The sequence below is a fragment of the Aegilops tauschii genome, chromosome 7, assembly GCF_002575655.3.
Source record: "Aegilops tauschii subsp. strangulata cultivar AL8/78 chromosome 7, Aet v6.0, whole genome shotgun sequence".
Taxonomy (NCBI): Eukaryota; Viridiplantae; Streptophyta; class Magnoliopsida; order Poales; family Poaceae; genus Aegilops; species Aegilops tauschii.
In genome coordinates, this window is record NC_053041.3 from 136,024,871 (window position 1) to 136,096,959 (window position 72,089).

The following is a 72,089-nucleotide window of genomic DNA, read 5'->3' on the forward strand; positions in this document are numbered from 1 at the left end:
ACACTTAAATGGGTCGCTAAAAGGCCAAAATTAAGGTCCGACTACAAATGGCCCAACTCATTTATGGGTCGTCAACAGGCTGAAAGACACACCGGGCTAGAAATTGGCCCAACACTTAAATGGGTCGCTAAAAGGCCGAAAGATGTACATCCTGAAATTGGCCCATCCCTTGAATGGGTCGTTAACAGGCCAAAATCACATCGGGCCGATATTGAGCCCAAATATATAGCGGGCTATTAACGGGCTCGAACTGACGATGGGCTGCAATGGTGTCAAATCTTTAACGGGCCATTGACGGGCCGAATTGGCACATCTCATATGGGCCATGGGCTTAAATGGACCTGACACAAGTAGGCCTTATATGGGCCGGCCTGCTAATTTTTACTGGGCCGGCCTTTTTCACCAGATGGGCCACTGTTGGACCGTGCCACGTGTCGACCTATCATAGGCGCCTCCTGTCTAATGAGTGGATGACATCTGTCCCAACGGTGAGCCAACACGTGTTTGTTGGAAATATGCCCTAGAGGCAATAATAAATGGTTATTATTATATTTCTTTGTTCATGATAATTGTCTATTGTTCATGCTATAATTGTATTATCCGGAAATCATAATGCATGTGTGAATACATAGACCATAACGTGTCCCTAGTAAGCCTCTAGTTGACTAGCTCGTTGATCAACAGATAGTCATGGTTTCTTGACTATGGACATTGGATGTCATTGATAACGGGATCACATCATTAGGAGAATGATGTGATGGACAAGACCCAATAATAAGCATAGCACAAAAGATCGTGTAGTTCGTTTGCTAGAGCTTTTTCAATGTCAAGTATCATTTCCTTAGACCATGAGATCGTGTAACTCCCGGATGCCGTAGGAGTGCTTTGGGTGTACCAAACGTCACAACGTAACTGGGTGACTATAAAGGTACACTACAGGTATCTCTGAAAGTGTCTGTTGGGTTGACACGGATCGAGACTGGGATTTGTCACTCCGTGTGACGGAGAGGTATCTCTGGGCCCACTCGGTAATGCATCATCATAATGAGCTCAATGTGACTAAGGAGTTAGCCACGGGATCATGCATTACGGTACGAGTAAAGAGACTTGCCGGTAACGAGATTGAACAAGGTATTGGGATACCGACGATCGAATCTCGGGCAAGTAACGTACCGATTGACAAAGGGAATTGTATAGGGGATTGATTGAATCCTCGACATCGTGGTTCATCCGATGAGATCATCGTGGAACATGTGGGAGCCAACATGGGTATCCAGATCCCGCTGTTGGTTATTGACCGGAGAGGCGTCTCGGTCATGTCTGCATGTCTCCCGAACCCGTAGGGTCTACACACTTAAGGTTCGGTGACGCTAGGGCTGTAGAGATATTAGTATGCGGAAACCCGAAAGTTGTTCGGAGTCCCGGATGAGATCCCGGACGTCACGAGGAGTTCCGGAATGGTCCGGAGGTGAAGAATTATATATAGGAAGTCCAGTTTCGGCCACCGGGAAAGTTTCGGGGGTTATCGGTATTGTACCGGGACCACCGGAAGGGTCCCGGGGGTCCACCGGGTGGGGCCACCTATCCCGGAGGGCCCCATGGGCTGAAGTGGGAGGGGAACCAGCCCCTAGTGGGCTGGTGCGCCCCCCATGGGCCTCCCCCTGCACCTAGGGTTGGAAACCCTGGGGGTGGGGGGCGCCCCACCTGACTTGGGGGGGAAATTTCCCCCCCCCCTTGGCCGCCGCCCCCCCCCCCCCATAGATGGGATCCCAGGGCCGGCGCCCCCCCCCCAAGGGGCCTATATAAAGGGGGGGAGGGAGGGCTGCTGTACCTTAGCCCCTGGCGCCTCCCTCTCCCTCCCGTGACACCTCTCTCTCCCGCTTGCGCTTGGCGAAGCCCTGCCGGGATCCCCGCTACTTCCACCACCACGCCGTCGTGCTGCTGGATCTCCATCAACCTCTCCTTTCCCCTTGCTGGATCAAGAAGGAGGAGACGTCGCTGCTCCGTACGTGTGTTGAACGCGGAGGTGCCGTCCGTTCGGCACTCGGTCATCGGTGATTTGGATCACGACGAGTACGACTCCATCAACCCCGTTCACTTGAACGCTTCCGCTCGCGATCTACAAGGGTATGTAGATGCACTCCTTCCCTCTCGTTGCTAGTAGACTCCATAGATGGATCTTGGTGATGCGTAGAAAATTTTAAAATTCTGCTACGATCCCCGACAGTGTTTCCTCCGGCTAATGAGAATTTTACACGTGGAAAATCCTCATTGGTCCGGGCTGTTAACGGGTTATCGGATCCAAAACAGGACTCGATAGCTTAACGACGACCCATTACGGTGGATGCCATGTGTCGGTCACCCTTGACGAAAGCACTTTCATGACGCGTCATTTATCGTCATGGAAGTGGACACTTCCGGGATGATAATTTTGGTAATGTCATGGAACACTTCTACGACAGCACAGGTATGACTATCTTGATTCTGTCATAAAATCGTCATGGATGTACATGCATGACAGAAAACGTGACCTACTGTGACAAACACGTATCATCACGGAAGTGTGTTTTTTTTAGTGTTAGTTTCCCTGCCTTGAGTACCAGTGACTTTGGTTTTTGCTCACATTTGTAGCATTGTTTTCTTCCGGGACCACACAGCTGTCTGGCACAAGTTTGGCCAGCAAAGCTCTACATGCTCGGGTGCTCACTCTAACGCCTAACGCCCTGCCATTCTGGTATCCGGTTCCTTGTTGGTTACGACATAGGTAAGCTGCTGGTTCCTCTCCTTTGCGAAGCTTTCTATTAAGAAAACCATTTTAGTAGTTTCTTTACTACATCGAGTTCCTGTCTTGAACTTCGGTTGCTGAGATACACAATAAATGGTTAGCCATGTTGGCAAGCTTTTTTAAGGTCATGCGGTGGTATTCATTTATATGTTGATAATATGGAAATCTGGTCACTTTGGAATCCTTTTTACAACTAAATTAATCTATCTGGATTTGTTAGTTACTTGATGTTAATTAATAGCCATAGATTTGCCGGGCGCTTGCCATTTTGGTGTTTTCCACATGATATTTCTTATGCATTGCTCCTATATGCATTTGCTGGCTGTCGTGGCTAGCAAATCAGTTGCCGCACATAATGTTTGTAAACTAGGATTTTGGCTCACGGTTCATTGGATATAACTAAGTGTGCCCTCTCTGATTAAACACATGGAGTTCCTATCCATAGGGTCATTTGATATATTAATCTTGACAAAGAGTTCATTATGTTATGTCGACCCTGTGTTCTAACACATTTTTAATCTGATCTTGCAGTTTGCTTCAGCCATTGGCAAGAAGACTCACATCAAGATTGTGGTCATTTGGCATCTCAACTCTGGCAAGTCGACCACCACTGGCCATCTGATGTACAAGCTTGGAGGTATTGACAAGAGGTTGGAGAAGGAAGCTGCTGAGATGAATAAGAAATCAATCAAATACGCGTGGGTGGTTGGCAAGATGAAGGCTGAGCTGGAAAGATGAAGCCCCACCGGATTTTAATGCTCCCAAAACTAAATGTGTATTGTGTGAAGTGGATTAGGATAAAGATTTTGGTTGGTAATTGTTTAAAGATCATTTGTTGCTCGTGTCCGATACTCTAGACTGTGTAGTGTTTAAAGAACACGTGACATTTGTACACATCTCTTCTCAGCTACATAACATAATTCTCGCTCGTTGAACAAGAAAATGGCTGGGACTTGCTTATGTTCAATTTGCAGTGCCTCATTGAGTTTACCGTGTATATCAGCTTATTTATTATCAACATTTTTTTGGAGGACATGTGTCAACTTGATATAGATTGAAATGGAATTGATGAAGAGTTATGTACCGGCTCGCCCAAGTTGGTTAGTCCCCTTGTATATACAATTGAGAAATGTATACTACTATGCTCTACAATGATGTGTGCTCTACAATGATGCATGGTGTGACGGAGGGTGGATCTGAGGGAGGGGTTTGCTCCTCTTGCAGGACGAAACCAATCTTTTCATCTAGTTTGCACAAAATGCTGATGGTTGGTAATATATATATTCAACCAGTGCAAATGTAGTAACTAGAGGGCGCCAAGCTGATGTTGTTGAGTAGCACAAAATATAGTGAGAAGTTGTTGGCAGAATCTATTGTAAAATCTGTCTAGCCAGATATGTATGTATCAAAGTTTGTTTGTTTTGACGTATGAAAGAACGAAGCTTGAGAAAATGTAATCCAATGAAACATATTCATCTAGCCATCCATCCATCGGGTTTCTCCCTCTTCTCGAGCATACAACGCAAGTGAAACCTGGTAGTGTGCGTCCATCATATGTAACGATGAGCTTATGAATATTGTCGTGGAATTGTCATGGCAGATGTCCTTAATGTCAGGACTTAGTCGCGAGGCCAACGCATCTATGTGGTAGCTTGAGAGGGGTTGAGCGGAATCGAGAGACGCAACATAAGACAGGGATTTAGACAGCTTCGGGCCCCGGGAAACATCATCCGGTAATAGCCCTACATGCTGTTTGTGGCTAGGTCTCATTATGCTCATGAGAGAGTCGCCGGGAACCGGCTCTCGGTGTCTAGCCCTAGAGATTGTTTCTTGTTCCTTGTCCCTCTTTGGGGTGCCCTGCCCCTCCTTATATAAGTTAGAGGGGCGGGTTACATGCGGAGTCCTAGTAGGATTAGGACTAGTCTATCTTTCTTTATAAGTTGAATACAAGTCCGGGTCTTGCTTCCTTGTAAAAGAAATAATCCTCACACCTTTCATCTTAAGACGGCCCACCGGAGTATAAGCCAGCCTGCTGGGCCTTGGGCCGTGGCGTCCGTCTGATCCGCCCGCCGGGTCTCCAGTGAGTCGTCTGGTCCATGAGCTGTTTGACCAATGAGCCGCCAGACCAATGAGTCCGGCCGGGTCATCGGTGAAATGCCAAGTCCGGCCGGGTCATACTTCCGGCCGGGTCATACCGCGGGGTATATCCCCGACATTAGCCCCTAGTTTAATTTGGATTTATCCATATTAAACTGATCCTGTAAACAAACACAAGAACAACTTTGACAAGTTGTACTCCAGGTTAAAAATTCTTGTAAACCGGCACCTGATCATCCTTAAATCCTTGTCATTTCCTCCTTCTAGGAAATCCGGGTCAATAGACCAGCTTCATAATCAATTTGCTTGTAGAAGAAATGTTGTAAATAAAGAATCCAATTGACTCGGCTTTCAATGCTCTGACTTGACAAAAATACTGGTCTTTGAAATATTCAACTGATATCCAGCCGACTTGTAGAACTGCCGGTTTATCATTGCCAAAATATCTAATTTGTAAATATTGATAACACCGGGTCATAATTGTTGCCGACGCCGGGTCATAATTATTGGTGACGCCGAGTCATGATTGTTGGTGACGCCGGGTCATGATTGTTGGTGACACCGGTTCATGATTGTTGATGACGCCGGGTTGCAGACACAGGATCATAATGATTGGTGACGCCGGGTCAATCTGGTTTGCTCAAAACAGAGAATTTGAAAATATTTCTTCGATAATAATATAATACCTGTAGCCCCCAAGTCTTGAGCAGAACAAAGTGATGGCTTAAGACTTGCTTCAATATAAATACTGCCACTTTTGAAGAAATCCATGTTGTTCATCCCAGTCACTAGTAAAAACTGAATACTCCATATTATGTAGCCCCCAAGTGTCGGGTTGTCATGCTTGCAGCAACCTGGGACTTGTAATTGCCTGATGCTCAAAAAAATTCAACCAGTGTAGCCCCCAAGGGCCGGGTCATTATGCAATAATGAGCAGGGACTTTATATATATGATCATGCTTCATTGAAAATAACATCATATGATGTAACTCCACTATGGGCTTTGGACCCACGTCCACAAGGTTAAGAGCTTTGTGCTTTACCAACTGAGTAGTGGACCTTTCAATATAATGGTTTTAAGACTTGTGTACCTTGAATTGTTGACAGGAGCAATTGATAGCCTCCAAGGGCCGGCTCATTATAATGTGATGAGTCGGGTCTTCAATAAGATGAGCAAAAAATGACTTTGCATTAGCCCCCAAGTGCCATGGTGCCTGCTGGCAGTGACATGGGACTTGCATATTTGATGTGATCTCAATTTAAATAATGTAGCCCCTAAGTGCCGGGTCGTAAGCCTGCAGCGACTCGGGACTATTCTTTCCATTGTAGAATAAATCATATCCATTGATAAAATAATAGTCATTGCGCCAAAGCGACTTTGAATACCTCATCTGTTGATAAGTCAATCCGGAGTTTAAATACCCGGCGGCTCTTGGCCGATGGAGATTTAATACGCCTCCATTGTAAGCCGGAATTTGTACAACCCGGCGGCTTATAGCCTTTGAGAAAATCAAGAATTGATAACCCATTTGAGACACCAATTTCAATCTTTGATGATGGGCTTGAATTTAATCATTTATGTAAGTCATAGCTCTGTAAATTCTGCACAGAATTTAAACAACATATGCCCTGGCGACTTAACGTCAAAAAGCCAGGGCGGGTAACCACCCAAATGTAGTCTTATCCTGCACACAAGTAGATCACAAGATCCCTTGGCGGTTTACCGCAGGGCGGGTCATAATATCTCACATATAACCATTGATGTGTAACAAGGAGTCACAGATAAGCCTGTTATGAATCATAACTTTGAAACATAACTATAATAATAATATTATACCTGTGATATTGAATTTTCACTGCCGGTTTATGTGACCTGTGCAGTAAGGGTGATAACCCAATCCTTAGAAGCCAATGCTTCCACATAGATGATGATTGTCATAAGCTGGCGATTTATCATCAAAAATCAAGCCGGGTTAAATAGCAACCACTCATATACACTTTAGGTATGAAAAAGAGCTTCAAATAAAATCCAAAAATTGTTTGCAAAAAGAGACTTCAAAAAATTTGAGGCTTCTGATTCGAATACGATCAGAAAACCGTCCCAAAGGGGTTAAGCTAAGATTCGAATACGATCATATAGCCCCCAGTGGCTTTGGCGTTGCCGATCAAGAGGGTACCGACAGCTATGTTCTCTTTGGTTCGAATACGACCTATGTTTGAACAGGAAGCCCCCAAATGACCTTGAGAGTTGTTTAACGACGCTGATTCGAATACGATCCACATCGGTTCCCAAAAGGGGTTGAGCTATGATTCGAATATGATCAAGAAGCCCCCTAGTGAGCTCGGCAGTGTGCCAATCAAAAGGGTACCGACAGCTATGTTCTCTTTGTTTCGAATACGACCTATTTTAGAACAGGAAGCCCCCTAGTGATCATGAGAATATTTAACGACTCTGATTCGAATACGATCAGGGTCACACCAAAAGGGTTAAACTAAATTCGAATACGATCAGCTCCCAATGGCCATTAAAGCAGGGTACCTATGTTTGAGTTGTGCTTTGTAACCGACTCTCTTTGGTCCCTTTAATTTTTCCTGAGAATTCGAACTTTGCGAGAGATAAATTCTTTTTGAACCGGAAATTCTTAAACCGGATATTGAGAGTTTCAAAGTTTTGTGATAAACAAATTTACCTTGAACCGGATTTTGAACCGGATTTGAGAGCTTCAAAACTTTGTGGCAGATAAATTTCCCTTGAACCGGATTTTAAACCGGATATTTAAGAGCTTCAGTGCTTTGTGGGAGATGTCAAGTCTCTTGAGCCAGATCTAAACTGGAATCCTTCTTTTTAAGCCGGAAATTTTCTGACGGCCTTTAAACTTTTTACCAATATGGCGGTAGCCTCCGGGACCGGGTTATTTTCCCCTCCAATGACCCGGAGTTCTTGAATGCATTGAAACCGACCAATGCTGCCGAGTCATATCATTGTAGCCCCCGAGTCTCAAGACGACTCGAGGAGTTGGCTTTGAGATTCTCCATATTGAACATAGCATAAGGTGTATATCATTGGTGTTGATAGCGCGATGTGAATCCATAGAAGGTTGAAGTGACTGCGACGGGTTATAAATGATCCCGTATGAGCCGTGTCAGCAACTCGACCAACGGTTCCTTCCAACTGGATGTTTTGAAGTTAACCAAACTGTAGTGGCGGCGACTTGTGCGCCTGCCCATTGAACCATCCAGTGCAGACGGCGGCTGATAATACATGATAATTCGCCTCCAATTTGTTGGAAGAAAACCGGGCTTCCCAAGCAGTGACTCGCTCACATTCAATAAACAGCTCATGCATGCAGGTGCGGCCCAGTGTGTTTATATAGACCAACCCGCGAGAGACAGATGGTAAAGACGACCGTTGCATCAGAGGCGGCACAGACAGATGAGCCGGCCATGGTGTTGTAAGCCGGTCCGGACGGGCGAATCGATCATCGGCGCGGTAAGCCGCGCGGATGGGCGAGTCAACCACGTTGTGTTGATGTAGTGAACAATTGTCCTGTTTCAAAAACCTCGCAAGCCAGAGTAATTGCTCTTTTTAAAGAAAACAATATATAATATATAAAAAAATACTGGATTGATTTCACCTGATATGTCAGGCCAGAAATTATCCACCGCGGAGTTGATGATCATCACGGTGAAGCTGAAACCAATCACGGCCGAGTCGGCCCCGGGAGCAGACAGATGAGTCGGCCGCGGCGTTGTAAGCCGACACGGACGGGCGATTCAATCGCAGACGTAGACAGATGAGTCGGCCACGTATTGATGTAAACCCAGCAACGCGGGCGGCGACTTGCACGCGTATCCGTCAGGCGGTTTATGAGAGCGGGTGCGGCACTAGCGTGTTGATGTAGACCGGACCACGGGAGCGGTGGCGTGCGCACGTCCATTGGCGAGGGAGTCGACCGCGGTGTTGGAGACCAGTGCGCGCGGGCGCGGACTGACGAGTCAGCCACAGCAGTGGTAGCTAGTGCAGGCGCGAGAGTTGGCCACACCGTTTAAACCGGTGCAAGCCTCATGTCTATGGCATAACGATTCCTCTTGCAGTGCCCAATTGTCCTGCATATAGAAATATACAGACCAAAGTGATTGTCCTTTGACAAAAACAATATGTGCTATTAAAATAGACTAGATGGATATCACCTGGTGTATTTGGTCGACAGATGATTCGCAGGAAACGTCCGCTGAGATGTCTGACTGATGAGAGACGCCCTTGCAAACTTGTTCGAAGGAAAATTTGCATGCTTGACGTAATCAGCATGAGCAGAACCGCATGGAGTTCCTCACTGCTTCAACTATTCATCTTTTTTTTGAGTCGACCATGATAGTTTCCATGGCTTCTTCCTTGCTTTGCGGGATAACCAATCGTAGTATTGCTGCAGAGGAAAGGAATCACGGCCTGCTCCCCACGTCCCCTTTCTTCAGATAGCAACTAGCAGGAGAGCATGTAACAGCGCAGCGGCTCAGAGGTAAAAACCAAGCAGGGGCGATGGGAGCAGCAGCTCTGATGCGAGATGGAGCAGAGCCGGCCGGCGACTCGAGGTGTGGCGGCTTAATAGAGTCCGACGGAGGCGACCGGTAGTTCGCCAGCGAGGCGGAGGCGCGATGGCGAGTCTGAGCAGTGCAAGGGCGAGGCCGCGAAGGCAGGGAGCGTCAGCGGCTTTAGAAACGACGGCTCACGAACAGCCACAGCAAGGGCGGCGGGTCATGGCAGGTTGAGGCAGGCCCATGGCGGCCCGGCGCGCCGGTGATACTGAGGTGGCCCAGAGCAGAAACAACACGAAGTTAGCTTGAGACTGCGGCGGAGACTCAAATTGAGGGCGCGGGCGACTCGGGATGAGTCGAGGCGGGATGGCCCCGATTGCGGCTCGGCGGAGGTCATGAAGTCGACTCGGAGCAGAAGACGGCGACGGCGGCTTAGAGGCAAGGGCTGCACCAGGCGGCTGTTCGGCAGCGCTGGACCGGCGGATGATGCGAGGGCGGCACGGAGGCACTGGCAAGCTATGGCCGAGCCTTCCTCCAAGTCGTGGGGGTTTAACCAATACATCTCCAGGTCGTAGTTGGTTTTGATGAGATGTAGCAATTGCAGCTCAATCTTGAAGTAACTTGTCCTTGGCTCGATTGGAAACAGGAAAAAAGATGCTTAATGGAACGCTTCGGGGCTCGATCCATCGTGAGCAATAATCATCTGATGTTTAACGGCAGCGGAAACACTTCTGTTGATCTCGGCGGCTTATGGTGACGCACAGGCGTAACCCTAATTTTCCCTAAACCTTAAATCTCATAGATCTTTAACCTGGACCAATGAACTTGATGCTGATGCAGATCCTCTCAGACCGGTTCTTGTTCATCCGGATAATTACGAACTCCTCGATCCCTGAGAGAGATCCCTCCAAGAACTCAACACCACCGTGCGTCTAGCCCCACGGTGGGCGCCAACTGTCGTGGAATTGTCACGGCAGATGTCCTTAGTGGCAGGACTTAGTCGCGAGGCCAACGCATCTACGTGGTAGCTTGAGAGGGGTTGAGCGGAATCGAGAGACGCAACATAAGACAGGGATTTAGACAGCTTCGGGCCCCGGGAAACATCATCCGGTAATAGCCCTACATGCTATTTGTGGCTAGGTCTCATTATGCTCATGAGAGAGTCGCCGGGAACCGGCTCTCGGTGTCTAGCCCTAGAGATTGTTTCTTGTTCCTTGTCCCTCTTTGGGGTGCCCTGCCCCTCCTTATATAAGTTAGAGGGGCGGGTTACATGCGGAGTCCTAGTAGGATTAGGACTAGTCTATCTTTCTTTATAAGTTGAATACAAGTCCGGGTCTTACTTCCTTGTAAAAGAAATAATCCTCACACCTTTCATCTTAAGCCGGCCCACCGGAGTATAAGCCAGCCTGCTGGGCCTTGGACCGTGGCGTCCGTCTGATCCGCCCGCCGGGTCTCCAGTGAGTCGTCTGGTCCATGAGCTGTTTGACCAATGAGCCGCCAGACCCATAAGTCCGGCCGGGTCATCGGTGAAATGCCAAGTCCGGCCGGGTCATACTTCCGGCCGGGTCATACCGCGGGATATATCCCCGACAAATATGAAACTTTGAAACAAAGAAAGTCTACTCCACTGTACTGAAACAAAGAAAGAAAGAAAGTTTGTATACTCCTGTGACATCTCGTACCCAACCACCCAACTGTCACAATATTCCACCAAACTGGATGGATGGACGTTGGGTCTAGCTGACATATCTCCAACAGACTGATCTAGTCTCCTTCCAGCCTGAAGATACGCCTGTCCAATTGTCCAACAAACAAACTCTAGCCAAATCCTCCTTCCAAACAGATACAGGTACGCACGCTTCCTCCTTAATTCTCTCGCCTGCTCGTCGAACCTCTCATCTGTTCCTCGAAAGCATGCACTCTAAAAACGAGTAAATTTCTCAAAGCCATCACATTTATGGCGAGGATACTCCAAAACTACCTTTTTTTTGCCGAAAATCACAAAAAACCATCAACTCTGCGGCAAGTGAGTAACAGATTGCACTGATTCGAAATTGAGCTGCGTCTAACAGCAAAGCCGACGGGTGAGACCGGTCTGGCTTGGCTGACGTGGCGAAGACTAAACCTAGTCATTGTTTGACCTGCTGAGGTGGACAGGGGCCCACCTGTCAGCCACAGCACCGAGGTCCAAGATGAGCGCACGAGCGCGTTGACTGGAGGCGGTCTTCGGGGGAAAGGGAGGAGCCGCCGTGCCGCGCGCAGATCCACCTTCCCTTGTTGCAGGAAAAATGGCTGCCGCTAGAGCTCCTATGCCAATGCTTGACCTCCTGTGCCGCTTCTCAAGGGTCAAGCCCGCCCCGCGCCCCAGCTTGCTGCGCTTCCCGCGCCTGCTGGCATGCCAGTGCTTGCCACGCCGCCGTCCAACGCTCGCGCCTACTGGCATGCCAGCGCTTGCCGCGCCGCCGTCCAGTGCTCACGCTGCGCGCCACCGCCCGCGTCCGCGCCTGCAGCGCCACTGCCTCCCGTCCGTGCCTGCGCGTCGCCGCCTGCGTCTGCAGCGCCGCCGTCGCGCCCGCGCCTGCTGGCATGCCAGCGCTTGCCGCGCCGCCGTCCAGTGCTCACGCCTGCGCGCCACCGCCCGCGTCCGCGCCTGCAGCGCCACTGCCTCCCGTCCGTGCCTGCGCGTCGCCGCCCCGCCTGCGTCTGCAGCGCCACCGTCGCGCCCGCGCCTACGCGTCGCCACCCCGCTTGCGGGTGCAACGCCGCCGCCCCGGCGCCCTACCTGCATCTGCCGCGCCGCCGGCGCGGCGCCACCGCCCCGCGTCCGCGCCTGCAGCGGCGCCGCCTCTCGTCCGCGCCTGCGCGACGCTGCCCTCGCGCTCATGCCTGCAACGCCGCCGTGCGCGGGAGAATAGGCGGAGGGGGCGCGGTGTAGTCGGGGTCGTCGCCGCCGGAGCAGGGCCGGAGTCAACGGGGGAGAGTGAGGGGAAAAGATTTGTAAGCAGGAAGAAAGAGGTGTGGGACTGACATGTGGGACCCTTGGCCACGTCAGCGTATTGTTCATGTAGATTTGCCACGTAGACCCGACAGGTGGGCCAGCGCTGCCAGTTTTCCGATTAGTCGCGACTCACAGCTCGTTTAGTGCAATCTGCTACTCACTTGCCACAGAGTTGGTGGTTTTTTGTGATTTTCGGCAAAAACGGTAGTTTTAGAGTACTCGTCACAAATGGGGTGGCTTTGAGCAATTTACTCTCAAAAAACCAACGCACTCCTTAATTCTCGCCCCATCAAATCTCCTCCCGCTTCATCTCATCTACCAGCGATCCAACCCGCTTCGATCGATTGGCTGCCCTCTCCTCTCACACGCCTCACGCTGATCCCTCTGCCTTCCAACGCCACCCCGCACTCCCCGCTCGTTCCCTGCCGCCTCTCTCTCTATTTATGTATGGCCGCGCCCCACGCATTGCTCTTGCTCCTCCTTTCTCCTCCTCAAGCCGCCAACACCTCGCATCATCTACAACAGCAAGCACACCTAGCAGCCATCAACCAAAGGCGGTTCTGATGATGGAGTGCCCGGCTAGCACGGCCCCTCGAGATGGTCCGCCGCCGGTCAGATCGGTCGGCCCGGTGCGCACCAGCACCGATTGGCCGTGTCCTGTCCATGCCCTTAACAAAATCGATCGACTATAGGTGAGTTCTTCAGTAATATGTATAATTTTTATCTTACAACTTAAGCAGAACCAAAGGTGAAAGTGAAGTACAGTTTCAAGCAAAATATTGCTCGAGTTCTAAAGCAATTAGGTCATCAATTAAGTGGGTTAGTTTTGAATTAAGATATGTATCCTCTATCATACCATGATTTTTTTGACTACTTCCAGTTGCCTTCTAACACAAAGCTTGTTAATCTCTGTTTTCTCATTTGTCATCTATTTTCTTTCGGCGGTCAGATACGCACAAAAATAATAATAGGATACTATGTTAGCCAATCTTGACTGTACCAAACTGCACTATAGACCACCCGTGTTATTAGGTATTTGTTTAAACCAACTAAGGTGGAATGGATTCCCACATAAACCAACTAGCAGCAGAAAAAGAAATAATTAAGCAAGCAGGAAGCCCATAAAAATGTTTAATCCACTACATACAAGCTTAGAAAAAAGATAGGTTCTGGAAGCGCCTACATTTGATGATACTTGGCTTGGTCGGTGTCCTTGGACTGTGCGGGTGTATAGAATTTAATTTAACAGCGACTAGACAAAACAGGAAGAACACCGGTATCTAATAATTACATTCGGAGTTCAAATTTTAGGTATATCCTTTGGAGAGAGGGGTCTATATGAATGTGTTTGAATTGTTGGGTGAACAACAGAGCACAGTAGTGCTAGTTGGCCTTGACAATGACTTGAGGATAGGTGGGAAAAGATAGGATTTATCACTCCACATAATCGGTTCAGCGAGTAGTCAATGTAGCGTGATCTATTTGACTACTTCCAGTTGCTTTCCACACAAACTGGTTAATCTTTCTTGTTTCATTTGTTTCTTTGTGCGGTCGGATACACACCAAAATATAGGATACTACCTTGGCCTATCTTGACGGTACCAAACTGCACTCTAGACAACCAACGTCATTGTGTATTTGTTTGGTGGGATTGTTACAACATTTTGTGTCACCCCTTTAACAAACACCAGTACATTCTCCTATCTTTTCTATTTTTAATCTTCTGTATTGCTTAATAAGCTTTCTTCTGTTGCTTTGACAGTGTGGTATAATGCCAAGATAGCTAGCTGCTTAATAAAAATGTTTGGCATGCCCTTTGACTCGTCTTAAATGCTCAATAAGTTACTATATTATTGTTTCACACATCTGACTTTTGAATTTTCTCACAATGATGATGTTCTTAACACAAGAAAAAGAAAGTCTGACCTGAAACGACAAGGGGATGAGGCATTTGATGAGCAGAACTACACAAATGTGTTATTCTGTTGGTCTACATTTTATAAAGTTAATTAGTTAAATGACCGGTATCATCATCATCATCTCCTTGGATGTAATTTAATGTGTGAAGTGTAAACTACAAAACCAACTACTAGTAGCATGCTCTATACATACATGTGTAAGTAGTACAAGTTGCCATGACAAAAATTTCCATCAAGTTTCTGCAATTGCATAGGCCTTTGTATAAGTGTAGGCATGGAAAACGTCCCTCTATAGAGTAAGATTGTCATGATTTCTTTTGATGATTTATTAGGATGTCGTGGGTTTGTGTTAATCTGGAATGTCATGTCCTCCATTTATTTGCCAGTTGTCTGAAATTGTCCCTCTGTAGAGTACAATCATCATGTCCCTATGTAGTGTTCTTTTTCTCTTGAAAGAATTTGGAAATATAACTTCAATCTCGATATGGTTCCCGATAATATGTGGTTTTTTACCCCCACTGAGATGTTGTGTGGAATAACAAAAGAACAATATCTATAATTTGACTTTGTATCATTAACAATCCATAGTTATTTTGGCTACTTATGTGTAAATGAACCTCGAGAGGGAGAGCCTGCTATTCTAGTTTGGTTGTAAGGCAAGACAAGAGGGTGCTGCGCTATGTCAGCGTGGGGAGAGAAAGGTCTTCGGTTGCATCATAAGGAGGAGCAATAAAGTTGTCTGTCTAGGGCAACGGACATTGGATGCTGATGAGGCTTTCGAAGCTTGCTAAAGGCGTTATTGGATGTCAATCCAAAATTCATAACACGAGCGGATGCGATACTGCAATTTTTATCATGTCGCTATCACGGTGTAAAGGAGTGACAGTGGTGGGATAATTAAATGTAGGAGTGGTTGTCATGGCATGCGGTGTTTCCCTCGTGTGTGAATAAAAACCTCCCCACCTGTTATGCTGCTGAAATACCCCAACTTGTCAAAAATTTGGCCTTATTTGTAAGAAAACAAAAGCTTTGGGGTGTTCGGTGCAAAATAATTGGCCTTGTTTGTAAGAAAACAAAAGCTTTAGGGTGTTTGATGCAAAATTCTTTTTCCATTTCCACAGCTCTATTCTTTTATGCACAAAGACCATTTCCATAAAAGGGGTTAAATTCTTTTTCCATAGGCTACAGAGATACTGTAAGAAAACTACTACTAAACTTGATGACCATTTTATTATCTTGTAAAATTTACTGGAATTACATGGGTCTAACGTAATATTACACAACAGTATCCCAATCGAAACGCACGCTGCCAGCTCAGTTTGTTACAAATCTAATTTTAGTTATGTCAGACATAATTAGTGTTGGGTCACTAGAATATGTAGCATACACCATTGCAACACGCATGCAAGTAAACTAGGAGACCGGAACCAACCACAGACGCCAGCCAACAAATCTTCACTATATCGGGGGAGGTTGAAAACACCGAGGATTTATAACAGATCAACTTACCTCGTGCGGCGGCTTACAAAGGATATATATAACACACATGATCTAGGTCAATACTGACCCGTACAACGGGGAGGGGGGGGGGGGGCGTGCCCCCCTCCCCTCGCCCGCACCCCCAGGCGTCTGTGATGAGGGCGGCCCACATGGGCTAACTTCAGACTTCGCTACACTCCACTTCGGGCCAAGCCTATCAGCGACGGGACGATCTTTATATCGAAATCGATCGCTTCGACGAGACGAAAACAATCCATGTATAAGCTTTTCTCATATGAGGCCGTCTTGGAGGCTTAATTGGCCAAACAATACTCTGAACACAAAATTTTAGTACTTTGAGCATAGTTTCGGCCCTTGAGATGAGATCGGATGGCGATGGCCCAAACTTTAAAGATGTTCATATCGACAATATGGAACTATTTCATGTAGATCACTTCTCCACTTGAGTCCATCTTAAATATCTTCTTGACCGTGCGGGAGCGTAACATTCCACAACATCATAACGTGCTGATGAGCATAGTACATTGCAGCGTAAAAATCAGACACGAATGAAGTAAATGATCACAGAAACGTATATTCCATGCATAGGACTCAAACAACACGAATCAACACTTTGTAGAAGTTTGCAAATACATCAACTTGACGAGTGCATCAATGAGCTGATGATGTGTTCTAAGTTTGTAAGCCCTCCTGCAGTGGCGGAGCTACAAAAGAAAAGTTGGGCGGGCCAGAGAATGCAAATGTTTTCAAATTCTGAACCATGTATATATTAAAGCTACCAAAGTATACCAAACAGCGCTACCAAATTGGCAGTAAACTATAATTGAGTGCACTGTTAGACAGTAAACAACAACACTACTTTTGTTGTGAACTTGTAAACTGTAAAAGTGACATCTGTTGTGAACTTGTGAAGTGTAAAGAACTGATCTTCAGTGGATTAATTATGCTTATTGGGGTCGAATTTAGGGGATTTAGGGGATGATTTAACAAACAATGGCCTCTGTTGAATTTAGGGGAATAAAATTGAGAATCATTCAAATCGATTTACCTTGCAGGGATTCCATCAGTAGTGATTTTGATGAATTCAGAGAAGAAGCTGGCTTTTTTTTTAGAATCATTCTGATGGATTGAGAGAAAAAGCTAGCTAGTTGGGTGCCTGGGTCGCATGGGTCGGCTGAATAGATGTGTGCCGGTTGGCTGTCCGTCCGTGGGACACTGATGTGTGCGGTGCTCCGGTGGCCGGCGGCTGATGTGTGCTTCCTACTGCGCTATGAGGTGGCTGTCACGGTCGAACCCTGAGCCTGCATCGCTGTGAATCGTATGCGTACGAGTCTGCTGTGTGCCTTCTCTGTATGCTGTCCGTCAGCGCTGTGGGCTGCAGTAGTATATAATTTGTTTTTTGCTCCATACCTGGGCGGGCCACGGCCCAATCGGCCTTGCAGAAGCTCCGCCAGTGCCCTCCTGGGCATGCACGTACTTCCCTGTTCGAGGAGTTTCGCTCAAATTTCATATGGAGTTTCACTCGAAAAACGGAAACATTTCTGAAGCTCACGAACAAAATTAAAAAATGCAAAACAAATTAAAACGGGAGCATTTCTTGAAAATGATAATGTTTTCTGAAACTCCCAAACAAAAAAAAAACATGACCAAAATTTTGAAAATGAACAAATTTTTAAAAAGGAACATTATTTTGAATTTCATGATTTTTTTGGAAAGCATGAATTTCTTGAAATTTCTGAAGAAATTTTGGAAAAGAAAAATAACATGAAAAAAATAGAAACTGAAACTGAAAAATGAAAAAGAAAAGGAAACCAAAGAAGAAAAATAAATTGGAAAAAGGAAAACCCGGTTCAGGAACCTTCTAGAAGGTTCCCAAAACCGGTAAATACCAACTGGTGACGATCTAGAAGGTTCCGAAAACGGTTTACTAGAATGCTGCGTGTACTGCTATACATGGGTCGGCCCTATTGCTCGATAGGTCGACTTGCCTGTGCGAATCGACGACGACAGTACGATGTAGAGAGCGATAAATAGGGAATTCCTCCGATATGTCATTTTTTTTTGGAGAAACTCCGGTATGTCATATATGCAAACAAATTGAAGAAATCAATGGAATAAATGTAGAAGGGAAAACAAAGGAGTCGGGTGGATGGGCTTTCACTGATTTTGGGCCTTGACGAAACCTAACTACTACTTTTCTGATTCTCAAAAAAAAGACTACTACTTTTCTCCCTTCTCATTTATCTCAAAACATCTTCCTCAAAAAAAATTCAAAACATTGTCTCAAATTTTTTATCTCAAAACAAACCCTCAACAAAATGTATCTAAAAAAATTATTAATGAAAATGTTGAGTGTGGGCCAATTCCTTGATCTTCTGAAGTGTTTTCAGATTGTCCATTGTCAGTATCTTTATTATATACGTATATTAAGCTATATAGCTTGGGGTTTGTTTCCTGTAATGTGTTTTATCGGAACAATTCTGTTGATATGTACATAAAAAAGAAACAGGAAGACCAGTTGATGCCTCCTGTGTAAGGCGTCTCTTGATAATGGTATTGTACGTCTATGAGCTCTAAGCATAGCGGTTCTTTTCTTACTTTCATCCATAAAAAAGAAACAGGAAGACCAATTGATGCCTCCTATGTAAGGAGTCTCTTGATAATGGTATTGTACGTCTATGAGCTCTAAGCATAGCGGTTCTTTTCTTACTTCCCACTGCTGGTCGCTATGGACAATAAACTCCTAGCTAGAAGCTGTCAATATGGATATGGACTTTGTATGGTGCATGCGCAGAAGTCAGGAACTCAAGATGGTAACGGGGTGAAACGAGGCCGGGTATTGCCATGTGATCCTGATCCGTTGTCGAGCCGGGGTTTTGCCCGCGGGGATCCCAGGTCCCAGCCCTGTCCCCGTGAGCTGCTCCAGCACAACGCACAATAGAGCGGAGTAATTTTGCCCGCTGTGGTCACCGTCCCGTCGTCCAGCCAGCCAACCGCAATTAGCTCAGAACAACCATGTACTCTCCGGTGCTAGAAAATGAGCAACACGAGCACATCAAGTCTCAAACGTTCCACAACATCATAACTTGTGAGTCAATTGCAAGAAACCACCACATTTGTGGCTAGGTTTGCAGAAAACCACCAACTCGTTAATCCGTTGCAAAAAACACCGCAAAATCACTTAAGTCGTTGCAAAAAGCACTGATTGGGTGATTTAGCCCGTTTGATCGCTTTCTGACAGATAGGACCGAGTTGTAAGGTGCTGACTTGGCAACCAAATATCATACACACCCTGTATCTAAAAATGAAAAGCAATCAAACCCCTCCTCCCAATCCCCGTGCGTTGCTCCATCTGCTCCCACCGGCTCCGGCGCCGCCACCGGCTCCCGTCGCCGCGCCGCCCCCACTGGCTCCCGTCGCTGCCGGAGGCTGGTTGGCGCAGGTGGGTTGCGAGGCGCCCCTCAGGCGGACGAGGCGGATGCAGGGCCGGCCCGAGGTCGATGACGCCCGCCAGATCTGACGGTTTTCTGCGGCGGCGGAGCTCGATCCGGCGGCGGACAGCTGAAGAGCGGCGAGGCAGTGAGGATTTGGGGGCGGATTGTGCAGCGTGCTCCGGCGGCACGACCTGTAGAAGTGAGAGAGAGAGAAGGTCTCGGGAGGAAAGGACGGGCGGCGTCCTGAGCAGGTCTGCCGGTGGCGGGACCAGTGGTTGCCGGCGGCGGGGCCCCTGAGCAGCGCATGCAGCAGCTCGCGTTCTTGCCGCCGGGGGCCTCTGTCAGTCAAGACCACCAGGGCCTCCACCGGCCAAGACCACCAGCTGCCGTGGGCCTCCGCCGGCCAAGACCACCAGCCGCCGCGGGCCGCCGCCAGCACCTCGCCCCGTCGCCCCGTCTCCTTCTCCAACTCCGCTTAGCAGCAGGTCCTTGCCGGAGTGCATCGTAGCTAGCCTCCCGACGGCGGCTCCCGGTGCCGGAGATGGGCAAGGCGACGTCCTGGACGCCGGGCGACAACCTCGAGCCCGAGCTCAGGGATGGCCTGCTGCGCGTGGGGTGAGGCGGCCAAGGGCCTGATTGCTTTTTCCGACGCCGACGAGGGCGCCGCCGTGCCTACCGGACAGCAGGGCCAGTGCGCTGAGGTCGTCCACACCGAGGGGGCTGATTGCACTTTTTAAAAGATCTAGGGGGTGTGTTTGTCAATGTTTTGCCAAGTCAGCTCTTGACAGCCAGGCCCCACTTGTCAGAAAGCGATCAAACGGGCTAAATCACCCGATCAGTGCTTTTTGCAACGACTTAAGTGATTTTGCGGTGTTTTTTGCAACGGATTAACGAGTTGGTGGTTTTCTGCAAACCTAGCCACAAATGTGGTGGTTTCTTGCAATTGACTCCATAACTTGTTGATGAGCATAGTACATTGCAGCTTACAAAACCAGACACGGGTGAAGTAAATGATCACAGGAAACGTATATTCCATGCATAGCACTCAAACAACGAATCAACACGTTGTAGAAGTTTGCAAATACATCAACTTGACGAGTGCATCAATGAGCTGATGATGTGTTGTAAGTTTGTAAACCTCCCTGCGCATGCACGTATTTCACTGTTCGAGGAGTTTCGCTCAAATTTCATATGGAGTTTCACTCGAAAAACACTTATCGGGAAGGTTGCGAGATTGTGGAGTGTGTCTCTCTTGTGTAGGGTGGGTGATAAAATGCTCGTGAGGCCATGGAGTCGTCAGCCGCATCCATTCGTTTCATGTTTTGACGTATTTGCCAATTTCTTTTTTTTTTGAGGGAAAGAGTACAATAAGCTATTCTTCAGCCAACACGAGGTCGGCAGCTAGCGCTGCGTTCAGATCATCCGGAACACCCGCCGCCAAATACATCTCCTCCTTTTTCCTAGCATGGCCCGCCAATAGATGAGCCACTTTGTTTTGATTCCTGCTGGCGTATAGGACCTGAGCGGCAGCAAACTTTCCGAGCTCCTCCTTGATATCAACGAGTACCGGGTAGCAGGCAGATAAATTACTAGTTCCCGGCCTCAGTTCATTCACAAGGTTCATGCAGTCCGTTTCCGCAACCATTGGACCCCTATAAAGAGCGGACAGGTGCCGCAGCCCCGTCAGAAGGGCCTGCGCTTCAGCTTCCATAGCGGACATGCATCGCACGCATCGTTTGGACAGCGAGAAGAGGACAAAACCCCTATGGTCCCGCGCGATTGCTCCCGAATGGGAGTCGCCGCTGTCAGCTATGAATGATGCGTCCGTGTTTAGTTTGACAGTTCCCGCCACTGGGGGCCTCCAATGATTGGCCATAGGTATCTCAGTGGCTCTCTCCCCCTGTCCGTCCATCACTGCGGGCAAAGGGAATAAAGGATTCCGGCCAGCCAGTGCATGCCCAGACTGCAATTCCGTTTGTTTGCCCTTTGTATCGGTCTCTTCTCCCGAGACTCCGCGGGTTAGCTCCTCCTCGTACTGTTTTAAGAAAATAACGGATCGGCTGATCAGCTCCTTCCCTGTGTTATGGATGCAATCATCCCGAAGAAACCAACATCGCCACAGCAGCAGTAAGATTTTTGTTCTAGTCTTTGGGTTGCATGAGCTGAGTAGATTCTGGAGCCAATCAGCGCCCGTGTTTCTGAACTGTTCCTCACTACGTAATTCCCAGGCCGCTCTCATTTCATGTCCCAGCGCCTTACTCTTTGTACACGAGATGACAGCGTGAAATTCATCTTCCTCTCCGTTCCCGCATATATTACATGTGCCATTCACTTCCAGGGTGCGCTTCCATTTGTTCTTTTTTGTGGCCAAGGTGCTAGTAGCCACTCTCCATCCAAAAACCTTAACCTTTGAGGAACCTTTGCCTTCCAAATGATGTCCCAGATGCTACGATCATCAACCTCATTTGTGGAGCTGGAGGCTGGGGAGCTAGCTTGGTTTTGGATGGATACCGCCAGCCTATAGGCACTCCTGACCGAGAACACTCTGGATTTTTCATAGTTCCAGCTTAAGATCGTCATGGCTCCTGGCGGGTGCTTCCAGGCGCACGCACCAGTTGACCGAGAGCCCGGGCTCGGTAGCTTCCTAACCACCTTCCCTACCATTGTCACCCATACCTTCAGGTTCCTGCTTCCCTTTCTTTTTCTTGTTTTGTTCAGATTCAGTGTCCTTCCCTGCTGAGTTTGCTTCCACTGTCTCCTGCTGTCCCCAGGCGTCCCTCTTGCCAAGGACCGACCCAGGGAGGATCGAGGTCCCGCCGCTGCCCTTGAGGCCCGCCTTCTTGCGTTTGTTCCCGCTCCCCTTCCGTGCGATGCTACCTTCCAGTTTGCCCATCTTGCTCACCAGAGACGCGCCCCCTTTGTTCTTCAACTGTGTTGCATCGACGGACGGCTCCAAGGCCTGGTTTCCCTCCACTGTCCTCTTCGTATCCTCCTCCTTACTGACTGCTTCCTCAGGCACATGCAGTAGCTGGTGCGTCTCCAGTTCCTGGGGCGCGGCCTCGCCCCCCTTGCCGACCCCAACAAAAAGCGGGACAGGGCCAAACCCTGGAGGGGGAGTTGTTTGTTTGCGGTGCCGATTGTCTCACCAGCAGCCACGTCCTCTACAGACCCCTTGTTCATCACATCTGCAGCCGGAGACTCACCAACAGGGAGGATTGGATCAGAGCCCAGGGGAAGTTCTGGTTCCTGAGGCTCTCTCCCATTCCCAGTCCACACCGGAGTGATCGCTGAAGATTGGCCTGGAGGGGATTTGTCGTTGTCGATCCCAGTCCCGGCCTGACCATTTGCCATGGATGGAACACACACAGTCGCCAGGGTTTTGGCAGCGGCCCCAACCTTCTCAGAATCCAGCCGTATAGCACTCACGGCCGCGATGGCCTGTTGGACCAGAGGGTCCGCCAGCACCGCTTCTGGCACTCTGCCATATCTTGCTTCCACTGGCTTTTGAGGGATCCTGGCGTGACCTCCTTTGGCTTCTGACTCGAAGAGGAGGAACCGTCGGGTGCTGCTCGCTTCCTGCGTCCGGTTCACCTTGCAGTTGTCGCCGGAGAGCTCCAAATCTCCTGCCCAGAAGAAGTGGCGTCTTGCCTCGCCAATTTCCTTGAGGAACTTGATCGCTGCTCGGAGGACAGTTAGGGCGAAGTTCGGCATCGCGGTGAGTAGACCAGCACTCGCCGCCCGGCCGCGGATAGCAGGCACCCCCGCCAGCCCGCGAGACGTGCTCGTATCCTATCTAAGACGAACTGTAGGTGGACAACCTGAAGCCTGGCTAGGGTGATTGGCAGTTCAAGGTATTTTATCGGGAAAGCAACCCGCTGACCCCCAACACTTTGGAGCACCTCATCTAGGTCGATGCCGTCGCACCGGATCGACGCCACAGACGATTTGGCTAGGTTGATCTAGAGGGCTGTGGCCGCCCCGAAGCGGTGCAGGATGTCCAGCAAGGTGTCAACTTCCTCCTTGACGGGATTTACAAACAGAATGGCATCGTCGGCGTAGAGGCTAGCCCTCACTTTTAGGCAGGACGTCGGTAGTGGCGCGAGGGCACCGTTCAGCACGTCAGCCTCCAGAATGCGGTGCGGCGGGTCGATGGCTAAGATGAACAAAAGCGGTGACAAAGGATCACCCTGTCGTAGACCTCGTCGATGGACAATTCTCCGGCCCGGCACCTCATTAAGAGAGCACTCTGAGGATGCCGACGATAGGAGCACGGCAATCCAGTTTCTCCAGCGAGCGCTAACCCCTAGGCGTTGGATGAGGAGAATATCACCAACATTCAAAGAAAACAATGTGCCATATAAGAAAAAACTAGTTCACTTGGTGCGCTGCAAGGTGACTTGAGCAGTGGATGAGCAGGGGCCCTATATAGGGCGGGCTTGGGCGACCTCTTGCACCACTCTGTTCGGTACACACTTTCTTTCTCTCTTGTTTCCTCTCACTCCGATCGACCGGGTAGGCGGGTCACCCCTTCTCTCTCTCACTCTGTACGCAAATCATCGGTTTGAGGGGGGCAAATGTTAAAAAGAATTATAATCTAAGTCTCCAAAAAAGAATTCTTCAGAAATTGAGCCAAGGCTTGGGGGGGAGGGGGGGCAGCGCCCCCCTGCCCCCGGCCCCAACATAGCTCCGCCATTGTGTGTGTGTGTGTCTACCTCTCCCTCTCCCTCTCTCTCTCTCTCTCTCTCTCTCTCTCTCTCTCACACGCACGCACGCACGCACGCACGCACGCAATCTAGACGTTTTCATGCAACAGGGGCATCATGTGTACTCGCCGAAGGAGCCAGCCCAGGCTGCCGGTCTTCGAGGCCATCTGCCCCTCGGAGTAGTAAATTAAATGGGTCTTCCTAAAAAAAGTAAATTAAATGGGTGATTCATTTTGTTTTTATCTTCTTCTTCTTCTTCTTTCTTTTTGAACTTCTCAAAATCATTCATTTGATCCAAGGACATTTTGTTGCATTTGAGAACGACAGGCAAATTTTCATTAAAATTTGGTGTATGTATCCATTTCATCAAGAATAATACTCTGAAACTATGTGCTAGTGCTACAGATGTCTCTCAGTCATATACGTGGTCATACCCATCGCCAATGCATGCATGCATAACCAACTAATAAAAAAAATCGCCTAACAAAAGCATGGCAGATAGAAGCGGCAGATTATAATTCAACAAAAATCGCAAGGCACACACAAATAACAGTAGGTTGGTTGCAAAAACCATTTAATTTATTCATATCAGTGGTGTAATGTATATTATCAAGTTGCATGCCAATTGGTGTATTTAGTAGCACTTACTTCCAACCTGAACCTGTGATATAAAATTGTCTTATTTATTGTTAATTTACCCCAATTGGGGTAGGATCTCAGTAACTGATGCTATTGGTCCTACGACACCTACAAATACAACGATCAATTGCATATCGGGTTTTCTTTTTTCCTTTTTTCTATATAGAACACCTGATGGTAGAAGTCGCTGCCAACATCTTTCACAGATGTGTCATTTCTGTCTAGAATTTCGCCCCCTATGTCTGCTTAGTGACCAAGAGAAATATGAGAGCTTTGTGCATACTCCCTCTGTAAACTAATATAAGAGCGTTTAGATCACTACTATAGTATTCTAAACGCTCTTATATTAGTTTACGGAGGGAGTACCTTTTTTAGAACGGGAATATGACACTCCAATTAAACCTGCTGCCCAGCAACCTCGCTGGACACCAGCTCTTACAAAGTCAGGAGCAAATCAGCCAAGATAGAGAGGGGCTCGGACGACCTTGAACCAAACCGCGCAAGAGCAAGTGCAATTTTATTACATTCCCGGCCACAGAAAAGGAAATTCACTGCATCAAAAGACATGATGCTTAAGCTTTGACTTGACACACTGCGTTGCTTCTGCATGAATGGCGCTCTGGACATGCTGGGGCTGTCATGTACGCAAAGCTCTTTTTAGCTACCGGTTTAGTATCCACCACACACAGGTTTTGAGATGTGTGCGTATTTTTTATGTATTCACGTTGCTTCCATTTTGTATCTCCCATTACGTTAATTTGGCCTGTCTTATTGCCAGTACTTTGTGTCAGAATGCAAAGATGGTACCAAGAGAATAGTACGCATGCATGTGATCTATCCCTACACAAAGTCCATATAGTTTAATTTCCTTTTTATATTTATGAACATTTATATCTCTCAAACCAAATTTCGTTTTGACTTCTTTATGTATATTTGAACTCTCTAGTGCCAAGACCTTTAGCACAAGATCAATCTTGAATACAATCAAACACATTTAAATTTTATCGTTTCAAAGGAGTGAAATCATTTTTTTGAAATAAGTTGAATTTGTGTTTCATACATATGAAACATTTTTCGAATTAGTGAAACCAATTTTTTGAAATGAGTGAAATTTGTGTTTTATGCATATGAAACATTTTTTAGTGTGAAATATGTGAAACTTATTATTCCAAAAATGTGAAACGGGTTATTTACACAATGTGAAGCTGATTATTTCAAATTATTTTTAAAATTAGTGAATTTTTGTTTTGAAACGAGTGAAATCAGTTTTCAAAAATGAGTGAAATAATTCAAGCATGTCTTTTCAAATGAAGTGAGCGAAATTAGTATTTTCAAACGAGTGAAATCAATTTTATAAAATGAGTAAAATAATTTTTATTTGAATGATATTTTTTAAATGAGTGAAATTGTTTTTAAATTAAAATATTATTTTTGTTAAACTCCTTATTTCAGTGTGTGTATTGCGAGTGTTATGTGTTTTCTGAAACTAGTGAGATGAGTGAAATCTATCTTTCGTAACGAGTGAAATCAAATTTTTTTTGGAACAAGTGAATATAATATTTCAATTGAGTGACTGTAATATGTTTTCTGAAATTAGTTTCTTGAAATGAGTGAAATATTGTTTTAAAATCTATATATTTTTATGAGTGAAATCAGTTCTCTATGGGTGAATCTAATGTGTTTTGTAAATGAGTGAAATATGTATTTTCAAATTAGTGAAATAATTTGTTTGGAGTGGGTAAAATCTGTTTATTGAAATGACTGAAATAGTTTTCAATTGAAATCCGTTTTGGAAAATAATTGAAACATGCTTCCCAATTGAAATGAATGAAATTAGTCGTTTCAGATGAGTGAAATAATCAAAATAAACTAGAACTGAAATATGATACATAAAATTCAAAGTAGTCAAAATGTATCCAAGATTGGTCTCGTTTGAAAGGTCTTATTGTCCCTTCAAAGTGACGCATCAATATTATCACCATGTATGGAAGATACTACTAGGCACCATGACCTTTTGATGAATATTATTATATCTTAGAAGTTTCTCACTTCTAAACTAAATTTAACTCACCGTATAGAATGCACTTAGTACAATCGAACATATTAGAACTAAAGTAGAACTTTTCCCCAAGCAATTTTGTTTACACTTATTCTCCTATTGTTTAGAGGTTGGTTTTGTTTTACCTTGTCAAGAAAAAATCATATATAATTCTCCAAACTGGTCTGGCTTATCATTCACACTGGTAGTTCCCTTTGTAAACATGTACTTTCAGCCGTGATGATATTTTTCATCATAGGTGTACCACATCATGCAAGTTAGATAAGGAATAGAAATAAGAAATCACTAGGCCATATCAAGGGTGGTTTCACTTATTTTGGTGCTGAAGTTGAGACACTTATTTTGGTACCGAGGAGTTATGAAGTTTGAAATTACTTTTTTAAAATCCGATGCATCTCAAGGACAGTTAGTGGTTGTGTCCCGAATCTAAGTAGGAGTACACAATTGTTGAAGGGTTGTGACAGAATCAGAATTTCCAGCATTCATTTTCTAAGGTAGTATGGATTCGGGAATTTATTCATCAGACAAATTAGAGAACTGAGACAATATATGTGCCCCTGTAACAACGCATATGCATTGTCCTAGTCAGAATCGTCAAGCAAGAAACAGAGCAAACCAAAGCGTGGATGCGCTAGCCGGTGATTCCATCACATACGTAGGTAAATCATTCTGATTACACAACTGACTGATACGTACAACGCTTAAACGTAGCACCTACATCATCTACAACGAATTCGCAGATAACCCCTCCTAAACATGTTCCATGCTGCCGACAGCCACCGGCGCGGCGCGACGCATGCCGGTGTGCGTGGCCAGCGCCCAGAGCACGGTGACGAACTCGCCGCCCTCCGGCAGCACCTTGGCGTGCCCCATGACGTGCTCCTCGCCCCCCGACGGCGCCACGTACACCATGAGCTGCACCCACAGATCAGCCAGCACCTTCCACATCCCCTCCACGCCGGCACCGCACTTGGCTTCCTTCTCCAGCGCGTGCTCCAGGATGGCCCCCCTCTGCAACGCCGACATCTCCTCCAGCTCGAGCGCCTGGGCAAGGTTCGGCTTCTCCTCCAGGCGCATGATCTGCTCGTACCCGGAGCCCAGCAGCGGCGCCACCGCCGCCGGGAGGTGGTAGCGCCAGAAGCCGACCGTACGCCTCAGATCTTCCTCCATGATCTCGAAGACGCGCTCCGTGCTCTCCTCGTTTTCCGGCAGTAGCTCCGGGTGGAAGGCCACCAGGTAGGCGCAGTACTTGGACAGCGTCGTCGCCACGACCATGTCACGCGAGGGCGAGGCGCACGGTGACGGAAATTTCTCCTCGAAGAGGCAGGTGGCGATGTGCCACGCGAGGATCACCTCGGCGATGCTCTCGGTCTTGCACGCACGGCGGAGCTCCCCGTACTCGGCGACCGCGAGCTGACCGTTGCTGAGAAGACCGCGACGACTGGTGGCGGGGTCGTAGTCCTCCTCCTCCTGCAGCGACGTCGCTGATAGGTACTCCGCGATGGAATGCTTCACGTCCCTTGGCACGGCGATGGTCGGCAGCGTGAGCGAGACGGCCGGCACCATCCTCAGCTGGCGGCCGAGACGGCAGGACCTGAGCGCGGAGAACTGCCTCATGGTGATGTCCGGGTGGCTCATCTTGCTCCGCACCCACAGCATGCGGCGGACGGCCCAGCTGAAGGCGGCGCTCCGGCGCCAGTGGGGCTTGGCGGCGTACCCGTGGAGCATGGAGACGAGGAACCAGTTGGAGAAGAGGAAGACCACAAACTCCCACACCTGCTCGTACACCAGCACGAGGAAGAGGAGCAAGGTGATGGAGAGGTCGATGGTGGAGAAGAAGACCGACGGCGAGCTGAGGACTCTCGTCAGGAGGCACCTCGCCATCCTGACCACCCCGAAGGAGACGCTGTAGTTGTCGCTCCTGAGGCTGTGGAAGGCGAAGAGCACGTCGCCGTTGCCGCAGAGGACGACGATGACGAGGCAGAGGAGCAGCACCATGGCCGGGAGGAGCAGGTAGTTGGCGAGCAGGAAGAAGGGGCTCGCCAGGGCCACGGGGACGACGGAGTGGTAGTACTCGCTCAGGAAGATGGTCTCGTCCTTCATCACCTGGAACAGTTCCTCTGCTGCGGCTGCTGCCTTCTCGTCTTCGCCTTGGCCATGGCTCCGGTTGCTCCTCTTGCTGCTGCTGTACAAGCCCCCTTGGAAGAAGATGAGGCTCCGGCAGTCGCGGGTCTCGGCCTCGCTCATCGGCGGCAGGTGCTCGAAACTCCGGCGAAGGAGTTTGAAGAGCGCGAAGGAGAGGCAGAGCCTCCTCAGCCGCCCATCTTGGTCGACGGAGGCAAGGAAGGGCTCATCCTCTGCAAGCCGCCAGATTTTCCCGACGGTCGTCGTCGTCTCGGCGGTGGTGATGTCACCTCTGACGCTGTAGCCAGCCGGGGTTGGCTTATTCACCAGCTTGTCTTCTCCCATCACCGCGTACCGACACCCCTTCAATAGCTCGTCGCCATGGTCGGCGTCGTCTCCATGCTGCTGCTGCTGCACCAGCTGGTCATGGGGCGCACGCATGTAGGAGATGATGAGGCGTGCGTTCTTCCCGTAGGCCAGAGAGTTCTTCCCCACCAAGGTGAAGGTGACCCTCTGCACCAGCTTGGCCACGCAGTGGAGCCAGAGGATGCCGAGCACGGACTTGCGCCCGGCGCCGCGCAGGTTGAAGAAGACGAGGCTCCCGAGCCAGACGACGCGGCCGGCGCGCTCCACGGTGCCCCTGTGCCAGCCATCGTCGCCCCGCTGCATGCGGATCTCCTCCACCTTGTTGCGGAGGAGCTCGACGAGGAGCATCCACGTGAGGATCAGCCGGGCCCGCAGCGGGAGCTCGGGCGCGGCGGCGGCGCCGCCGCACGCGAGGCCGCCGGCGTTCTTGGCCTCGGAGAAGAGGTAGGACATGACGGGGAGGAAGAGGGAGAGCGCCTTGGAGAGCAGGACGCGGACCTTGGGGTCGAGGATGGCGCTGGTGTCGGAGAGGCCGCTGAAGAGGTTGAGGTTGAAGAAGAGCGCGGCGAGGAGGAACATGATGACGGTGGCGGACAGCATGGAGGCCTCGTTGCTCTGGTCCGCGTAGGAGGACGTCAGGTTCCACACCAGGCCGCTGGTCTTCCCGCAGCTCGTGTTGTAGCTCAGGCCGCCGCTATAGCCGTCTCCGGCCAGCAAGCCCATGGTCACCGACGCGACGCCGACGGAGTGCGTGTCGATTTGTGCTCGGCTGGCTATCTAGCGGAAAGGTTCACTCCTCTCTAGTAAAATGCATGAGTCCTAGACTTTCTTCTACTACGGCCGCTACCGCCGTGTCCATGCATGGGCGACAGGATCACGCTGGCTTTTCTTTTCTTTTCTTTTTCTCACAACAACTGAAAGGGCCCATCTGTGCACAGGCAATGTGAAACGAACATAATTTCGGTCACTGTTCCCGCGCGTCAGATTTTTCGATCCCACTGTTGGTCCTTCATATATGCATGGGGCCTAGACCATTTAGTGAGAGAGTAGTCTTTGTTTGTTTTGCCAGTGTTAGTGTGGGACTGTGGGTGTATCATTTGAGTCTCGCACAGTACTTAAACTTCTTGTAAATTTTCTGCCGCCTTCTATAAAATATGGTATTATCATTGATGTACTCTCGAAAAAAAGAAAATGTTAGCTACAGAGCAAATTGAGGGTAGTTCAAATGGTTCAGTTTCTTGTGACCGAACCAATCCCCTAGGGTTTGTCATAGACTTGGCACGGTGGTCACGTTTTTCTGAATTTATTTCAGGCCTTTTGACGATGTGTGTTCAATGAGAACAGACATTCTTGTCGACTACGAAGGTGTCTGTGCTGACTTTGTGAAACTCAAATCGTTGTGCTGACTTTGTCAACTTCAAGATGGTGTGCTCACTTTGTCAATCTCAAGACGTTGTGTTGTCACAGTATCTTAGAGGTGCCCATAGGGGTAGGATGTGCATGCACACGTTCATGGGATTAAATGTATGTGTATGTATATGTGAGCATCTAAGTTTGTATTATGTTCAAAAAAAAATTAGCTACAGATTCTAGAGGTATTGAACAATTTAAAAAGCCCTCATCAGCGACGCCACGTCTCGGGCTCGAGCTCCGCCGCTCTATACTTTTAGCGACAAGCAAAAAGAAAATGGGGATGTTAATTATCCAGCTGACCATCGCTGGGAGGGGATGGTAAGTCAAACATCTTATATGGCAATTTAAATTGTCATGAAGATGGCAAATTTAATTTGCAACCACAGTAAATTAATGGCTCCCCCTCCCACCCACCCACCCTCACACCGGCGACCATGGCTCTGGGCATGAATCGATCGGATCTAGCCATCAAAATCACTTTCCCATCCAATGGATCCCTTCCTAGACCCAAACTCCATTGCCCATCAACTGGATTTCTCTTTTGGCCATCATTTCAGAGGTGAGGTTCGTAAGTATTTCCAATCCTCGGTAAGCCCGGTCTCCTCAACCCATGGCTTCACTATGGTGATCTCCTTCGCAAGATTTGCTTTTCGTTTGGACAATCTCAACGTCAGCCTGGTTCTATCAGCATGCACTGGTGGTGATTACCAATCTTTTGAAGTCTCATATCATTGGCAATGTCTATCAGTTCAAAGTTTGTTCAAAAGCTGTGGGTTGCTTCTTGGTTCGCAAGGTCTTCTTTATCTGTGATCTATTTAAATGCTACTTCCATCTTTGGAGTGGCGGTGGACCAAACTGGTTATTTGAGGAGAACAAATGGTATTATGAACAAGATGCGGAATGGACTATAGTTCCTACACGTCACAAAGGTACGTCACGCCGTGATGTTCCTGTTCATCAAGCTTATCGCAGAATTTTAGACCGGATCACCCCTCAGTCGATGATTACTCCTACTACGCCGCCCATACAACATGGTCTATCTGGTGCAAATACCATCCCAATCAGATCTAGGGACAACGGTCACCATGTTCATCATGATCGTGAGAATCGTGATGCTGGTACGTCCTCAACCTCCTCCATGCATAACGGATCGGCTGTTAACAGGCCCACCATCCCCTCGGGCGTGAAATGAGGCCAGCTAATGTCTCTGGGACGTCCGCAACCAACCAGCCCAATCTGCAACTGCAGCCCAACTCTGTGGAAGGCAGATCGTCTCTGCCCTACACGGTACCTACCCAGTCTAATAACAATAATAATAATTTTTGCCGCAAATGCTTGGGATAGGGACACCTACATCATCAATGCTCTAACAAAATTAGGTGTCGTTCATGCTTTGGATATAACCATATCGCCTGATTTTGTTATAACAAGAAAATCCCTAGAGCTTATCGGATCAAACAGACCCAGCTGCCTCTACCCGATATAACCACAACCCGCGTGGTCTCCTCAACTTCTCCCCCTCTTCCACCATCCTCTGCTCCGCCTGCTAGCACACCACCACCTGAGATGGCCTGCTACCCATGCAATCCCCTCCCTCACCTCCCGCCCGGCACCACCATCATCCCACCTGGCCCGCTCCATGCACATCGCGGCTATGTGGTTCTCGGTGGAGAACTTCCAATGGTTTGCGATGAGTGGGCTGTTGCCACCCTCATCCCCGAGGTTTCTGCAGAAGAGTTTCATGGAGCCATTGCTCTCATCACCAACTATCTTGAAGGTCTGGGCTGGCGCATCAGCTACACATCTCGTTGCGGTATGGGTACGGCCTTGATCCAGTTTACTACTGCATGCTCTAGAGACACAGCTGTTGGTAGTAGCCCGTTTCAGATGGGTGATTCAGTATTGAGGATCAGTAGACAAGACAGAGGTTTGAACTATCGCAGTATCACATTTACGCACGATGTTTGGATCATGCTGATGAACTATCCTTTGGAGTGCTGGGATGTAGATGTCATTAGCCGCACGGTTTCCCCTTACGTCAGATTTTTAATTTGGAACAAGGATCCTAGGGACAAAACCAGAGTAGTTATCAAAATCCGTACTATGAATGTTGATGCTATTCCGATCAGTATTGTCGTGCTTAGGAACATTGACGATGTGGGTTATGGTGATTCATGGACTTGCCTGACATATATCTTGTCGGGGGAGCTCATTGGTCAGCAGGCAGGAGATGAGGACCCACTCCCTCCTGATGGTGGTAATCCACACCCTTTGCCTCATATTCATGGTGGATTTTGGCATGATGAAGTACTTGGTAACATCCCCATGGACCAGGTGGTCATCAACCCACACAATGAGGATCTTGGGGCCCCTTATGAGGATGTACATGCGGCTAACAATGCCCATGTCAATCAAGTTGCTGGAGACAAGGACCACAATGATGCTCTGAATATAAACCCTGATACTGCTGCCAATATTGAGATTTCTGAACCTGTTCTGAATGACCCAGTGCAGATCATCTCCAATATCTCTGTGGGACAGAATTTCAATGTTGTGCATGATACTATGGGGCCTTATTATATCCCCTTGGAGACAGAGAGCTCACATCACACAACTGTTGCAGCAACAAGTTCTAGTTTCAAGCCCTAGAATGTCAGCATGAATTACAATGATATACCATCTTCTAGCACTGCTCCTCCTGTCTAGACCTGCAACATTGCTGTGGATGGTTTAACAGAGCACATTGCTGTTCTACAAGACCTGGTGGGCAACTTGGTCACTAATGCAAATGATATCATTCCTAAACTTGGGGGCTGTAAGATCATCAATGCTTCATGCAAGGTTGTGGATGTGATAGAGTCCAATAGCACCAACAAAAGATGTTACCTGCAGGTCCAAACTGTTGACACCAAACAGAACATGACTCAGCACTCCAACTCTGTTAGCATTGAGGAAATCTCAGGTCAGGAATTTGCTCAATTCCAGAAGCTAACCAACAACAAGAAGAAGAAGCCAATCATTGATGAAACACTGTGCAGGGGGAGCAATAGAATTTCCCTCAACACCAAAGGTTTCAAAGACAGAGCTGCTGCAGATGCTGCTAGTAAGATGGAGGAAAGACAGGTACAGGCAAATAACTTTCAACAGAACTTCAAGAAGCAGAAAAAGGCAGTATCAATGAATTTAGGACCTCAATTTGATGCAATGGTCATTAACAAGCAAGCTCCCCCCCACCTGAGATACCCATGGAAACCTTGCAGGCTATTGGAACAGGACCATGCATGATGGCACCTCATGAAGTGTCATCCCAGGCCCTGAACTATGACAGCTCTCATGATTAGTTGCTGCAATTTCTGCTGGGGTTTGGGTGGCTCCCCTATCTGCCTCCTTGTTATTGCTTTTCTGTTGTTTTGCTTTCTGTGCTCATTCAGATGCCTGCGTGCATCACAAAACTATCTCGTATGTAATAATTATCCGCACTTGAGCCATAAGGGCCCTTTTGGATATTCAGTTATCTTATTTTGCTGTTATTTATCTGCCACATGCTTCCAATACAGCTCTTATCGATGCACCTGCCAGCTCAAGTATGTAGCTAGATCTTATCTGATTATGATGAATTACAGGAGCATCTGTTGTTACTATAACTCCTATTCATGCTATGCTAATCACAACATGAAATATATCAATTATTTTGCTGTATTTAGATGAACAGGAGCTGGATTTTGAACTGGAATGTTAGAGGAATTAATTCATCTACCAGATGGAATGATATTAGGCAAAAAATTGAAGAAAGTGCCTGCTGCATTACGACATTTCAAGAAACCAAGAGGGATGATTTTGATACTGCATATATTAAAAACTTCTACCCCAAGAGGTTCAATCAGTTATGCTATTCACCCTTAACTGGTAACTCTGGTGGATTAATCACCATATGGAATGGTAACATGTTCAAAGGAAAATGTCATAACCCAAAATTATTATCAGATCACTATTGAGTTCACTTCCAATTTGGACAATAGTAGTTGGTACCTGACCAATGTATATGGGCCTAATTCTGGTGAGGGCAAAGTGGAGTTCAAAAATTGGTTGCAAACACTGAATATCAACTTGAGTAAGAGATGGATGATTGTGGGTGATTTTAATTATATTAGAGGACCTGAGAATAGAAATAGGTGTTGGAAATATGCCCTAGAGGCAATAATAAAATGGTTATTATTGTATTTCCTTGTTCATGATAATTGTCTATTGTTCATGCAATAATTGTATTAACTGGAAACCGTAATACATGTGTGAATACATAGACCACAACATGTCCCTAGTAAGCCTCTAGTTGACTAGCTCGTTGATCAATAGATGGTTATGGTTTCCTGACCATGGACATTGGATGTCATTGATAACGGGATCACATCATTAGGAGAATGATGTGATAGACAAGACCCAATCCTAAGCATAGCACAAGATCGTGTAGTTCGTTTGCTAGAGCTTTTCTAATGTCAAGTATCATTTCCTTAGACCATGAGATTGTGCAACTTACGGATACCGTAGGAGTGCTTTGGGTGTATCAAACGTCACAACGTAACTGGGTGACTATAAAGGTGCACTACAGGTATCTCCGAAAGTGTCTGTTGGGTTGGCACGAATCGAGACTGGGATTTGTCACTCCGTATGACGGAGAGTTATCTCTGGGCCCACTCGGTAATGGATCATCATAATGAGCTCAATGTGACTAAGGAGTTAGTCACGGGATCAAGCGTTACGGAACGAGTAAAGAGACTTGCTGGTAACGAGATTGAACGAGGTATTGGGATACCCACGATCGAATCTCGAGCAAGTAACATACCGATAGACAAAGGGAATTGTATACGGTATTGATTGAATCCCCGACATCGTGGTTCATCCGATGACATCATCGTGGAAAATGTGGGAGCCAACATGGGTATCCAGATCCCGCTGTTGGTTATTGGCCGGAGAACGTCTCGGTCATGTCTGCATGGTTCCTGAACCCGTAGGGTCTACACACTTAAGGTTCGGTGACGCTAGAGTTGTTATGAGAAATAGTATGTGGTTACCGAAGGTTGTTCGGAGTCCCGGATGAGATCCCGGATGTGACGAGGAACTCCGGAATGGTCTGGAGGTGAAGATCGATATATTGGACGAAGGGTATTGAAGTCCGGAATTGTTCTGGGAGTACCGGGTGACGACCAGCGTGACTGAAAGGTGTTTCGGAGGCCCCGACAAGCGTTGGGGGGCCTTATGGGCCAAGGGGAGGGGGCACATCAGCCCACTAAGGGGCTGTGCGCCCCTCCCACCCCATCTCATGTAACGTGGAGAGGTGGGGGCGCCTCCCCTAGGGCAGCCACCCCTCCTGGCTTGGGGGGCAAGTTTCCTAGGGGTGGGGGCGCCCAAACCCATCTAGGGTTTCCCCTGTGGCCGCCACCCCTCCCCTAGGGAACCCTAGGGCGCCTCCTCCACCCCTTCCCCTATATATAGTGAGGGAGAGAGAGGGCAGCCGCACCCCTTGCCTGGCGCAACCCTCTCCTCCTCCAACTCCTCCGTAGTGCTTAGAGAAGCTCTGCCGGAGAACCACGAGCTCCATCGCCACCACGCCGTCGTGCTGCTGGAGTTCTCCCTCAACTTCTCCTCTCTCCTTGCTGGATCAAGAAGGAGGATACGTCCTCGGGTTGTACGTGTGTTGAACACGGAGGCGCCGTCCGTTCGGCGCTAGATCGGATCTTCCACGATTTGAATCGCCGCGAGTACGACTCCATCAACCGTGTTCTTGTAACGCTTCCGCTTAGCAATCTTCAAGGGTATGAAGATGCACTCCCTCTCTCTCGTTGCTAGCATCTCCTAGATTGATCTTGGTGACATGTAGGAAAATTTTGAATTATTGCTACGTTCCCCAACAGTGGCATCATGAGCTAGGTCTATGCGTAGATTCTATGCACGAGTAGAACACAAAGTAGTTGTGGGCGATGATTTGTTCAATTTGCTTGCCATTACTAGTCTTATCTTGATTCGGCGGCATTGTGGGATGAAGCGGCCCGGACCGACCTTACACGTACACTTACGTGAGACAGGTTCCACCGACTGACGTGCACTTGATGCATAAGGTGGCTAGCGGGTGTCTGTCTCTCCCACTTTAGTCGGATCGGATTCGATGAAGAGGGTCCTTATGAAGGGTAAATAGCAATTGGCATATCACCGTTGTGGCTTTTGCGTAGGTAAGAAACGTTCTTGCTAGAAACCCATAGCAGCCATGTAAAACATGCAACAACAATTGGAGGACGTCTAACTTGTTTTTGCAGGGTATGCTATGTGATGTGATATGGCCAAAAGGATGTGATGAATTATATATATATATATATATATATATATGTGTGATGTATGAGATTGATCATGTTCTTGTAATAGGAATCACGACTTGCATGTCGATGAGTATGACAACCGGCAGGAGCCATAGGAGTTGTCTTAATTTATTGTATGACCTGCGTGTCAATGAAAAACGCCATGTAATTACTTTACTTTATTGCTAACCATTAGCCATAGTAGTAGAAGTAATAGTTGGCGAGACAACTTCATGAAGACATGATGATGGAGATCATGGTGTCATGCCGGTGACGAAGGTGATCATGCCGCGCCTCGAAGATGGAGATCAAAAGGCGCAAGATGATATTGGCCATATCATGTCACTTTATGATTTGCATGTGATGTTTGTCATGTTTACATCTTATTTGCTTAGACGACGGTAGCAGAAATAAGATGAACCCTCGCTAAAATTTCAAGAAAGTGTTCCCCCTAACTGTGCACCGTTGCGAAGGTTCGTTGTTTCGAAGCACCACGTGATGATCGGGTGTGATAGATTCTAACGTTCGCATACAACGGGTGTAAGCCAGATTTACACATGCGAAACACTTAGGTTGACTTGACGAGCCTAGCATGTACAGACATAGCCTCGGAACACCAGAGACCGAAAGGTCGAACATGAGTCGTATAGTAGATACGATCAACATGAAGATGTTCACCGATGATGACTAGTCCGTCTCACGTGATGATCGGACACTTCCTAGTTGACTCAGATCATGTATCACTTAGATGACTAGAGGGATGTCTATCTAAGTGGGAGTTCATTAAATAATCAGATGAACTTAATTATCATGAACATAGTCAAAAGGTCTTTGCAAATTATGTCGTAGCTTACGCTTTAGTTCTACTGTTTAAGATATGTTCCTAGAGAAAATTTAGTTGAAAGTTGATAGTAGAAATTGTGCGGACTGGGTCCGTAAACTGAGGATTATCCTCATTGCTGCGCAGAAGGCTTATGTCCTTAATGCACCGCTCGGTGTGCTGAACCTCGAGCGTCGTCTGTAGATGTTGCGAAACATCTGACATACACATTTTGATGACTACGTGATAGTTTTGTGTGTAATGCTAACGGTTTAGAATTGTGGCACCAAAGACGGTTTTGAAACGTCGCAGAACATATGAGATGTTCCAAAGACTGAAATTGGGATTTCAGACTAGTGCCCACGTCAAGAGGTATGAGACCTCTGACAAGTTTCTTAAGCCTGCAAACTACGGGAGAAAAGCTCAATCGTTGAGCATGTGCTCAGATTGTCTGAGTACTACAATCGCTTGAATCGAGTGGGAGTTAATCTTTCAGATGAGATAGTGATGGTTCTCCATATCACTACCACCAAGCTATTAGAGCTTCGTGATGAACTATAACATATTAGGGATAGACATGATGATCCTTGAGCAACTCGCGATGTTTGACACCGCAAAAGTAGAAATCAAGTAGGAGCATCAATTGTTGATGGTTAGTAAAACCACTAGTTTCAAGAAGGGCAAGGGAAAGAAGGGATACTTCATGAAACGGCAAATCAGTTGCTGCTCTAGTGGAGAAACCCAAGGTTGAACCCAAAGCCGAGACTAAGTGCTTCTGTAATGAGGGGAACGGTCACTGTAGCAGAACTACCCTAGATACTTGGTAGATGAGAAGGCTGGCAAGGTCAACAAAAGTATATTTGACATATGTGTTATTGATGTGTACCTTACTAGTACTCCTAGTAGCACATGGGTATTAGATACCGGTTCAGTTGCTGACATTGGTAACTCGAAACAAAAGCTACGGAATAAACGGAGACTAGCTAAGGGCGAGGTGACGATGTGTGTTGGAAATGTTTCCAAGGATGATATGATCACCATCGCACGCTCCCTCTACCTTTGAGATTAGTATTGAACCCAGATAAATGTTGTTTGCTTTGGTGTTTGCGTTGAGCATAGATATGATTGGATTATGTTTATTGCAATACGGTTATTCATTTAAGGAGAATAATGGTTACTCTGTTTATTTGAATAATACCTTCAATGGTCTTGCACCTAAAATGAATGGTTTATTGAATCTCGATCGTAGTGATACACATGTTCATGCCAAAAGATATAAGATAGTAATGATAGTACCACATACTTGTGGCACTGCCATTTGAGTCATATTGGTATAAAACGCATGAAGAAGCTCCATGTTGATGGATCTTTGGACTCACTCATTTTTGAAAAGATTGAGACATGCGAACCATGTCTATTGGTATATATGCATGAAGAAACTCCATACAGATGGATCGTTTGGACTCACTTGATTTTGAATCACTTGAGACATGCAAATCATACCACATGGGCAAGACGACTGAAAGGCCTCATTTTCAGTAAGATGGAACAAGAAAGCAACTTGTTGGAAGAAATACATTTTGATGTGTGCAGTCCAGTGAGTTCTGAGGCACGCAGTGGATATCGTTATGTTCTTACTTCACAGATGATTTGAGTAGATGCTAAGTATATTTACTTGATGAAACACAAGTCTGAATTATTGAAAGGTTTAAGTAATTTCAGAGTGAAGTTGAAGATCGTCGTGACAAGAGGATAAAATGTCTATGATATGATCATAGAGATGAATATCTGAGTTACGAGTTTGGCACACAATTAAGACATTGTGGAAATTGTTTCACAACTAATACCGCCTGGAACACCATAGTGTGATGGTGTGTCTGAACATCATAACTGCACCCTATTGGATATGGTGCATACCATGATGTCTCTTATCGAATTACCACTATCGTTTATGGGTTAGGCATTAGAGACAACCGCATTCACTTTAAATAGGGCACCACGCAATTCCGTTGAGACGACACCGTATGAACTATGGTTTAGAGAAACCTAAGCTGTCGTTTCTTAAAAGTTTGGGGTTGCGACGCTTATGTGAAAAAGTTTCAGGCTGATGAGCTCGAACCCAAAGCGGATAAATGCATTTTCATAGAATACCCAAAATAGTTGGGTATACCTCCTATTTCAGATCCGGAAGCAAAAGTGATTGTTTCTAGAAACGGGTCCTTTCTCGAGGAAAAGTTTCTCTCGAAAGAATTGAGTGGGAGGATGGTGGAGACTTGATGAAGTTATTGAACCGTCACTTCAACTAGTGTGTAGTAGGGCACAAGAAGTTGTTCCTATGGCACCTACACCAATTGAAATGGAAGCTTATGATAGTGATCATGAAACTTCAGATCAAGTCACTACCAAACCTCGTAGGTCGACAAGGATGCGTACTACTTCAGAGTGGTACGTAATTCTGTCTTGGAAGTCATGTTGCTAGACAACAATGAACCTACGAGCTATGAAGAAGCGATGGTGGGCCTGGATTCTGACGAATGGCTCAAGGCCATAAAATCCGAGAGAGGATCCATGTATAAAACCAAAGTATAGACTTTGGAAGAACTACTTGATGGTCGTAAGGCTGTTGGGTGCAGATGGATTTTAAAAGGAAGACGGACAATGATGGTAAGTGTCACCATTAAGAAAGCTCGACTTGTCGTTAAGATGTTTTCCGACAAGTTCAAGGAGTTGACTACGATGAGACTTTCTCACTCATAGCGATGCTAAGAGTCTGTTGGAATTATATTAGCAGTTACTGCATTATTTATGAAATCTTGCGGATAGCATGTCAAAACATTGTTTCCTCGGCGATTTTCTTGAGGAAAGGTTGTATGTGATACAACCAGAAGGTTTTGTCAATCCTGAAAGATGCTAACAAGTATGCAAAGCTCCAACAATCCTTCTAAGGACTGGCGTAAGCATCTCGGAGTTGGAATGTTTGCTTTGATGAGATGATCAAAGATTTTGGGTTTATACAAAGTTTATGAGAAACTTGTATTTCCAAAGAAGTGAGTGGGAGCACTATAGAATTTTTGATGAGTATATGTTATTGTTGATCAGAAATGATGTAGAATTTCTGGAAAGCATACAGGGTTATTTGAAAAGTGTTTTTCAATGGAAAACCTGGATTAAACTACTTGAACATTGAGCATCAAGATCTATAAGGATAGATCAAAAATGCTTAATAGTACTTTCAAATGAATACATACCGTGACAAGATTTTGAAGGAGTTCAAAATAGATCAGCAAAGAAGGAGTTCTTGGCTGTGTTACAAGGTGTGAGTATTGAGTAAAACTCAAGACCTGACCACTGCAGAAGAGAGTGAAAGGACGAAGGTCGTCCCCTATGCTTTAGACGTAGGCTCTGCAGTATGCTATGTTGTGTACCACACCTGAAGTGTGCCTTGCCATGAGTCAGTCAAGGGGTACAAGAGTGATCCAGGAATGGATCACATGACAGCGGTCGAACTTATCCTTAGTAACTAGTGGACTAAGGAATTCTCTCGATTATGGAGGTGGTAAAAGAGTTCATCGTAAAGGGTTACGTCGATACAAACTTTGACACTAATCCGGATGACTCTGAGTAGTAAACCGGATTCGTATAGTAGAGCAGTTATTTGGAATAGCTCCAAGTAGCGCGTGGTAGCTGCATCTACAAGATGACATAGAGATTTGTAAAGCACACACGGATCTGAAAGGTTCGGACCCGTTGACTAATAACCTCTCTCACAAGCGAGATATGAACAAACCCCATGGGTGTTGGATTCATTACAATCACATAGTGATGTGAACTAGATTATTGACTCTAGTGCAAGTGGGAGACTGTTGGAAATATGCCCTAGAGGCAATAATAAAATGGTTATTATTGTATTTCCTTGTTCATGATAATTGTCTATTTTTCATGCTATAATTGTATTAACTGGAAACCGTAATACATGTGTGAATACATAGACCACAACATGTCCCTAGTAAGCCTCTAGTTGACTAGCTCGTTGATCAATAGATGGTTATGGTTTCCTGACCATGGACATTGGATGTCATTGATAACGGGATCACATCATTAGGAGAATGATGTGATGGACAAGACCCAATCCTAAGCATAGCACAAGATCGTGTAGTTCGTTTGCTAGAGCTTTTCTAATTTCAAGTATCATTTCCTTAGACCATGAGATTGTGTAACTCCCGGATACCGTAGGAGTGCTTTGGGTGTATCAAACGTCACAACGTAACTGGGTGACTATAAAGGTGCACTACAGGTATCTCCGAAAGTGTCTGTTGGGTTGGCACGAATCGAGACTGGGATTTGTCACTCCGTATGACGGAGAGGTATCTTTGGGCCCACTCGGTAATGGATCATCATAATGAGCTCAATGTGACTAAGGAGTTAGTCACGGGATCATGCGTTACGGAACGAGTAAAGAGACTTGCTGGTAACGAGATTGACCGAGGTATTGGGATACCCACGATCGAATCTCGAGCAAGTAACATACCGATAGACAAAGGGAATTGTATACGGGATTGATTGAATCCCCGACATCGTGGTTCATCCGATGACATCATCGTGGAACATGTGGGAGCCAACATGGGTATCCAGATCCCGCTGTTGGTTATTGGCCGGAGAACGTCTCGGTCATGTCTGCATGGTTCCCGAACCCGTAGGGTCTACACACTTAGGGTTCGGTGACGCTAGAGTTGTTATGGGAAATAGTATGTGGTTACCGAAGGTTGTTCGGAGTCCCGGATGAGATCCCGGACGTGACGAGGAACTCCGGAATGGTCCGGAGGTGAAGATCGATATATTGGACGAAGGGTATTGAAGTCCGGAATTGTTCTGGGAGTACCGGGTGACGACCAGCGTGACTGAAAGGTGTTTCGGAGGCCCCGGAAAGCGTTGGGGGGCCTTATGGGCCAAGGGGAGGGGGCACAACAGCCCACTAAGGGGCTGTGCGCCCCTCCCACCCCATCTCACGTAACGTGGAGAGGTGGGGGCGCCTCCCCTAGGGCAGCCACCCCTCCCGGCTTGGGGGGCAAGTTTCCTAGGGGTGGGGGCGCCCAAACCCATCTAGGGTTTCCCCTGTGGCCGCCACCCCTCCCCTAGGGAACCCTAGGGCGCCTCCTCCAACCCCTTCCCCTATATATAGTGAGGGAGTGAGAGGGCAGCCGCACCCCTTGCCTGGCGCAGCCCTCTCCTCCTCCAACTCCTCCGTAGTGCTTAGCGAAGCTCTGCCGGAGAACCACGAGCTCCATCGCCACCACGCCGTCGTGCTGCTGGAGTTCTCCCTCAACTTCTCCTCTCCCCTTGCTGGATCAAGATGGAGGAGACGTCCCCGGGTTGTACGTGTGTTGAACGCGGATGCGCCGTCCGTTCGGCGCTAGATCGGATCTTCCGCGATTTGAATCGCCGCGAGTACGACTCCATCAACCGCATTCTTGTAACGCTTCCGCTTAGCGATCTTCAAGGGTATGAAGATGCACTCCCTCTCTCTCGTTGCTAGCATCTCCTAGATTGATCTTGGTGACACGTAGGAAAATTTTGAATTATTGCTACGTTCCCCAACAATAGGCCAGGTGGAGGCCCAAACAACATGATGTTATTCAATAACATTACCATTAATCTTGATCTAGTTGAGATCCCATTGAAAGGAAGATCATTTACTTGGAGCAATAAACAGGATATGCCATTACTTGAGAAACTAGATTGGGTATTTACCAGCTCCCATTGGACAACTGCTCACCCAGCAACTATGGCTATTCCCCTTGCCAAAATCACCTCTGATCATGTACCCATCAATATACAGATTGATAGCAATATTCCTAAAAGTAAAATATCCAGGTTTGAGGAATTCTGGACCGAATTTGATGGATTTTTGGAGACTGTGGAAAACCACTGGAGGAGCTCTATATATTTTGCTGATTCTGCAAAAAAACATAAATGTTAAGTTTAAAACACTTAGAAAGGGCCTGAAAACATGGAGTAAGAAACTCTCTCAGCTCAGCAAGACTATTAAGAACTGATGTTTTTATGTTAAGTTGTTCGATGGACTGGAAGATCAAAGAGAATTATCTAAGATAGAAAAGAAATTTAGGACTATTCTCATCAAGCATACCAACAAACTACTGGAAGCTAAAAGGCTATATTTGAGGATCAGGGCAAATATTAGATGGGCTAATCTTGGTGATGAAAATACCAAGTTCTTTCATGCTATTGCCACCCAGGTATTCAGACACAATTTCATCACTTATTTGCTTACTGATGATGGACAATATGCATGTGATCATGATCATAAAGCTGCTATTCTATGGGCCTCATTTAAAGAGAGAATTGGTACATCATCTAATAGCCTTATGGACTTTGACATTGCTCAGTTGTCCTTGGATAGCTTATCACAGGAACTTGATAGGCCTTTCTCCAGAGATGAAATCATTAAATAGATGCCTAAGGATAAGTCCCCTGGTCCAGATGGTTTCAATGGACACTTTATGAAAAAAGTTGGCATATCATTAAAACTTGCTTCTACAGATTCATCAATGACTTTTATGAAGAAACCGTGTCCCTACAACCAGTTAATACTGCATACATCACTTTGATCCCAAAAAATCAAAACCCTGAAACTCCCAATGATTTTAGGCCAATCTCCCTGGTAAGCATGCCCATCAAAATCCTTAGCAAACTACTTGCTAATAGGGTGCAAAGCATTATCATTTCTAGACTCAGCAAGAATTAGTATGGTTTTATCAAAACCAGGAACATCCAGGACTGTCTAGCATGGAGTTTTGAGTACATCCACATGTGTCATAAATCAAAGAAGGAGATCGTCATCTTCAAGATAGATTTTGTGAAGGCATTTGACAAGGTTAATTATAAGGCCATCATCTTTATGATGAAACATTTGGGATTCAGTGACAAATGGATTAGATGGGTCAACATGATACTCTCAACTGCCTCCACTTCTGTTATCCTCAATGGAGTCCCTGGGAAAAATATCCATTGCAAATGTGGAGTAAGGAAAGGGGACCCATTTTCCCCTCTGCTGTATGTTATGGTGGGTGAACTTCTATAGATCATGGTGAATGAAGCATGGAGAGAAGGCAAGCTCAATCTGCCCATTAATACAAACTTCACTGAATGCTATCCAATCATCCAATATGCTAATGCCACACTAGTTTTTCTGCTAGCTGAGGTGGAACAAATCATATGTTTTACTCAGATTTTGGACAAATTCTCTAAGTTTCCTGGGCTGATTGTTAATTACAGTAAATCGTCTTTAGTTCCAATCAACATATCTGATGAAAGAGCACAAGAATTAGCAAACTGTTGGGGAACATAGTAATTTCAAAATTTTCCTATGCACACACAGGATCATGGTGATGCATAGCAACGAGAGGGGAGAGTGTTGTCCACGTACCCTCGTAGACCGAAAGCGGAAGCGTTAGCACAATGCGGTTGATGTAGTCATACGTCTTCATGATCCGACTGATCCAAGTACCGAACGTACGGCACCTCCGAGTTCAGCACACGTTCAGCTCGATGACGTCCCGCGAACTCCGATCCAGCAGAGCTTCATGGGAGAGTTCCATCAGCACGACGGCGTGGTGACAGTGATGATGATGCTACCGACGCAGGGCTTCGCCTAAGCACCGCTACGATATGATCGAGGTGGAATATGGTGGAGGGGGGCACCGCACACGGCTAAGAGATCAAGAGATCAATTATTGTGTCTAGAGGTGCCCCCTTCCCCCGTATATAAAGGACCAGGGGGAGGAGGCGGTCGGCCAGGGGAGGGCGATCCAGGGAGGAGTCCTACTCCCACCGGGAGTAGGACTCCCTCTTTTCCAAGGTTGAGTAGGAGCGGGGAAGGAAGGGAAGGAGAGAGGGGGAAGGAAAGGGGGCGCCGCCCCCTCCTTGACCAATTCGGACTAGAGGGGGAGGGGGCGCGCGGCCAGCCCTAGCCGCCCCTCCTCTTCTCCACTAAGGCCCATCTTGGCCCATTAAACTCCCCGGGGGGTTCCGGTAACCCCCCGGTACTCCGGTATATGTCTGAAACTCCCCGAAACCATTCCGGTGTTCGAACATAGTCGTCCAATATATCAATCTTTACGTCTCGACCATTTCGAGACTCATCGTCATGTCCGTGATCACATCCGGGACTCCGAACAACCTTCGGTACATCAAAACACAAAAACTCATAATACAATCGTCACCGAAACTTTAAGCGTGCGGACCCTACGGGTTCGAGAACAATGTAGACATGATCGAGACACGTCTCCGGTCAATAACCAATAGCGGAACCTGGATGCTCATATTGGCTCCTACATATTCTACGAAGATCTTTGTCGGTCAAACCGCATAACAACATACGTTGTTCCCTTTGTCATCGGTATGTTACTTGCCCGAGATTCGATCATCGGTATCTCAATACCTAGTTCAATCTCGTTACCGGCAAGTCTCTTTACTCGTTCCGTAATACATCATCTCGCAACTAACTCATTAGTTACAATGCTTGCAAGGCTTATAGTGATGTGCATTACCGAGTGGGCCCAAAGATACCTCTCCGACAATCGGAGTGACAAATCCTAATCTCGAAATACGCCAACCCAACAAGTACCTTCGGAGACACCTGTAGATCACCTTTATAATCACCCAGTTAATTGTGACGTTTGGTAGCACACAAAGTGTTCCTCAGGTAAACGGGAGTTGCATAATCTCATAGTCATAGGAACATGTATAAGTCATGAAGAAAGCAATAGCAACATACTAAATGATCAAGTGCTAAGCTAACGGAATGGGTCAAGTCAATCACATCATTCTCCTAATGATGTGATCCCGTTAATCAAATGACAACTCATGTCTATGGCCAGGAAACATAACCATCTTTGATTAACGAGCTAGTCAAGTAGAGGCATGCTACTGACACTCTGTTTGTCTATGTATTCACACATGTATCATGTTTCCGGTTAATACAATTCTAGCATGAATAATAAACATTTATCATGATATAAGGAAATAAATAATAAATTTATCATTGCCTCTAGGGCATATTTCCTTCAGTCTCCCACTTGCACTAGAGTCAATAATCTAGATTACACAGTAATGATTCTAACACCCATGGAGCCTTGGTGCTGATCATGTTTTGCTCGTGGAAGAGGCTTAGTCAAAGGGTCTGCAACATTCAGATCCGTATGTATCTTGCAAATCTCTATGTCTCCCACCTGGACTTGGTCCCGGATGGAATTGAAGCGTCTTTTGATGTGCTTGGTCCTCTTGTGAAATCTGGATTCCTTTGCCAAGGCAATTGCACCAGTATTGTCACAGAAGATTTTCATTGGACCCGATGCACTAGGTATGACACCTAGATTGGATATGAACTCCTGCATCCAGACTCCTTCATTTGCTACTTCCGAAGCAGCTATGTACTCCGCTTCACACGTAGATCCCGCCACGACACTTTGTTTAGAACTGCACCAACTAACAGCTCCACCGTTCAATATAAACACGTACCCGGTTTGCGATTTAGAATCGTCCGGATGAGTGCCAAAGCTTGCATCAACGTAACCATTTACGATGAGCTCTTTGTCACCTCCATAAACGAGAAACATATCCTTAGTCCTTTTCAGGTATTTCAGGATGTTCTTGACCGCTGTCCAGTGATCCACTCCTGGATTACTTTGGTACCTCCCTGCTAAACTTATAGCAAGGCACACATCAGGTCTGGTACACAGCATTGCATACATGATAGAGCCTATGGATGAAGCATAGGGAACATCTTTCATTTTCTCTCCATCTTCTGCAGTGGTCGAGCATTGAGTCTTACTCAACTTCACACCTTGTAACACAGGCAAGAACCCTTTCTTTGCTTGATCCATTTTGAACTTCTTCAAAACTTTGCCAAGGTATGTGCTTTGTGAAAGTCCAATTAAGCGTCTTGATCTATCTCTATAGATCTTGATGCCCAATATGTAAGCAGCTTCACCGAGGTCCTTCATTGAAAAACTCTTATTCCAGTATCCTTTTATGCTATCCAGAAATTCTATATCATTTCCAATCAACAATATGTCATCCACATATAAGATTAGAAATGCTACAGAGCTCCCACTCACTTTCTTGTAAATACAGGATTCTCCAAAAGTCTGTATAAAACCATATGCTTTGATCACACTATCAAAGCGTTTATTCCAACTCCGAGAGGCTTGCACCCGTCCATAAATGGATCGGTGGAGCTTGCTCACTTTGTTAGCTCCCTTTGGATCGATAAAACCTTCAGGTTGCATCATATACAACTCTTCTTCCAGAAATCCATTCAGGAATGCAGTCTTTACATCCATTTGCCAAATGTCATAATCATAAAATGCGGCAATTGCTAACATGATTCGGACGGACTTAAGCATCGCTACGGGTGAGAAGGTCTCATCGTAGTCAATCCCTTGAACTTGTCGAAAACCTTTCGCAACAAGTCGAGCTTTATAGACAGTAACATTACCGTCGGCGTCTGTCTTCTTCTTGAAGATCCATTTATTCTCAATTGCTTGCCTATCATCGGGCAAGTCAACCAAAGTCCACACTTTGTTCTCATACATGGATCCCATCTCAGATTTCATGGCCTCAAGCCATTTTGCGGAATCTGGGCTCACCATTGCTTCTTCATAGTTCGTAGGTTTGTCATGGTCTAGTAACATGACCTCCAGAACAGGATTACCGTACCACTCTGGTGCGGATCTCACTCTGGTTGACCTACGAGGTTCGGTAGTAACTTGATCTGAAGCTTCATGATCATCATCATTAGCTTCCTCACTAATTGGTGTAGGTGTCACAGGAACCGGTTTCTGTGATGAACTTCTTTCCAATAAGGGAGCAGGTACAGTTACCTCATCAAGTTCTACTTTCCTCCCACTCACTTCTTTCGAGAGAAACTCCTCCTCTAGAAAGGATCCATTTTTAGTAACGAATGTTTTGCCTTCGGATCTGTGATAGAAGGTGTACCCAACAGTTTCCTTTGGGAATCCTATGAAGATACATTTCTCCGATTTGGGTTCGAGCTTATCAGGTTGAAGCTTTTTCACATAAGCATCGCAGCCCCAAACTTTAAGAAACGACAACTTTGGTTTCTTGCCAAACCACAGTTCACAAGGTGTCGTCTCAACGGATTTTCATGGTGCCCTATTTAACGTGAATGCAGCTGTCTCTAGAGCATAACCCCAGAACGATAGCGGTAAATCAGTAAGAGACATCATAGATCGCACCATATCTAGTAAAGTACGATTACGACGTTCGGACACACCATTACGCTGTGGTGTTCCGGGTGGCGTGAGTTGCGAAACTATTCCGCATTGTTTCAAATGTAGACCAAACTCGTAACTCAAATATTCTCCTCCACGATCAGATCGTAGAAACTTTATTTTCTTGTTACGATGATTTTCAACTTCACTCTGAAATTCTTTGAAATTTTCAAATGTTTCAGACTTATGTTTCATTAAGTAGATATACCCATATCTGCTTAAATCATCTGTGAAGGGGAGAAAATAACGATACCCGCCGCGAGCCTCAACATTCATTGGACCACATACATCAGTATGTATGATCTCCAACAAATTAGTTGCTCGCTCCATAGTTCCGGAGAACGGCGTTTTAGTCATCTTGCCCACGAGGCACGGTTCGCATGTACCAAGTGATTCATAATCAAGTGATTCCAAAAGTCCATCAGTATGGAGTTTCTTCATGCGCTTTACACCAATATGACCCAAACGACAGTGCCACAAATAAGTTGCACTATCATTATCAACTCTGCATCTTTTGGCTTCAACATTATGAATATGTGTATCACTACTTTCGAGATTCAACAAAAATAGACCACTCTTCAAGGGTGCATGACCATAAAAGATATTACTCATATAAATAGAACAACCATTATTCTCAGATTTAAATGAATAACCGTCTCGCATCAAACAAGATCCAGATACAATGTTCATGCTCAACGCTGGCACCAAATAACAATTATTCAGGTCTAAAACTGATCCCGAAGGTAGATGTAGAGGTAGCGTGCCGACGGCGATCACATCGACTTTGGAACCATTTCCCACGCGCATCGTCACCTCGTCCTTAACCAGTCTTCGCTTAATCCGTAGTCCCTGTTTCGAGTTGCAAATATTAGCAACAAAACCAATATCAAATACCAAGGTGCTACTGCGAGCTCTGGTAAGGTACACATCAATAACATGTATATCACATATACCTTTGTTCACCTTGCCATCCTTCTTATCCACCAAATACTTGGGGCAGTTCCGCTTCCAGTGACCAGTCTGCTTGCAGTAGAAGCACTCAGTCTTAGGCTTAGGTCCAGACTTGGGTTTCTTCTCTTGAGCAGCAACTTGTTTGCTGTTCTTCTTGAAGTTCCCCTTATTCTTCCATTTACCCTTTTTCTTGAAACTCATGGTCTTATTGACCATCAACACTTGATGCTCCTTCTTGATTTCTACCTCCGCAGCCTTTAGCATTGCGAAGAGCTCGAGAATTGTCTTATCCATCCCTTGCATATTATAGTTCATCACGAAGCTCTTGTAGCTTGGTGGCAGTGATTGAAGAATTCCGTCAATGACACTATCATCCAAAAGATTAACTCCCAGTTGAATCAAGTGATTGTTATACCCAGACATTTTGAGGATATGTTCACTGACAGAACTATTCTCCTCTATCTTGCAACTGTAGAACTTATTGGAGACTTCATATCTCTCAATCCGGGCATTTCCTTAAAATATTAACTTCAACTCCTGGAACATCTCATATGCTCCATGACGTTCAAAACATCGTTGAAGCCCTGGTTCTAAGCCGTAAAGCATGGCACACTAAACTATCGAGTAGTCATCAGCTTTGCTCTGCCAGACGTTCTTAACGTCGTCAGTTGCATCTGCAGCAGGCCTGGCACCCAGCGGTGCTTCCGGGACGTAATTCTTCTGTGTAGCAATGAGGATAATCCTCAAGTTACGGACCCAGTCCGTGTAATTGCTACCATCATCTTTCAACTTTGCTTTCTCAAGGAACGCATTAAAATTTAACGGAACAACAGCACAGGCCATCTATCTACAAACAACATAGACAAGCAAAATACTATCAGGTACTAAGTTCATGATAAATTTAAGTTCAATTAATCATATTATATAAGAACTCCCACTTAGATAGATATCTCTCTGATCATCTAAGTGATCACGTAATCCAAATCAACTAAACCATGTCCGATCATCACGTGAGATGGAGTAGTTTTCAATGGTGAACATCACTATGTTGATCATATCTACTATATGATTCACGCTCGACCTTTCGGTCTCAGTGTGCCGAGGCCATATCTGCATATGCTAGGCTCATCAAGTTTAACCCGAGTATTCTGCGTGTGCAAAACTGGCTTGCACCCGCTGTAGATGAACGTAGAGCTTATCACACCCGATCATCACGTGGTGTCTCAGCACGACGAACTTTGGCAATGGTGCATACTCAGGGAGAACACTTTTTATCTTGAAATTTAGTGAGAGATCATCTTATAATGCAACCGTCAATCAAAGCAGAATAAGACACATAAAGGATAAACATCACATGCAATCAATATAAGTGATATGATATGGCCATCATCATCTTGTGCTTGTGATCTCCATCTCCGAAGCACCGTTATGATCACCATCGTCACCGGCGCAACACCTTGATCTCCATTGTAGCATCGTTGTCGTCTCGCCAACTATTGCTTCTACGACTATCACTACCACTTAGTGATAAAGTAAAGCATTACAGGGCGATTGCATTGCATACAATAAAGTGACAACCATATGGCTCCTGCCAGTTGTCGATAACTCGGTTACAAAACATGATCATCTCATACAATAAAATATAGCATCATGTCTTGACCATATCACATCACAACCTGCCCTGGAAAAACAAGTTAGACGTCCTCTACTTTGTTGTTGCAAGTTTTACGTGGCTGCTACGGGCTGAGCAAGAACCGTTCTTACCTATGCATCAAAACCACAACGATAGTTCGTCAAGTTGGTGTTGTTTTAACCTTCTCAAGGACCGGGCGTAGGCACACTCGGTTCAACTAAAGTTGGAGAAGCTGACACCCGCCAGCAACCTGTGTGCAAAGCACGTCGGTAGAACCAGTCTCGCGTAAGCGTACGCGTAATGTCGGTCCGGGCCGCTTCATCCAACAATACCGCCGAACCAAAGTATGACATGTTGGTAAGCAGTATGACTTGTATCGCCCACAACTCAATTGTGTTCTACTCGTGCATATAACATCTACGCATAAAACCAGGCTCGGATACCACTGTTGGGGAACATAGTAATTTCAAAATTTTCCTACGCACACACAGGATCATGGTGATGCATAGCAACGAGAGGGGAGAGTGTTGTCCACGTACCCTCGTAGACCGAAAGCGGAAGCGTTAGCACAGCGCGGTTGATGTAGTCGTACGTCTTCACGATCCGACCGATCCAAGTACCGAACGTACGCCACCTCCGAGTTCAGCACACGTTCAGCTCGATGACGTCCCGCGAACTCCGATCCAGCAGAGCTTCACGGGAGAGTTCCGTCAGCACGACAGCGTGGTGACGGTGATGATGATGCTACCGACGCAGGGCTTCGCCTAAGCACCGCTACAATATGATCGAGGTGGAATATGGTGGAGGGGGCACCGCACACGGCTAAGAGATCAAGAGATCAATTGTTGTGTCTAGAGGTGCCCCCTGCCCCCATATATAAAGGACCAGGGGGAGGAGGCGGCCGGCCAGGGGAGAGCGCGCCAGGGAGGAGTCCTACTCCCACCGGGAGTAGGACTCCCTCTTTTCCTAGTTGGAGTAGGAGGGGGAAAGGAAGGGAAGGAGAGAGGGAGAAGGAAAGGGGGCGCCGTCCCCCTCCTTGTCCAATTTGGACTAGAGGGGGATGGGGCGCACGGACAGCCCTAGCCGCCCCTCCTCTTCTCCACGATGGCCTATCTTGGCCCATTAAACTCCCCGGGGGGTTCCGGTAACCCCCGGTACTCCGGTATATGTCCGAAACTCCCTGAAACCATTCCGGTGTCCGAACATAGTCGTCCAATATATCGATCTTTACGTCTCGACCATTTCGAGACTCCTCGTCATGTCCGTGATCACATCCGGGACTCCGAACGACCTTCGGTACATCAAAACACAAAAAACTCATAATACAATCGTCACCGAAACTTTAAGCGTGCGGACCCTACGGGTTCGAGAATAATGTAGACATGACCGAGACACGTCTCCGGTCAATAACCAACAGCAGAACCTGGATGCTCATATTGGCTCCTACATATTCTACGAAGATCTTTATCAGTCAAACCGCATAACAACATAGGTTGTTCCCTTGTTCATCGGTATGTTACTTGCCCGAGATTCGATCATCGGTATCTCAATACCTAGTTCAATCTCGTTACCAGCAAGTCTCTTTACTCGTTCCGTAATACATCATCTCGCAACTAACTCATTAGTTACAATGCTTGCAAGGCTTATAGTGATGTGCATTACCGAGTGGGCCTAGAGATACCTCTCCGACAATCGGAGCGACAAATCCTAATCTCGAAATACGCCAACCCAACACGTACCTTCGGAGACACCTGTAGAGCACCTTTATAATCACCCAGTTACGTTGTGACGTTTGGTAGCACACAAAGTGTTCCTCCGGTAAACGGGAGTTGCATAATCTCATAGTCATAGGAACATGTATAAGTCATGAAGAAAGCAATAGCAACATACTAAACGATCAAGTGCTAAGCTAACGGAATGGGTCAAGTCAATCACAACATTCTTCTAATGATGTGACCCCATGAATCAAATGACAACTCATGTCTATGGCCAGGAAACATAACCATCTTTGATTAACGAGCTAGTCAAGTAGAGGCATACTAGTGACACTCTGTTTGTCTATGTATTCACACATGTATCATGTCTCCGGTTAATACAATTCTAGCATGAATAATAAACATTTATCATGATATAAGGAAATAAATAATAACTTTATTATTGCCTCTAGGGCATATTTCCTTCACAAACATCTTCAACTGTAAGAAGGAATCTACGCCCTTTACATATCTGGGACTGACCATGGGTTCTACCAGGCCTAAAGTCATGGATTTAATGCCTATGGTCTCCAGACTTGATAACAGATTATCTGGCATTGCATCCATGATGACCTACTCTAGCAGGCTTATACACCTAAAACCAATTGTTTCTGCCCTGCCTATATTTGCCATGTGTTGTATCAGAGTCCCTTTCACCAGACTGGACCATTTTGAGAAATATGGTAGAAGTTTCCTGTGGTATGGAAAAGGTATTAATAAACATGGCAATTGTTTAGTCAAATGGGAAAATGTATGTCTGCCAAAGAAAGCTGGAGGTCTAGGGGTTCTAGATCTCAGAATGCAGAACAAAGCACTTCTCACCAAATTCTTATATAAATTTTACAATCAGCATGACATCCCCTCGGTCAGATTGATATGGAATAACTACTACCCTAATGAAGACCTTCCTAGTTTCCCTACTAGGGTTGGATCTTTTTGGTGGAGAGACTGCTGCTTTATTCTGGAAAGCTTTAAAAATATGATAGTCTGCTCTGCTGGTGTTGGCAATACTATCAGTCTTTGGTATGATAAATGGAATACCCAGCCATTGGCTAACAAGATGGCTCAACTATTTTCTTATTCCAAAAATGCCAATATCTCCCTTTTGGATGCGAACAACCTTAGCTATGACAACTTCTATGACATGTTTAATCTGCCTATGTCTAGCATTGATGTGCAGCAAAGTCACCAGTTGAGAGCTCTAATAAACGATAGAGATAACCAGGATCAGCCAGACGCATGACAATTCTATTGGGGTGGCACAAAATTCTATAACAAAAGAGTATACCTGGAATACATTGGTAATCCTATTGATGCTCCAAAACCCTTCCAATGGATTTGGAAATCTAGCACTCTTCCTAAGCAAAAATTCTTTTTCTGTCTGCTTTTGCAAGATAGACTCAATACCAGAGACCTACTTACCAGGAGGAGTTTCCACATCCAACCACCAGATGCATTCTTTGTGAAGATGAGCCCAATGAACATTTGATGCACCTCTTCTTTAGCTGTGATTTTAGTCAAAACTTCTGGATGAATATAGGTTTTCAATGGAACACAGACTATGATCTTATGGAGATGCTATTGGAGGGTAGAAGGATGAATAATACCTCTTGCTACAAAGAATGCCTCATTGCTGGATGTTGGAGTTTATGGAAGCACAGGAACAACATCATCTTTGATCACAAGGAAAAGAACATGTCATACTGCATCAGCACCTTCAAGGAACATTTCTACATGATTATCAAAAAAGCTAAGCCAAGTTTGAAAGAAGGCATGCAGAGCTGGCTAGATTATTTGTAGATTTTCTTCTACTTCTTTTGCACTCTTTGTACAGTTGATGTAACTTTTAACCCATATAATGAAAATCAGAGTTACAGTGGGGGCCTTCCCCACTGTCACTACTAGAGAAAACCTTATACACAGAACTTTAGCAGTAGCGCTTGTTAAAAAAGCGCGCTACTGCTACACAGCAGTAGCGCGTGCAGAATAACCGTGCTGTGGATACATATATAGCAGTAGCGCGTCCCATGCTAAAAGCGCTACTACTAAAATTCCCATCACTAAGCCGATAGACTACAAATAGTAGTAGCGGTCTTTTAGAAACAGCGCTACCGCTAATATTGTTGTAGCAACGCGTTTAGGTGTAAGGCGCTACTGCTAACGAAAATAAAATAAAATAAAATGAAAAACAAGTAGAAAAGTAAATGAAAATGAAAGAAATAGAAAAAGGAGAAAGGGAAAAATAAAATGTAAAGAAAAATAAATGAAAAAAGGGGAAAAGGAGAAAGGCATAGCAGTAGCGCTGTAGCTAACTTAGCTATAGCGCGTTTTCAGAAACGCGCTACCGTTATGTTTCACTTAACCAGCGGTTTCCCTACCCCCAGCCACCACTTCTCCCCCAAATCCCTCGCCCCACTTCGCCGCCGTCTCCCCAATTCGCCGTCGCCCCACTTCGCCGCCGTCTCCTGCCAGCGTGGACGCCCGCAACCTCACCGTCTCCCCCCGAGGCCGACCTCATCCTCACTGCCACCGCCCGAGGCCGCCCTCAGCCTCACCGCCGCCACCCGAGCCACCCTCGACCTCACCGTCATCGCCCTCGACCGCACCGTGGCGGCCCTCGACCTCACCGCCGCCCAAGCCCTCCCAGGACCGCCGCTGCCCGAGCCCGAGCCCGCCGTCCCCGCCACTGCCTCCGTCGCCGAGCACCTCCCCGCCACTGTCTCTCCCCTCTCTGTAAGCCCCCACCCCTCCCCCACCACTCCTCTCTCTCTTCATTTTAGAGCAACAATTAGTAGATCAAAAGTTAGTTTATAGCAAAAAATGTAGTTTAGAGCAAAATATGTTAAGTAGTAGATGTTAGAGCAAAAATTAGTTTAGAGCAAAAAATTTGGTTTACAACAAAAGTTCGTTAGGGCAGTAGGGTTTAATTAGGGTTTTTGTTTTCATAGATGTTTTTTAAGAAAAAAATGAAGAAAATGTTGTAGTAGTGCTGCTTGTAGTATATAGTGATACTAGTAGATGTTAATTAAGTTAGGGCAGTAGTGGTACTAGTAGATGTTAATTAGATGTTTTTTAGTTAGGGCAGTAGGGTTTTGCTAGGTTAATTAAGTTAGTAGTGCTGCTAGTAGTAGTGGTACTGTAGGTTAATTAGGTGAAGTTAAATGAATAACCTAAATGAATGAAATTAGTAGTTAACTGAATTTTTTTCCTTTCATCATTATAGAGCACTAAAGTTAACTGAATTTTGTTCTATTAGTAGTTAAATGAATTTTCTTCTACACTTAGTTTTTGAATTAGCTTGTGAAATTTGGACATGTATATTCGGACATGTGGTTGCTCGTGTATATTTGGACATGTGTTGCGGTGTCGAAGATGGATATTTGAACACTGTTTCCAGGGAATGAAGCCGAGTGGCCTATGTTTTGCCGGAATGTTGATTCATTTCCGTTTCGGCAAATTTCAGGTGCTCGATTTGTCCACTTTTTAGCAAAGGTCATGCCGAAATTTTTCGTGAATTTCGGCATGACTAGTGTTTCAAACTAGGACATATCGAGTGCCTGGGATTTGCCGCACCGGGAAGGAGTCAACGTTCCTGCAAAACATAGGCCTTTTTTATGTCATTATTCATTTTATTAGGTCTAGAATTAATTGACTAGATTTAATCGTAGGAAACATGGCTAGCAACGATGAAGGACATGGTTCTGTTGATTGCGACGACGTCTACCTGGCGGCACACGAATTTTTGAGGGAAGCCGACGATCAACGGATGTTTTTGCTGGGCCCACCTGTCGCATCGGGGACTGATACCGACATGCAGACCGGCGATGAGACTGCGACCGACACCGAGACCGGCGCCGACACCGGCGCCGAGACTAGCGGAGTCGGTATAGAACCAAAAGCAAAGAGGCCACGGCGCCCAAACCAGCTCATGACTACTAGACTAGTGGTCACGGAGATGGACGACGACATTTTTGAGCCAATAGCGCCCGTGGAAGCGCGATCGTGCTAGGGCAATCAAATAGGTTGCATCGTACGGACAACCGCCACCATCAATGATGAGAAACCACAGAAGATAGATAATATGAGGCCCTCCCACCTAAAGAAGCTGCACCAAATATTCTTGTTCCCGGGACGAAATGAAAAGGATTATAAAGATCCAGATAAGCACCCGACATGAAGAAGATAAACAAACACGCCATGACCAAGTTTAGCGACGCGTTGGCCGCTTGGAAAGCAAGGGTGAAACATCGGATCGTCAACAAAAAGGAACCCTACTCCGAGATTGTAAAGGATAATCTGACAATCACGGAAGAACACTTTGAAATATTCAAGGCGGCTTGCGAGGCCGAAGCTGCCAAAAAAAAGTCGAAGTACATGAAGGGGCTTCAGCAGAGGAACATGGGGTGCCACCACCTCGGAAGTCGTGGTTACGGCAGGAGGAGGTCCATATGGGCCATGGAGGATGCGGAATGCGAGAGTCTGGGCATCCCAGACCCCTTGGTGGACTTCACCGTCTCGCAGGAGCGTGACGTCCTCAGGGCACGGCACCATTGGGACTCAGTCAACAAGGTTTTCGAGACGGACCCGGTCACGACGGAGTTCATGAGACTGCTGGTAATTTTCGTTTCTGATCAATTCGACTGCACGTTAGTCATATTTGTAAGCGATCCTTGTTCCTTTTGCAGAGAGAGCATCACAGGATTGCGGCCGAAAGCGCCTCGCCGTCTGAGGCGTTGGTGTTGGGGATCGCAGCAGAAATTAAAATTTTCTACGCATCACCAAGATCAATCTATGGAGTCATCTAGCAATGAGAGAGAGAGGAGTGCATCTACATACCCTTGTAGATCGCGAGCGGAAGCGTTCAAGAACGCGGATGAGGGATTCATACACGTAGCGATTCAGATCGCGGCAGAATCCGATCCAAGCACCGAACAATGGTGCCTCCGCGTTCAACACACGTGCAGCCCGGTGACGTCTCCCGCGCCTTGATCCAGCAAGGACGAGGGAGAGGTTGAGGAAGAAGGCTCCAACAGCAGCACGACGGCGTGGTGGTGGTGGAGTGACAGTTCTCCGGCACGGCTTCGCCAAGCACACGCGGAGGAGGAGAGGTGTTGGGGAGGGGAGGGGCTGCGCCTTGGATGTGTTGCTGCAGCCCTCCCCTCATCCCTCTATTTATAGGGGCAAGGGAGAGGGGGCCGGCCCCCTCCAGATGGATCTAGAGGGGGGGGCAAGGGGGAGGCTTGCCCCCCAAGCCAAGGGGCGCCCCTCCAGGGTTTGCCCCAACCCTAGGCGCATGGGCCCTAGGGGGGTTTGGCGCCCAGCCCACCTAGGGGCTGGTTCCCCTCTATATTCAGCCCATAGGTCCCTCCGAGGAAGGTGGATCCTCCCGGTGGACCCCCGGAACACTTTCGGTGGTCCCGGTACAATACCGATATACCCCCGAACACTTCCGGCGACCGAATAAGGACTTCCCATATATAAATCTTCGTCTCCGGACCATCCCGGAACTCCTCATGACGTCCGGGATCTCATCCGGGATTCCGAACAACATTCGGTAATCACATACAAACCTTCCTTATAACCCTAGCGTCATCGAACCTAAGTGTGTAGACCCTACGGGTTCGGGAATCATGCAGACATGACCGAGACAGCTCTCTAGCCAATAACCAACAACGGGATCTGGATACCCATGTTGGCTCCCACATGTTCCACGATGATCTCATTGGATGAACCACGATTTCGAGGATTCAAGCAATCCCGTATACAATTCCCTTTGTCAATCGGTACGTTACTTGCCCGAGATTCGATCGTCGGTATCCCAATACCTCGTTCAATCTCGTTACCGGCAAATCACTTTACTCGTTCCGTAATGCATGATCCCGTGACTAACTACTTAGTCACATTGAGCTCATTATGATGATGCATTACCGAGTGGGCCCAGAGATACCTCTCCATCATACGGAGTGACAAATCCCAGTCTCAATCCGTGCCAACCCAACAGACACTTTCGGAGATACCTGTAGTGCACCTTTATAGCCACCCAGTTACGTTGTGACGTTTGGTACACCCAAAGCATTCCTACGGTATCCCGGAGTTGCACGATCTCATGGTTTAAGGAAATGATACTTGACATTAGAAAAGCTTTAGCAAACGAACTACACGATCTAGTGCTATGCTTAGGATTGGGTCTTGTCCATCACATCATTCTCCTAATGATGTGATCCCGTTATCAGTGACATCCAATGTCCATGGTCAGGAAACCGTAACCATCTATTGATCAACGAGCTAGTTAACTAGAGGCTCACTAGGGACATGTTATGGTCTATGTATTCAACATGTATTACGATTTCCGGATAACACAATTATAGCATGAACAATAGACAATTGTCATGAACAAGGAAATATAATAATAACCATTTTATTATTACCTCTAGGGCATATTTCCAACAGTCTCCCACTTGCACTAGAGTCAATAATCTAGTTACATTGTGATGAATCGTGCACCCATAGAGTTCTGGTGTTGATCATGTTTCGCCCGTGGAAGAGGTTTAGTCAACGGATCTGCTACATTCAAATCCGTATGCACTTTACAAATATCTATGTCTCCATTTTGAACATTTTCACGAATGGAGTTGAAGCGACGCTTGATGTGCTTGGTCTTCTTGTGAAACCTAGGCTCCTTGGCAAGGGCAGTAGCTCCATTGTTGTCACAAAAGAGAGTCATCGGCCCCGATGCATTGGGAATAACTCGTAGGTCAGCAATGAACTCCTTCATCCAGATTGCTTCATGCGCTGCCTCCGAGGCTGCCATGTACTCCGCTTCACATGTAGATCCCGCCATGACGCTTTGCTTGCAACTGCACCAGCTGACTGCCCCACCATTCAAAATATACACGTATCCGGTTTGTGACTTAGAGTCATCCAGATCTGTGTCGAAGCTAGCATCGACGTAACCCTTTACGACGAGCTCTTCGTCACCTCCATAAACAAGAAACATATCCTTAGTCCTTTTCAGGTAGTTCAGGATGTTCTTGACCGCTGTCTAGTGTTCCATGCCGGGATTACTTTGGTACCTTCCTACCAAACTTACGGCAAGGTTTACATCAGGTCTGGTACACAGCATGGCATACATAATAGACCCTATGGCCGAGGCATAGGGGACGACACTCATCTTTTCTCTATCTTCTGCCGTGGTCGGGCATTGAGCCGTGCTCAATTTCACACCTTGCAATACAGGCAAGAACCCCTTCTTGGACTGATCCATATTGAACTTCGTCAATATCTTGTCAAAGTATGTGCTTTGTGATAGACCTATGAGGCGTCTCGATCTATCTCTATAGATCTTGATGCCTAATATGTAAGCAGCTTCTCCAAGGTCCTTCATTGAAAAACACTTATTCAAGTAGGCCTTTATGCTTTCCAAGAATTCTATATCATTTCCCATCAATAGTATGTCATCCACATATAATATGAAAAATGCTACAGAGCTCCCACTCACTTTCTTGTAAACACAGGCTTCTCCATAAGTCTGTGTAAACCCAAACGCTTTGATCATCTCATCAAAGCGAATGTTCCAACTCCGAGATGCCTGCACCAGCCCATAGATTGAGCGCTGGAGCTTGCATACCTTGTCAGCATTCTTAGGATCGACAAAACCTTCCGGCTGCATCATATACAATTCTTCCTTAAGGAAGCCGTTAAGGAATGCCGTTTTGACGTCCATTTTCCATATTTCATAATCGTAGAATGCGGAAATTGCTAACATGATTCGGACGGACTTCAGCTTCGCTATGGGTGAGAAGATCTCATCGTAGTCAACTCCTTGAACTTGTCGATAACCCTTAGCGACGAGTCGAGCTTTATAGATGGTAACATTTCCATCCGCGTCCGTCTTCTTCTTAAAGATCCATTTATTTTCTATCACTCGCCGATCTTCGGGCAAGTCTGTTAAAGTCCATACTTTGTTTTCATACATGGATCTTATCTCGGATTGCATGGCTTCAAGCCATTTGTTGGAATCTGGGCCCGCCATTGCTTCTTCATAGTTCGAAGGTTCACCGTTGTCCAACAACATGATTTCCAGGACAGGGATGCCGTACCACTCTAGTGCGGAACGTGTCCTTGTGGACCTACGAAGTTCAGTGGTAACTTGATCATGATCGTCATCATTAACTTCCTCTCTAGTCGGTGCAGGCACCACAGAAACATTTTCTTGTGCTGCGCTACTTTCTGGTTCGAGAGGGGTCATCTCATCAAGTTCCACTTTCCTCCCACTTACTTCTTTCGAGAGAACCTCTTTCTCCAGAAAGGACCCGTTCTTGGCAACGAAGATCTTGCCTTCGGATCTGAGGTAGAAGGTATACCCAATGGTTTCCTTAGGGTATCCTATGAAGACGCATTTTTCCGACTTGGGTTCGAGCTTTTCAGGTTGAAGTTTCTTGACATAAGCATCGCATCCCCAAACTTTAAGAAACGACAGCTTAGGTTTCTTTCCAAACCATAATTCATACGGTGTCGTCTCAACGGATTTCGACGGAGCCCTATTTAAAGTGAATGCGGCAGTCTCTAAAGCATAACCCCAAAATGATAGCGGTAGATCGGTAAGAGACATCATAGATCGCACCATATCCAATAGAGTGCGATTACGACGTTCGGACACACCATTACGCTGAGGTGTTCCAGGCGGCGTGAGTTGTGAAACAATTCCACATTTCCTTAAGTGTGTGCCAAATTCGTGACTCAAATATTCCCCTCCACGATCTGATCGTAAGAACTTTATTTTCCTGTCACGTTGATTCTCAACCTCACTCTAAAATTCCTTGAACTTTTTAAAGGTCTCAGACCATAAAACATATCTCTCATATAAATAGAACAACCATTTTTCTCGGATTTAAATGAGTAGCCATCTCGCATCAAACGAGATCTAGATACAATGTTCATGCTCAAAGCTGGCACTAAATAACAATTATTGAGGTTTAAAACTAATCCCGTAGGTAAATGTAGAGGTAGCGTGCCGACGGCGATCACATCGACCTTGGAACCATTCCCGACGCGCATCGTCACCTCGTCCTTCGCCAGTCTCCGCTTATTCCTCAGCTCCTGCTTTGAGTTACAAATATGAGCAACCGCACCGGTATCAATACCCAGGAGCTACTACGAGCGCTGGTTAGGTACACATCAATAACATGTATATCACATATACCTTTGGTATTGCCGGCCTTCTTATCCGCTAAGTACTTGGGGCAGTTTCGCTTCCAGTGACCGTTTCCCTTGCAATAAAAGCACTCAGTCTCAGGCTTGGGTCCATTCTTTGTCTTCTTCGCGGCAGCTTGCTTACCGGGCGCGGCAACTCCCTTGCCGTCTTTCTTGAAGTTCTTCTTACCCTTGCCTTTCTTGAACTTAGTGGTTTTATTCACCATCAACACTTGATGTTCCTTTTGATCTCCACCTCCGCTGATTTCAGCATTGAATATACCTCAGGAATGGTCTTTTCCATCCCCTGCATATTGAAGTTCATCACAAAGCTCTTGTAGCTAGGTGGGAGCGACTGAAGGATTCTGTCAACGACCGCGTCATCCGGGAGATCAACTCCCAGCTGAGACAAGCGGTTGTGCAACCCAGACATTTTGAGTATGTGTTCGCTGACGGAACTATTCTCCTCCATCTTACAACTGTAGAACTTGTCGGAGACTTCATATCTCTCGACCCGGGCATGAGCTTGGAAAACCATTTTCAGCTCTTGGAACATCTCATATGCTCCGTGCTGCTCGAAACGCTTTTGGAGCCCCGGTTCTAAGCTGTAAAGCATGCCGCACTAAACCAGGGAGTAATCATCAACACGTGTTTGCCAAGCGTTCATAACGTCTTGGTTTGCTGGGACGGGTGTTCACCTAGCGGTGCTTCAAGGACATATGCTTTCTTGGCAGCTATGAGGATGATCCTCAAGTTCCGGACCCAGTCCGTATAGTTGCTACCATCGTCTTTCAGCTTGGTTTTCTCTAGGAACGTGTTGAAGTTGAGGTTGACATTAGCGTGGGCCATTTGATCTACAAGACATATTGTAAAGATTTTAGACTAACTTCATGATAATTAAGTTCATCTAATCAAATTATTAATGAACTCCCACTTAGACAAACATCCCTCTAGTCATCTAAGTGATACATGATCCGAGTCAACTAGGCCGTGTCCGATCATCACATGAGACGGACTAGTCATCATCGGTGAACATCTTCATGTTGATCGTATCTTCTATACGACTCATGTTCGACCTTTAGGTCTTCCGTGTTCCGAGGCCATGTCTGTACATGCTAGGCTCGTCAAGTCAACCTAAGTGTATTGCGTGTGTAAATCTGGCTTACACCCGTTGTATGCGAACGTTAGGACCTATCACACCCGATCATCACGTGGTGCTTCGGAACAACGGACTTTAGCAACGGTGCACAGTTAGGGGGAACACAATTCTTGAAATTTTAGTGAGAGATCATCTTATTTAGGCTACCGTCGTTCTAAGCAAATAAGATGTAAAACATGATAAACATCACATGCAATCAAATAGTGACATGATATGGACAATACCATTTTGCTCCTTTTGATCTCCATCTTTGGGGCGCCATGTTCATCATTGTCACTGGCATGACACCATGATCTTCATCATCATGATCTCCATCATCGTGTCTTCATGAAGTTGTCTCGCCAACTATTACTTCTACTACTATGGCTAACGGTTAGCAATAAAGTAAAGTAATTACATGACGTTTCAGTTGACACGCAGGTCATAAATAAATTAAGAGAACTCCTATGGCTCATGCCGGTTGTCATACTCATCGACATGCAAGTCGTGATTCCTATTACAAGAACATGATCAATCTCATACATCACATATATCATTCATCACATCCTCCTGGCCATATCACATCACATGACACTTGCTGCAAAAACAAGTTAGACGTCCTCTAATTGTTGTTGCAATTTTTTTTACGTGGCTGCTATAGGTTTCTAGCAAGAACGTTTCTTACCTACGCCAAAACCACAACGTGATATGCCAATTTCTATTTACCCTTCATAAGGACCCTTTTCATCGAATCCGATCCGACTAAAGTGGGAGAGACAGACACCCGCTAGCCACCTTATGCAACTAGTGCATGTCAGTCGGTGGAACCTGTCTCACGTAAGCGTACGTGTAAGGTCGGTCCGGGCCGCTTCATCCCACGATGCCGCCGAATCAAGATAAGACTAGTAACGGCAAGTAAATTGACAAAATCTACGCCCACAACAACTTGTGTTCTACTCGTGCATAGAAACTACGCATAGACCTAGCTCATGATGCCACTGTTGGGGATCGCAGCAGAAATTAAAAATTTCTACGCATCACCAAGATCAATCTATGGAGTCATCTAGCAATGAGAGAGAGAGGAGTGCATCTACATACCCTTGTAGATCGCGAGCGGAAGCGTTCAAGAACGCGGATGAGGGAGTCGTACACGTAGCGATTCAGATCACGGCAGAATCCGATCCAAGCACCGAACAATGGTGCCTCCGCATTCAACACACGTGCAGCCCGGTGACGTCTCCCACGCCTTGATCCAGCAAGGAGGAGGGAGAGGTTGAGGAAGAAGGCTCCAACAGCAGCACGACGGCGTGGTGGTGGTGGAGAGACAGTTCTCCGGCAGGGCTTCGCCAAGCACACGCGGAGGAGGAGAGGTGTTGGGGAGGGGAGGGGCTGCGCCTTGGATGTGTTGCTGCAGCCCTCCCCTCATCCCTCTACTTATAGGGGCAAGGGAGAGGGGTCCGGCCCCCTCCAGATGGATCTAGAGGGGGGGGGGCAAGGGGGAGGCTTGCCCCCCAAGCCAAGGGGCGCCCCTCCAGGGTTTCCCCCAACCCTAGGCGCATGGGCCCTAGGGGGGGTTTGGCGCCCAGCCCACCTAGGGGCTGGTTCCCCTCTATATTCAGCCCATAGGGCCCTCCGGGGAAGGTGGATCCTCCCGGTGGACCCCCGGAACCCTTTCGGTGGTCCCGGTACAATACCGATATACCCCCGAACACTTCCGGCGACCGAATAAGGACTTCCCATATATAAATCTTCGTCTCCGGACCATTCCGGAACTCCTCGTGACGTCCGGGATCTCATCCGGGACTCCGAAAAACATTCAGTAATCACATACAAACCTTCCTTATAACCCTAGCGTCATCGAACCTTAAGTGTGTAGACCCTACGGGTTCGGGAATCATGCAGACATGACCGAGACAGCTCTCTAGCCAATAACCAACAGCGGGATCTGGATACCCATGTTGGCTCCCACATGTTCCACGATGATCTCATCGGATGAACCACGATGTCGAGGATTCAAGCAATCCCGTATACGATTCCCTTTGTCAATCGGTACGTTACTTGCCCGAGATTCGATCGTCGGTATCCCAATACCTCCTTCAATCTCGTTACCGGCAAGTCACTTTACTCGTTCCGTAATGCATGATCCCGTGACTAACTACTTAGTCACATTGAGATCATTATGATGATGCATTACCGAGTGGGCCCAGAGATACCTCTCCGTCATACGGAGTGACAAATCCCAGTCTCGATCTGTGCCAACCCAACAGACACTTTCGGAGATACCTGTAGTGCACCTTTATAGCCACCCAGTTACGTTGTGACGTTTGGTACACCCAAAGCATTCCTACGGTATCCGGGAGTTGCACGATCTCATGGTCTAAGGAAATGATACTTGACATTAGAAAAGCTTTAGCAAACGAACTACACGATCTAGTGCTATGCTTAGGATTGGGTCTTGTCCATCACATCATTCTCCTAATGATGTGATCCCGTTATCAATGACATCCAATGTCCATGGTCAGGAAACCGTAACCATCTATTGATCAACGAGCTAGTTAACTAGAGGCTCACTAGGGACATGTTATGGTCTATGTATTCACACATGTATTACGATTTCCGGATAACACAATTATAGCATGAACAATAGACAATTATCATGAACAAGGAAATATAATAATAACCATTTTATTATTGCCTCTAGGGCATATTTCCAACAGTTAGCGAGGCCCAAGTGGGACACTCCATTCAACCGGGCGTTGAACATATTGAAAGGACTCCCGGCGGAGACTCGGCCGTCATATGGACGCGTGCACGGTGCCGGAGACGGCGCCACATGGAAGAAGTACTACTGTGAGACCACGGAGGAGAGAAAGGAAAGACGGAGGTTAACCGAAGAAAACATCAACAAGAAGGTTGTGATTGCGGTTGAGAATAAATCATCTGAGATAGTCGCAATAGCGGTAGCTGCCGCAAAACAGGTGGTTGCAGATATGTCTACTGTCTTGGTTCCGGCCATTTTCAATTGCAGCAGGCAAAATCCAGAAAAAAATGCAGCGGACTTTCCCCTTGCTGACTTCTTCGGGAGCAGCTCGACTAGCGTTGCACCAGCACCTACACCTGCACCTGCTCCCGCACCGGACATGCTCGGTGGTGCTTCGTCTTTGGTTGAGCTCGACGCCCTCACGGTATCTGTCACACCGGCCCTCTTCAATAAATGCATAATCTCCCGTTTCCGTTGCCTTTTGGATGTCTCACGTCGCAGACATGTCTTTGAAGGCCGACGTAACCCCGTGCACCATATTATACACTATCGGCGACCAGAAGGTGGACGTGGGGAAGGCGACGATAATGAAGCCGAAAGAACCATTGTTCCACGACCGGCCGATCCCCCCGGACGTCTTCAAGGTTTCCGTGGCCAGTGTCAAACCGGGCCACGAGAATTTGGCTCCTCTGGTACTAGGGGGATGACGACGAGACCCCACGGCGGCTTGGTGATTGCAATGGGTGGGTCCTGTTGTGGCCAAAGAGACTGCTTCGTCTGGAGGCGGCCGGGAGCACACCCACGAGCACGCAGTTAGTTATGAACATCAACACCCCACCTACCCAATTAGCGTCGACTGTCGTGCTGGGTGATAGCGGACGGGGTGAGGAAGTGGCTCCATTAGTCGTTGGTGACGTCGCCATAGATGAGGATGAGGATGACACTCAGTAGTATCTCAATACTGGCGCCTACTCACGGTTTGAGCATCATGAGTCGGTGCCTGAATTGCCGCCTCCGGAGGCTGAACGTATTATAGACGACCTTCCGGTAGCAAAGAAGCCTAGGAAGAGGGTGAGGAAAGGCAACCAAGCTGCTTCTATGATCTAGCCGCCTCAGCAGCCTCGGGTTCAAGACCGTATAGATATCCCCGGTGCGGCAAAATGGCATATCCCCGGTCAACCAATCCTACCTAAAGCAGCGCTATGGGCCAGATTCGGCGATCTAAGGAGACTTCATGACGATGTGCTGTGGATAGAGAAAGGCATCATCGCCTCAAAAAATCCAGGATACCCACTCTACATGGTTAACGTGCCGCGGCAATTGTCGTACGTCGACACATTCCCCGCGGAGAAGTTCTTCCGTCGATTCGATTTCATCTTCGACATGTTTCACTTGAAGAAGCTGGATTTTACATTTGTCCACCTTTATGCCTTACAAATGAACTACCTCATCGGGGTTGAGCAGATACCTCATATCTGTGTCGCTGACCCGTAGTTCATGCACGAGGGCTTCTTGGGAGTCTGCGCAGAGCACCGTGAATACGCGAGGGAATACATCGCCAATTTCATGCTCGCCAATAAGGACAAGGAGGCGATTATCGTGCCTTATCATCCCCTGTAAGTCATCCGCGCGGATATCCTTCCTTTGATTTCAATCATTCATTTGCACGGTGGAGGCTAATTAATTTGAGGTGTACTTATTTTGCGCAGCGGCAGGCGCGCCGTCCTCATCATCCTCTACCCCCGATACTCCCATGCTCTTTACTTGGACTCGTCGAAGAACATTAACAAAAAGGATTACACCCACATCAAGTATGTTCTCGACAGTGCTATGTTTTACTACGGCGCACGGGGTGAAGAGGTCAAGGACAAGAAGAAAAGGGACAGCAGGCCTGCCTTCGGCCATAAGACCGACTTCTGCTGCATCCAACAACCGAGTGATTCTCTTAATGATGGTTCTATGTCCTACACCACATGCTGGAGTATAGACGGGATCACTAGAACCTTCGCATGTCACCTAAAACCGGTGATGCCCATATTCTGCAATGGGCAAAGAACTTAGGAGATATCGAGGATCATCGACTTCGAGCTGAGTTCTATCACATCCAGCGCGAACTTGCCCAAATCATCATTAAGGAGGTCGTCGAAAAAACAGGGATGTTCTACGAAGGACAAATGTCGCGGGAAGACGTCCGAACACGCGTAGCCGCTCAGCGTCTCGACCTGAAGCCTTTCACTAAGCTCGGGGACTATCTCCCTGACTTGGATGTATGGCACGGCATGTTGGAGTGATTGTCGACATATGACAATGTGTCTGTTTAGTCCATACTTTCTGTATGACGAAACTTTGAGTTATGCACGACGAAACTTTATTTGTGATGTAATTAAACCGTCCTCCTCGACTAGCGAAGATCACTCTAGTTAGGGCATTTTGGGTACGATGAACTTTGTTATTTATGCTTATGATATGTTGCTTCTATTTTTGCCAAGTCTGTCTCTTTCTGTTGCTCAACTATATATGTTGCATATCATCGACTCATGTGACGATGCAGGTGTATAGATCATCGTTGGCGAAGAAGTGCGACGCCAGGAGTATACGATGAGTGGCCGGACTGTCAGGCCCAGGTGTACCGGTTTCCGGTTTCCGAGCGACAGCCAGTAGTTAGTTTAGGTTCACGCTAATGCGAGAGAAGGATATGAACTCATGTACTGCATAGTTCCGCTCTCACTCAAAGTGATAGCTCTTCTCACGTATATCATTGTTTACATGGATGACGATGTAGTTGCAAGTAATCGAGACTTGTATCACTATTTTCGAGATGATGACGAGAGACCACTTTGTGTTGGATGATGATTATGATGATGGCATGATTTGATGAGACTATTTGTATGTATATGCTATGATTACATTTGTATGTGTATGATATGCTAAATATTATTGTATAAAGCCTGTTCAAATACAAAACAAATATGCAGGAAAACCAGAAACTAATAAAACTAGCAGTAGCGAGGGGAATAAAGTTAGCAGTAGCGCTCCCATACCAGTAGCGCTTACTAATAAAAAGCGCTGCAGATATTAGCAGCAGCGCTCTGCAATAAACCTCGCTACTGCTAGCCATGTATAGCAGTAGCGTTGGATGACACGCGCTACTGCTACAAGTTAGCTGTAGCGCCTTATCAGTAGCGCAGCATCCCGCGCTACTGATAGGCAAAATACCCGCGCTACTGCTAGGGTTTTCCCTAGTAGTGTGTGTTTGATAAAAAAAACCACAGTAAATTCTGGCAAAAAGTTGAACTAAGGCTAACTTGTTGTCCTTTCCAACTCAATTTTCCATCCTTAGCCAATATAAATTGTCAAGCAAATCATTCGTAATTGCCATGCTTTCCTGCTAACGTTCACTTGGCTAATGGATAAGTTTAGGGTTGTTACCTCTGTCACTGTTCACAGAGGAGACACTGTGCTGTTTTGGTCAGATCATTGGCAGATTGGAAATACTTGCACCCCTCTTCAGGAAAGATTTCCCAGGCTCTATTCCGTTTATCTCCACAAAAATCTTTCTGTCATGGAAGTTTTTCAGACTGACAATTTTCAAGAGCTGTTTTATTTACCTCTGTCTGAACTAGCTTTCCAAGAGTTTCATCAACTTTCTTCTTTGATGGAATCTTGTCATTTGGACAGCGGTTGCCCTGATGCTTGGGTTTGGAGGCATGGTAATCAGGCAAACTATCCTGCTAAAAAGTTTTATGACTTTGTGTATCAGTCGGTAATGGCAAATCCCATTTTGAAGTGGGTCTGGAAGAGCTGTTGTACCATGTCGATCAAAATGTTTGCCTGGCTGGTCATAATGGACAGAGTTAACACCAAAGATATGATCCAACATAGACACTGGAGGATTAATGATGGGCCTGAGTGTGTGCTTTGTCCAACTAGGACACTGGAGGACAGAAACCACCTCTTTTTCCAATGCAATTTCAGTGTACGTGTGTGGAACTATCTGCAGATTGTTTGGAAGGATTCTGATGACATGGTTGAAATTGCTATGCATGCCAGAAAGGATTTCAATAAACCTTTCTTTGCAGAAGTGGTCTTTCTTGCTTGTTGGAATGTTTGGAAAGTCGGGAATGATAGGGCATTCAGGCGTATCAGGCCTTCTTTTAGGGCATGGAGAAATGGTTTCATACATGATGTTACACTCCTCTCCCACCGGATAAAAAAAAGATATAGGGATGCACTGCTTAGATGGATTGATTTCCTACCTCCTTGAGGAGGACTCTTGTATTTTCAGTTTTGTACTCTTTTTTAGGTATAGCCCCATCCCCCTTTTGTATAGTTTTCTTTAGTTTACTTTCTTTATTTTCTTTTCCTCGTCTTGAGGATCTTTGTATTTGTGCTCTTCTCTTTTTTAATAAAATGTTGTGGGGTGTAAGCCCTGCAGTCTTCATGGTAAAAAAACGTTCACTTGTTAAGCCAGTCCAAATAAAGTTGCCCCCATGCGCATAGACAACGTTGGGGCAAATGTGCCATCCCCGTCCCTGTTGATGTACTGGCTCGAACTCATCACTTCACCAGGGACGTCGCGGCCAGACGCATCGTTCCCTTCTCAGTCTCAGGCCAACTCCCCTCTACTATTTGAAATCGACTTATTCGGATTGTTTTAAGACAGCTGAGGATGAAATCGACTTATTCGGATTGTTTTAAGATAGCTGAGGATGGGAAAATCCACTATTAAAATTATTTTCATGAACAAACCGTATTCCCATGAAATTACAAATAACATGCACTCCTTAAATGTTGACAACCATTCAAACATGTAACCACTTTGCCAAAATATTGTATTTGTAAAATAAAATTTATTTTGCAAGTTTACAACGGGATGCAAAACCATTGTAAATTCTATGCCTCCTTTGGTTTACAGAAATTTTGTAGGAATTTTAAAGAAAGAATTTTGTAGGATTTTTTTTTTGAATCCCTTTGGTTTGTAGGAATGGGTTCCAATTTATATGTTGGATAGGAACCAATCCTTCACACTTAAAGAAAAAACATTAGTCTAGACTCAATGAAAAAATTCTTATCATATACATCAATTGACATCTCTTTCCCTATAAGAATTGAGATACACACTACTGCAGAAAAAGACTAGTGGTGACGTGGCAAAAAAGGCCTTGATGAAGTTGGCACACGATGCCAACAATATGGCGCCGTTGTTAAAATTAATAGTGGCGTTGAAAGCCAACACCACCCCTAACATTGGTATTGATGGCATGCTATTTGTCCAACGGCACTAGTAATATTCATCACTAGTGACATGCCATGTTGATGCCACGCCACCAATATGATTATCAGCTATAAAATAATAGTTGTACAACAACACTTTGCCAGCAAAATGACAGCATAATTCAGTTTAGTCACAAGAATAAAATAAGTTTGACAGTACAAAATACTGGCAAATAACAACATTTAAGTTCAACAAAGTAATAATTAACATAGTTTAACAAAGTATTAAATAGAGGCAGGTAACACACATGTTCAACGAAGTTCAACTAGATTGGGGGTAATAACATAATAGGAGTAGGTGGCATGCATGCCTACTAACTAGACTCTTTAGCGAGCG

General features: G+C 46.4%; 2 protein-coding genes across 2 annotated transcripts; both read right to left on the reverse strand.

The window, feature by feature from the left end:
• Positions 1–20,638: 20,638 nt before the first annotated feature.
• LOC109761518 (uncharacterized) lies at positions 20,639–21,178 on the reverse strand. Its single transcript, XM_020320340.1, has one exon. The coding sequence runs from the start codon at positions 21,176–21,178 to the stop codon at positions 20,639–20,641; it is 540 nt and encodes a 179-aa protein (XP_020175929.1).
• Positions 21,179–27,148: 5,970 nt separating this feature from the next.
• On the reverse strand, positions 27,149–30,319 carry LOC109761558 (uncharacterized). Its single transcript, XM_020320378.4, has one exon. It carries the CDS (start codon positions 29,878–29,880, stop codon positions 27,418–27,420), a length of 2,463 nt encoding a protein of 820 aa, XP_020175967.1. The 5' UTR covers positions 29,881–30,319; the 3' UTR covers positions 27,149–27,417.
• Between the last annotated feature and the right edge of the window lie 41,770 nt (positions 30,320–72,089).

What these genes read in the sequence shown, in the direction of transcription:
- LOC109761518 (XM_020320340.1), bottom strand. Translation starts at nt 21,178, where the DNA reads ATGGACGGACAGGGGGAGAGAGCCACTGAGATACCTATGGCCAATCAT.
- LOC109761558 (XM_020320378.4), bottom strand. Translation starts at nt 29,880, where the DNA reads ATGGGCTTGCTGGCCGGAGACGGCTATAGCGGCGGCCTGAGCTACAAC.